This window comes from Rattus norvegicus, chromosome X (assembly GCF_036323735.1).
Source record: "Rattus norvegicus strain BN/NHsdMcwi chromosome X, GRCr8, whole genome shotgun sequence".
In the NCBI taxonomy this organism is placed as follows: Eukaryota; Metazoa; Chordata; class Mammalia; order Rodentia; family Muridae; genus Rattus; species Rattus norvegicus.
The window spans coordinates 25,483,402-25,555,490 of NC_086039.1; the positions used below are offsets into that span (position 1 = coordinate 25,483,402).

Below are 72,089 nucleotides of genomic sequence, written 5' to 3' on the forward strand. Positions count from 1 at the left end.
TGTTCTGTTCAGGAAAATTTCCCCAGTGACCCTGTGTTTGAGGCTCTTCCCCACTTTCTCTTCTGTTAGTTTCAGTGGATCTGGTTTTATGTGGAAGTCCTTGATCCACTTGGAATTGAGTTTTGTACAAGGAGATGAATAGATCGATTTGCATTCTTATACTTACTGACCTTCATTTAAACCAGTACCATTTGTTGAAAATGCTATCCTTTTTTTGCTGAAGGGTTTTAGATCCTTGTCAAAGATCAAGTGACTATACCTGTGTGGGTTCATTTCTGGGTCTTCAATTCTATTCCACTGGTCTATCTGCCTGTCTCTGTACCAATACCATGCAGTTTTTATCACTATTGCTCTGTAATACTGCTTGAGTTCAGGGAAAGTGATTCCCCCTGAAGTCCTTTTATTGTTTAGGATAGTTTTAGCTATCCTGGGTTTTTTGCTATTCCAGATGAATTTGCAAATTGTTCTGTCTAACTCTCTGAAGAATTGGATTGGTATTTTGATGGGGATTACATTGAATCTGTACATTGCTTTTGGCAAGATGGCCATTTTTACAGCATTGATCCTGCCAATTCATGAGTGTAGAAGATCTTTCCATCTTCTGAGATCTTCTTTAATTTCTTTCTTCAGAAACTTGAAGTTCTTGTCATAGAAAATTTTCACTTGCTTGGTTAGAGTCACACCAAGGTATTTTATGTAATTTGGAACTATTGTGAAGGGTGCCATTTCCCTAACTTCTTTCTCAGCCTGTTTGTCCTTTGAGTAGAGGAAGGATACTGATTTGTTTGAGTTAATTTTATATCCAGCCACTTTGCTGAAGTTGTTGATCAGGCTTAGTAGTTCTCTGGTGGAACTTTTGGGGGTCACTTAAGTACACTATCATATCATCTGCAAATATTTGGACTTCTTCCTTTCCAATTTGTATCCATTTGACCTCCTTTTGTTGTGTGATTTCTCTGACTGGGTGTTTGAGTACTATATTGAATAAGTAGGGAGAGAGTGGGCAGCTTTGTCAAGTCCCTGATTTTAGTGGAATTGTTTCAAGTTTCTCTCCATTTAGTTTGATGTTGTCTACTGGTTTGCTGTATATTGCTTTTACTTTGTTTAGGTATGGGCCTTGAATTCCTGATCTTTCCAAGACCTTTAACATGAAGGGGAATTGAATTTTGTCAAATGCTTTCTCAGCAGCTAATGAAATGTTCATGTGTTTTTTTTCCCTTTGAGTTTGTTTATATAGTGGATTACATTGATGGATTTCCTAATATTGAACCATCCCTGCACTCCTGGGATGAAGCCTACTTGATCATGGTGGATGATCATTTTGATGTGTTCTCGAATTAGGTTTGTGAGTATTTTATTGAGTATGTTCACGTTGATATTCATAACGAAAATTGGTCTGAAGTTCTCTTTCTTTGTTTGGACTTTGTGTGGTTTAGGTATAAGCATAATTGTGGTTTCATAGAAGGAATTGGGTAATGTTCCTTTTGTTTGTATTTTGTGGAATAGTTTGGACAGTATTGGTATTGGGTCTTCTATGAAGGTCTGATAGAGTTCTGCACTAAACCGGTCTGGTCCTGGGCTCTTTTTGGTTGGGAGATTTTAATAACTGCTTCTTTTAGATGGTTTCTTTGATCCTGAATTAACTTTGGTAACTGGTATTTGTCTAGAAAATTGTCCATTTCATCCAGATATTCCAGTTTTGTTCACTATAGGCTTTTGTTAGAGGATCTGCTGATTCTTTCAATTTCCTTAGATTTTGTTGTTATGTCTGCCTTTTCATTTCTCATTTTGTTAATTGTGATACTATTTCTGTACCCTCTGGTTAGTCTGGCTAAGGGTTTATCAATCTTGTTGATTTTCCTACTTTATTTATTTATTTATTTATTTATTTATTTATTTATTTATTGGTTCTTTTTTTCGGAGCTGGGGACCGAACCCAGGGCCTTGCACTTTCTAGGCAAGCACTCTACCACTGAGCTAAATCCCCAACCCCTTTTTTATTCTTTATATAACCTTTTTTTGTTCCTATTTGGTTGATTTCATCCCTGAGTTTTATTATTTCCTGCTGTCTACTCCTTCTTGGTGTATTTGCTTCTTTTTGCTCTAGATTTTTAAGTGTGCTGTCAGGCTGCTAGTATATGCTTTCTCCAGTTTGTTTTTGGAGGCACTTTTCCTCTTAGCATTGGTTTCATTATATCCCATAAGTTTGGGTATGTTGTGCCTTCATTTTCATTAAATTCTAAAAAGTCTTTAATTTCTTTCTTTATTTCTTCTTTGACCAAGTTACCATTGAGTCAATCATTGTTTAACTTCCTTGTGTATTTGTATGTGGGCTTTCTGTCATTTTTGTTGTTATTGAAGACCAGCCTTAGTCTGTGGTGATCTGATAGGATGCATAGGATTATTTCAATCTCGTATCAGTTGAGGTTTGTTTTGTGACTGAATATGTGGTCAGTTTTGGAGAAGGTACCATAAGGTGCTGATTGGAAGGTATATTCTTTTGTTTTAGGACGAAATGTTCAATAGATATTTGTTATATCCATTTGGTTCATAACTTCTGTTAATTTCTCTGTGTCTCTGTTTAGTTTCTGTTTTCAAGATCTGTCCATTGCTTTGAGTGGGGTATTGGAGTCTCCCACTATTATTGTGTGAGGTGCAATGTGTGCTTTGTGCTTTAGTAAAGTTTCTTTTATGAATGTAGGTGCCCTTGCATTTGGAGCATAGATATTTAGGATTGAGAGTTCATCTTTGTGGATTTTTCCTTTGATGAATATGAAGTGTTCTTCCTCATCTTTTTTGATAACTTTTGGTTAATAGTCAATTTTATTGGCTATTAGAATGGATACTCCAGCTTTTTCCTTGGACAATTTGCTTGGAAAATTGTTTTCTCTTCTTTTACTTTGAGGTAGTGTCTGTCTTTGTCACTGAGGTGTGTTTCCTGTATGCAGCAAGATGCTGGGTCCTCTTTACATATCTAGTCTGTTAGTCTATGTGTTTTTATTTGGGGAATTGAGTTCATTAATGCTAAGAGATGCTAAGGAATAGTGATTTTGTTTCCTGGAATTTTTTTGTTGTTAGAGGTGGAATTATGTTTGTGTGGCTATCTTCTTTTGGGTTTGTTGCAAGAAGATTGCTTTCTTGCTTTTTCTAGGGTGTAGTTTCCCTCCTTGTGTTGGAGTTTTCCATCTATTATCCTTTGTAGGGCTGGATTTGTGGAAAGATATTGTGTACATTGGGTTTTGTCATGGAATATCTTGGTTTGTCCATGTATGGTAATTTTGAGTTTTGGTGGATATAGCAGCCTGGGCGGGCATTTTTGTTCTCTTAGGGTCTGTATGACATCTGCCCAGGATCTTCTGGCTTTCATAGTCTCTGGTGAGAAGACTGGTGTAAATCTGATAGGTCTGCCTTTATATGTTACTTGACCTTTTTTCCCTTACTTCTTTTAATATTCTTTCTTTCTTTTGTTCATTCAGTGTTTTGACTATTATGTGATGGGTGGAATTTGTTTTCTGGTCCAATATATTTAGAGTTCTGTAGGCTTCTTGTATGTTTATGGGCATCTCTTTCTTTAGATTAGTGAAGTTTTCTTGAAGGTATTTACTGACTCTTTAAGTTGGGAATCTATTATTCTTAAGTTTGGTCCTCTCATTGTGTCTTGGATTTCTTGGATGTTTTTGGTTAGGAGCTCTTTGCATTTTACATTTTCTTTGATGGTTGTATCAATGTTTTCTATGGCATCTTCTGCCCGTGAGATTCTCTCTTCTATCTGTATTCTGTTGGTAATGCTTATATCTATGACTCCTGATCTCTTTCCTAGGTTTTCTATCTTCAGGGTTGTCTCCCTGTGTGATTTCTTTATTTTTTTCCATTTCCATTTTTAGATCCTGTATGATTTTGTTCAATTCCTTCACCTGTTTGGCTATGTTTTCCTGCAATTCTTTAAGGGACTTTTGTGTTTCCTCTTTAAGGGATTCTATTTGTTTACCTGTGTTGTCCCATATTTCTTTAAGGGAGTTATTTATGTTGGTCTTAAAATCCTCTATCATCATCATGAGATGTGATTTTAAATACAAATTGTTTTTCCAGTTTGTTGGGCTATCCTGTATTTCCTTTGGTCATAGAGCTTGGCTCTGATGATGCCAAGTAGTCTTGGTTTCTGTTGCTTATATTCTTGTGCTTGCCTTTCGCCATCTGGTTGTCTCTGGTGTTAGCTGGCCTTGCTGTCTCTGACAGTGGCTTAACCCTGCTGTAAGCCTGTGTGTCAGCACTCCTGGAGACAGGCTTTCTTCCAGGCAGATCTGGGTAAAGAGAGCTGTATCACAGGGTCATCTCTGGGCACAGGTGGAAACCAGCAGTATCTTGTCCCAGACTGCTCCTGGGTTCCAGTGTGCTGAGGGCTCCATGCGGTTTCCTCAGAGCAGAAGTGGTGGTCTTACCTCTGTTCTCAGGTGTGTCAGAGCTCCTGGAGACTGGCTTCCAGTTCTGGGTACAGGCAGTGACAGGACTGCTCCTAGGTTCCTGTTTCCAGAGGGCTCTAGGCAGGTTTCTCTTGGGCCAGAAATGTGAGCAGACATGGTGATCTACCCTGAGTTCTCAGGATTATCTGCACTTCTGAGAGTCCAGCTCTCACCACCATGGGATTTGGGTACAGAGAGCTGTGGGACTGGGTCATCTCAGGGTGCAAGCAGAAATCAGAAGCCATTGCTCTAGTTTTGGTTTTTTTGTTTGTTTGTTTGTTTGTTTGTTTTGTTTTTTGTTTTTTCCGGAGCTGAGGACTGAACCAAGGGCCTTGCGCTTGCTAGGCAAGCGCTCTACCACTGAGCTAAATCCTCAACCCCCCCATTGCTCTACTTTTATCAGTCTTGTACATTCCTGGTAGTAGCAACCCCCGCCCAAAAAAACACACACAAGGACACCCAATTTGACTGGGATTCTTAAAGTTAGAATGTATTAGCTGATACATTCAGTTTCCCTTGGAAAGGGAGAGATACATTTTGTTTCTGGCTTCTTCCTTCTGGAGTTTACTCAAGAAGCACAAAGGCAAGCATATACTCTGGTTTGCTGGTAGTAACCTAGGAGGAGTCTCTACATCCATGGATGCAAGAGCTACAAGTTTCTACTTCATTTCCATATTCTGACATTTATTTTCTTTGAGAGAAAGGAGGTGAAATCCTAGGTAATTCTGTATAATTTGCTTTGTCCATAGAAATGAAAAAAAAAAGGCAAACTAACCAACATTCAGGCTTTAATCAATAGTTAATCTATATGAAAATGTGATAATGGAGCTGGAATACAGCTTAGTGCTGAAGTCTTTTCCTAGCAAGTGAATTGTGTTGGAGTCAGTCAACAACACTGAAAGAAAATGTCATCTTACTCTGGGTTTATTGTGAACATTGGAATTAATTTAGCTGCAGATCTACCAGTGATAAAACAACATACTAAATGCCTGCTTCTGCCCAATCAGATGGCAGAAGGACTTCACACAGGATCTTCTTAGTTGCAGTATTCATAGATCTCTGTCTATAGAATGATGTGCAAGGAATGGAGGGGCCCATCTAGTTTGATTGTGACTGGCGCCATTACTGTTCTTCCCATGTCATAAATTAATTTATTTTGCATAATTAATATACATTAATAAAAAGTTAAGACTTTAAAATTAGCTAATCCTTATGAAATGAAGCTCAATTTATTTTAGGTTTTTCTTCTAACAAAGAAGACTTATACTCAAAATGTTTTTTGAGCATAGAATGCCACAATTTTTTAGATTTATTTATTTAGTATACAGTGTTCTTCATGCATATATGCCTGTACATGTTGTAAAACTATAAAAAATAAAACAGTCTTTTTACCAGCTCTGGGTCCAGCACCACAGTGCCCCAAGATATCTGCTAAATATCTCACCAGAAGCACACATCCCAACTCCATGGCATCCCACACACTCTCCCAAATTCAATTCTCCACATGAAAGAACACATAACGCAATAACCTTTGATCTGATTGATAAGATATAATTGCCCACCTAAACATACAAAGCCCTATACACATTCATCCCTCAAGAACATTCATAACAATCTGTAAATACCCAGAGTAAAATCTTAACATCAGTTTCCATGTTCTTTCTGCCGCCGCTTCTCTGCAGTCTCTTCTCTTCCATTCCCTTCTCCTCTTCCTTCAAACTTTTCTCAACCCATCCTTCCTTCTCGTCCAATGACAGGCCTCATTCTATCCTGTAGCTGCCTCACCTGCATGATGACATCATCCCACATGCACACAAGAAGAGGGCACCAGATTTCATTATAGATGATTATGAGCAACCCCGTGGTTGCTGGGAATTGAACTCAGGACCTCCAGAAGAGCAGCCAGTGCTCTTAACCTCTGAGCTATCTCTCCAGCCTGAATGGCACACTTTGTTACAAATGTCCTTTAATTTAGTGCTAAATTGATGAATATGGCTACATTATTTACAACAATTTCTAATATAGTATTTTTTCCCCAAGAGTGGTCAGAAAGATGTTTCAGTGGTTAAGAGTATCTGTTGCTCTTCCAAAGGACCAGGACTCAGTTCCCACATGGTGACTCATCACCATGTATAACTCCACGTCCAGGGGAGCCAATACACATTCCTGGCCTCTTTGACCACATGGCATATACAAAGTACACATACGTACATTCAGGCAAACATGCATACACATAATATAAAAATTAATCTAATAAGACAAGGGGGCTGGAAATGCAAGTCAATGGTAGAAAATATGAAACTTAATATCAAAAAACAGGTATAAGGCAAGACTAATTTCTTTTTAATCTACCCCATATTCCTATGATTTCAGAGTGGCAGGAGAACTGTCAGAGTCAGAAAATAAGAGGGCTGTTAAAGGAAGACTTCCACAACATGAAGCTATCCTTTTTGACCATTGTCACCTTACTCTAGGGTTCTACAAGCTATCATTGCAAACACTGGAATTACCTTAGCTGCAGATCTGCCAGTGATAAATCAAAATGATAAATACTCTCCTCATCTACTCAATCAGATCTTGAAAGGCTTTCACGTAGAATCATGTTAGTTGCAATATTTGTGAATCTCTATAGAGAGCTATGGAGCTATACAGTGGACTGAAGAGGGTCCATGTAGTCTGTCCATAACTACCACCAGGGTACTTCACATTTCACATTTAGAGTTTTTATATTGGGCCCAGCTCTGTGTTGAAATAGAAAGCCCCCACAAGGAAAAACTATCTTCACTTCACAGAATACCTGATGTATGTAAGATACATGGTGCACAAGACCTTTTAGCAAACATGTGAATATATCTGTCACCCCAGTGTACAAATAAAAACATTGAGACCCAGAGAGTTGTTATAACTTGCTTTGGTTAGAGCACCCAGGCCTCTTCTGAAAGACATGTTTTTCTTAAGGGAACATAAGGCTTGCCTAGTGCCACCATTCAGTAGTCTCACTGGACAGATTTCTCTGGATGGGTATGTTTACTCCTAAACATTCATGGGAAACTAGGTAACCCTTAGAGATCTCCTGCAATTCCATATCATTTAGGATATGATCTGTTGATGACATAGGATCTTCCAATATAACCCAATCTCCCCTGGAGTTTGCTATGTGACTCAGGATGTCCTAGAAATCATGAGCCTCCACAGTGGCATGTTCTTTAATATGTCACATATGTGAGTCAGATTGGTTGCCAAACCCCTGAGGTGAGTCAGGAAGGTGAGGCAGGAAGATCATTTGAGTCCAAGAGTTTATGACAGACAGCCTAGGAAGCATAAAGCCATAGCCCTTTTGTTTTAAAAAATATAATGTGAGCTACATGAATTTTTAAAAATGATCCCAACTGACAGGCTACCTGTCTTGCAACTAGGAAAGAGTAAATAGAAGATGGGCAAGGTAGCACATTCTTATAATCTCAGTACTCCAGATGTGGAAGCAGAAGGATACAGAGTTTGAGACCAATCTGAATTCCAGACCAGTTTGAGCTAATATTGACACTTTATATATAAAAAAATCATGAATTTTAAAAATAAGTGGATACGTTGAGCAGAATTCATGGGGCAAAAGGAGGCAGATCTCTTGTGAATTTGGGGCTAGCCTGGTCTATACAACAAGAACCAAGATATCCAGAGCTACATAAAGATACAAAATAGAGCTTTTGTTTCAGCCATTGCCCACTTTTGTTTTATTTGTTTGTTTTTGGTTTCTTGAGAGAAGGTCTTATGTAGTTCATGCTGGCCCCAAACGCCTTGGAGATTGGCAGGAAGTGTGGGGTTTTGTCAGGTGAGGACTCTGGAATAAAGGATGCCTGTTGACAAAAATGTCCTTCATGGAAAAGTTGAGAAGCTTTAGGAATAGAACGCATACATCTTTTAATGAGTACAGAAGTTCCCCAGTAATGTGAAAGTCAGATTGTGAAACGTTATCCATGTGGAAAGCAACACTCTAAAATAGTAGTCTACTCTTTAAGGATTCCGTTTTCATGCTCTCAGATACCATAAAATCCAAGTACATATACAATATTTCAAGAGAGCACATTTACATTATTTTTGTTATGAACATTGTCATAATTGCATTTTATTATTACCTGTTAATCTCTTCTTATGGTTTACTTTATAAGAATACTTTATATTAGGCATTCATGCGTGTGGGGAAAGTCAGATAGATTGGATTCCAGTAGTGTCTGTGTTTGCAGATGAGTGTTGTTTAGAGAGAAATTCAAAACTTCTATAGATATTAGAAAGAATTTAAAAAAACTATAAGAAATTCCATCCCCAATGGCAACAGACTTTTTTACTCTGGTGACATTGTTATCATGAAACCATCTTAAGAATAATAATCATGGGACTGGAAAGATGGCTCAGCAGTTAAGAACACTGAATGCTTTCCCCGAGGTCCTGAGTTCAATTCCCAGCCACCACATGGTGGCTCACAACCATTTGTAACGGGATCCGATGCCCTCTTCTGGTGTGTCTGAAGACAGTAACAGTTTACTCATATACATAAAATAGATAAATTTTTAAAAGAAGAATAATAATGATACTTTTTAAGATCTGTCTTCAAAATCTCCTGGGCGGTGACAATTATTAGATACGGAATCACCTTCTAAATGGAATTTATCAGGGAGTGGGCAGTGATAGTGATCTAATTGTCCTGCATCAACAACTAACTCTCCATTGTGCCTCAAAACACTGGTCCAGATAGAATTGCTCCCTTTTGTCACTGCCTCATTAAACTCTTACCGCCCTTACCACTCAGACTCTGACTGATGGGGCACACAATCTTTTGCTCCATCTTGATTTTGATATTGGCTGTATAGGAAGTCATCCATGTGAATGGATGCAGACTGAGATTTATAGATAGCCTTATTAAAACCAGCAATTCCAATGGTAAAACAAACCCTGGATGTTTTTGCTATTTCATTAAAGTCTAAACTGCAAAAAATGATAATATGACTACATGATACTAATAACTGATTACATGCCTGTGATCCCTGTCTTCAGGAGGATGAGCCAAGAGTGGTGGTAAAGAGTTCCAAGCCAGCCTAGGCTATATATTTGGAATGTCTCAAAAAAGATGTGAAAAGTGGCATAAATCTCCATCTGACAAAATGCAACACATGTCAATCATCTTTACTAAAGAGTAGTTGTTTATCCTTTTAAGAGCATCTAAGCCTATAATGATGAAAGCTGATACCTTTCTGTTAGTAGCTATCTGTCGGAACACTTCTACTTTCTGCCTGTTATGTCAGTGTAAGGTGTATGAATAGAGGTTGATTTTTGCCCTGAGCTCAGTGTCTGGAAAGGCAAAGGGAAGGACAAAGGATGGGTATTCCTTGTCATTCTTAGTGTCCTCATGTCACTACTTGGGGGTCTTGTTTGTGCAGATGAGGTCACAGGGTCCTCCTGCATGCCCCTTGTCATCCATGCTGAATTGGGCACCTGCAGCTGCTGCTATCCCTATAAATGTCCTTATGTCAGCAGCCATCGCCCTATCCTTTGAGCAACCAAAGAAGAGACAGTCCTGAGTGTCCAAAGTTATTCAGAGAACATGGGGTGCCTATGGCTGCCAAGTTTCCTTGTGTCCACAAGTGTGGATCTGGCCCATTTGGGACCTAAGGACAGAGGTTCCTGAGTACTTCATGTGGCTTTGCTGGTGCACCAAACCCAGCCATCAGTCAAGTCTTGGGAGTTTTCCCTCCAACAGTGTCTATAGTCCTCAGAAAGAAAGTCCTTATTCCAAACATCAAAGTCCTGAGAGCATGGTTACTTTAGAGACAACAGCCCCTGAGACTGCTCTAGTGGATGAACCTAAGGACAGATCCAGTCAAGAAGCACAACTTATTAATGAACCAGTACAAAGAAATACTAAGGTGCTCCTTGGTATTTGGTCTCATGAGAAGCCAAATCTTTGTCTCTCAATGTCCAGACAGCCTGTTCAATTACCCAGCTCCAAGTATGTCAAAGAGATACTAAAGGAGCTGAGCCAGTGCACCAAAGGGAAAGAGAAATGAGATGTACTGCTTTGATTTGAGATCTCGGATTGCGAAGAGAAGCCAGCAGAATCTAGATCCCACACCATCTGCTTTCAAGCTGGTCACTACAAATAGAGTGGCCCTGTTTTTATTCCCAGACATGAGCATCTGAACAGAAGCCCAAGGAAGAGACTTACCTGGGGACTTCTCACCAGCCTGTTGTCCATCTAGACTGCTTCTGGACTGCTCTGAAGTCATTCTTGACCTGGGGGTGGGGGGTTCAGGCCTTCTGGTTCAGCCTAAGGAGAGCTATGATTTTCCTGTCTGTTTAAAAGGATCTGTGATCTTCCTCATCTACACAAGGGGGACTAAGACATTCTGCCTCTACTCAATGGATCCTGTAACCTTTACCCGGGGGGCCTCAGGCTTCTGGTTCAGCCTAAGGAGAGCTATGATTTTCCTGTCTGTTTAAAAGGATCTGTGATCTTCCTCATCTACACAAGGGAGGACTAAGACATTCTGCCTCTACTCAATGGATCCTGTAACCTTTACCTCCCTCGTAAGGGAAACTGGTGCCTTAAATATACTGTATATATCACAGATGATTAAACTTGAACATAAGAATAATATTTAATTACAGTTACAATTTATAGCTGAACATTTATATAGTATAGGTAATAATTAAATATGAATTAAGTTATTTATAAAGTTGAGAATAATTTTGAAGTATAAGTATTTTAAGAATCCTAATGTAGTGGTTGTATAGATGGCTCAGCAGTTAAGAGCACTTGCTGCAGGCTGGAGAGATGGCTTACAGGCTAAGAGCACTGGCTGTTCTTTTAGAGGTCTTGAGTTCAATTCCCAGCAACCACATGGTGGCTCATAACCATCTGTAAAAGGATTCTATGTCCTCTTCTGGTGTGTATAAGACAATGTATTCACATACATAAAATAAAAATAAATCTTAAGGAAAAAAAACAGACTTAAGAGCACTTGCTGCTCTTCCAGAGAACCCAGATTCAGTTTCCAGCACCCATATGTTACAACCATCTCTACCATTCATCTGATGGGTAGATACCATCATTTTGCCTTCATGAGGGTGAGGCACACCTATGGTGTACATACATACAAGAAGACAAAACAGCCATGCACATAAAAACCAATCCCAGTGTAACATCAATTATTTGTTTTAATAAAATTGATATCATTTAACTGTGTGCATTACTTGGATAGTTTTTCTGGCATAAGGGGAGAGGTTAGAAATCATGTTCTGTTGGGCACCAATATGAGGAGAAGCCTTTGGTCCTGCCAAGGCTGTACCCCTCTCCCCCAGTGTAGGGGAATGTCAGGGACAGGAAGTGGGGAGGTGTGTGTGTGTGTGTGTGTGTGTGTGTGTGTGTGTGTGTACATCCTCATAGAAGCTTAGGGTGGGGGAATGGGATAGGGGCTTTATGGACAGGAAACCGGGAAAGGGGATAACATTTGAAATGTAAATAAAAAAATCCAATTAAAAGAAATCATGTTCTGTTCCTGTGGCTATTTTCTGTACAGTGCACTTTCCACATGAAACCTCTCTGTTTATAGTTCAAGTATGGAAATTGCCAGATTCTTCATCTTTGTCAGAGATTAAGCCATGTGCCTTAGCTTATGGAGCTTGTTGTGTAAGGGATATGTGTTTGTGGAGACAAGTGAGCACTGTCCTCTGTAGACCTTGGGACACTTTGGAGAGATAGAAATCAAGAGCTCTTTAGAGGGACAAAGCTTGAGTGAAGTGGGGCTTTTTCTTTCTTTTGTTTTTAAGATTTATTTATTATATATGAGTACACTGTCACTGCCTTCAGACACACCAGAACAGGGCATCAGATCTCATTACAGATGGCTGTGAGCCACCATGTGGTTGCTGGGATTTGAACTCAGGACCTCTGGAAGAGCGGTCAGTGTTCTTAACCACTGGGCCATCTCTCCAGCCTGAAGTAGGGCTTCTTAAAGGGCACTGACCTAGCAGGTACAGGGTGGGATTTAAGGAGGAGACCTGGAGTAAAACTCTTTGTTTTTAATTTTGAGATAAGGTCTCTTTGTAGCCCTATTAGTTAAGGACCTTACTCTGTCGACCTAGCTGGCTTTGTCTGCTTGCCTCTGCCTCCCAAGAGCTGGGATTAAAGGCATATACCAATAAACCTGGGTAGAGCAAAACTAGAAGTAACCTGAGTAAACATGAGGCTTTAACTTGGAAAATTCCCATCCCTCTGGTAATCATCTTGGTCCTTTTTCATCATTAATGAACAGTGTCAGTTGGCCTAGAGTGGTAGTGTACCATTTTTCTTTTTTATCAACCATATTGAAAACAGGTGTGCAGTCATCTGGGTTTATTTATTTTTTTAAATTTCATTTCTAAGACATAGGCAGAAAGGATTTAATATAATTCTTAGGAGGCCTAGGATTTTTTTGGTGTGTGGTCGAGCAGTGCTGGAAAACCTCCAGAAATCATGTGCACATCATTCAAGTGTGATAAACTCTCTGTATTTCCAGTTCCCATTCCTGTCTTACCTTTTAGCCCTAGGTTTCTCTGGCTTTGTACTTCAAGTGTGTGTGGTACTGGATATTAGATTTTGGACATCATATGTGCTAGGCAAACACTCTACCACTGAGCTATATTCCTGGTTTGAATTTTATAAAATGTATATTAGGACTACCTTTAGCTTGAGGTCACCAGTCCTATAAACCAATAGTAGGAGTCAGTCTTTCCTTTGAAGCCAGACATTGATTCTCTGCTCTAGGTAGTAAAGTCTCAGTATCGTCTTCTGATACAAGGATGTATTGTGCACACTGAAAATTCTATATAGTATCGTTACTGAATAATTGTCTTACATTCAGCTCCTGAATAACTTACTAGAGTTCCATCTCAGCACTCACTGCTTCACCTGCTCCATATTATGGAGATGGTGTCTTCCCTTAAACCTCATAATCCAAACTCTTCAAGATTCAATCTTATTTTTTCCCTCTAGCTTCCTCCCCTTTCTTCACATTCACAGGACTGAGGAGTTAGGACCTTGCTCTCTAATGTACTTTGTATTAAGGGAATATTTAGCAACTTTGATATTTTTATCCCTGTTCACACCACTAAAACTTATCCTTATCAGCAATAATGCCATTTTTGTTTTATTAATTGTTCATGTGTTCACTGGTGTGATTTTTTTAAGATTTACTTATTTATTATATATAAATAAGTACACTGTAGCTGTCTTCAGACACACCAGAAGAGGGCATCAGATCTCATTATAGATGGTTGTGAGCCACCATGTGGTTGCTGGGAATTGAACTCAGGACCTCTGGAAGAGCAGTTGGTGCTCTTAACCACTGGGCCATCTCTCCAGCCCTGGTGTGATATTTTTAATCTTCAAGATTTCTTTTTGACTTTGAATCTGATTTTCCTGTTTATTGAATGCTGGGAGTACAGATGTATGACTTCACTTCTGGTTTCCTTCTCAGCTTAACACACCCTCCTAAGCATAATCATTTATAGGTCTTCAGCTGACATGGATATCTGCTGACTTACAGGGAAACACATCTGATACTCCTTCCCTGTTGAACAACTATAGGTTACTGGAGGCTCACAGTTTTGTTGTGTCTCAAAGGAGGCATTTGGCATACAGACAGTCCATCATTGACTGCACCAAGTCCAGTTTGGCTTTAATGGAAAGGTTGATGAAGTTGGTATCCACCAGGATGTGGTAAGGTGGACCCAGCTGTGTATTATACTGGAAGAACAAGCAGGAAAAAATGCTAGGGGACCTCTCTTTCCTCCAGTGCACTCAGATCTTTCTTTTCTTTCTTTTTAGGCTTCTATCTATCCTTTAAGTCGCTCATCTCGGAGACTAAGCATTTGCTTCATAGTCACATATCTCCTTGTTTTATTTTGCTTCCCTATGTTCATATTACACTCTTGTTTCTTCTGAACCGTAGCACATCATTTTAATACCACTACTCTGGATATAGAGGCAAATGGATCTATGTGGGTTCAAGGTCAGCCTGGTGTACAAAGTTAAACCCTGTCTCAAAAACATAAAGGCAAAACCCTGAAGTTGGTGCTGGATATCCCTTTAGTTTTTGTTGTTGTCGTCGTTATTTGTTGAGACAAGATCCCTCTGTTTAGTATCAGCTGGCGTGGAACTCAACTATGCAGACCATGATGGGATGTGAACTCACAGAGCAGGCTTGCCTTTGCCTCCAATTAAAATGGATTAAAGATGTCTCCAATTTAAATGGAAGGTCTCTGTGGGTTTCCATGAGAAAGGGGCACAGAGAAAGTGGGATGTGGATACTGTTTCTGTTCGGAAGGATGTGTTCAGATAAGCCAGTCTTAGTGGATGAATATGACTATGTTGTATCTCAGGCATCACATGAAGATGTCACAGAAACAGGAACTGTCTGATTAATGGAATATATCTCTAAGAGAGACCAGTTAAGCGAAAATGGCAGGTTAGGGGTTACAGGTTTTCAGGAGGTAAGGAAGGCCTGGTGGATGGAGAAATTGCTGCCCCTTGCCCATTTCTGGCGCTCCTCCCCCATCTCTCCCTCTGAATATCCAGCATTAACCTCGTGAGACCTCGTGGCTTTTGAGGAGGGCACACCGCCCCCACGGAGCCAGGAGCCCTTGCAGCGTAAGGGCTGAGGTCCGGGAAGAGGCACAGAGCACATGACGTCCAATCTCTCTCATCAGCCCAGCACCTGACCAGGAAAAGCTGTGGGTTCTGCAGACCAGAGACCGGTCCGTGAGCAAGACCAATGGCCTCCCCGCGCCTGGGAATCTTCTGCTGCCCTTCGTGGGATGCAGCCACACAGCTGGTGCTGACCTTCCAACCGCGGGTGTTCCATGCGCTGTGTCTGGGCAGCGGCGCCCTCCGCCTGGTGCTTGGCCTCCTTCAGCTCCTAACAGGGCGCCGATCTGTTGGTCACAGGGCGCCTGCGACAACCCCAGCAGCCTCAGTCCACATCCTTCGTGCTGCCACCGCCTGTGATTTGCTTGGCTGCCTGGGTAAGGGCGCAGAGCCAACTGTTTTCAGGCTAGAATATGCAGCTTGCAGGGTGGAATGTACAGGGTTCTCGGGATCTGCTCTTGCTTGAGGATGGTACAAAATTCACAGTTTGGGACCTGATTCGGCCAAGATGCATGGTCTCAGAGGGGAGCCTAAATTTGGGGACAACTGAAAGCTTTGAGATATGTGAGTGACCCTTGGGTGCAGAGCAGGACTGGAGTTAATTAACCTGGTGAGTGGATAGTATTAGAGAATTATGCAGAGTGATTGGTATCCTGTTGAATTTGTTAGTGGAGCTTATTAGGGAAACCACAGACATGCAGGTGCAGGTAAAATCCAGAAACAAAGGAAAACAGAAACAAAACTAAAGCAGGTTCATGGTTACCTCAGTGAGGCGAAACAGACAGTCATCAGTATGCATGTGCTTTCTTATGTGTTTATTTGTTGTTGTCTTTGTTTTTTGTTTTGAATCTGAAAGAACTGTCTTTTGAGCTGTTGTTGAAATTACCAAGGCCCTGTGCATGTTGGATAAAAGCTCTACCAAGCAGTTCTATCTCTAACCCCTCAAGTATAAAAAGTGCTATCTGGTGATGCATGTTCTGTGACACCTTTGTTAAGAGTGACACTTTAAAACACTTTAAAATGTTTTCAGCTCCTCCAGAGAAGATTGATGGCATGTGAGTGCTGCATTAATTTACATAAAGTTTTATGCGAGTCCAGCACTGCCCAGCATCTGCCGATCTGAGACCCTGTTAGCCCTGCTAGGACAGAGTACAAAGCTGGAAATAAACACCATGATCCACCAACAAAATCCAAATCAAACCAAACCAAAATCATAGTTAACTACCTGGCTCTTAGCAGAATGAATTTCCCAATATCCTTTTTCGACTAGAGTATAATGCACTTTACTGAGCTTTAAACTAGACTTATATTTATCTGCTTAGTGTGGAAATTGTCCAATATGCATGAAGATAGTCTATAATTATAAGGAAGTATCCTGAATCCCCAGATGTCCCTCCCCCACCTTTGCAGACTTTCCCCCTCCCCTTCTTTTTTTCCTTCCTGGGTGCGTTAATTGGAAGCAAATTCCAGACTTGCAAATTAAAAAATCCAATAAAAATACATATATGTAAGAAAGAAAGAAAGAAAGAAAGAAAGAAAGAAAGAAAGAAAGAAAGAAAGAAAAAAAGAAAACTGCAGTTGCCACATGGATACAGCACCATCAAGAAATTCAAATTTTTTAGGTCTTCTGTCTGTTAGGTTCCAGTAAAAAACAAACAAACAAGCAAAAACAAGACCTAAAAAAATTGTGCAGTTTAACACCAGTGCCACTTGCACTTTAAAATAATTAAAACCAATTTTACTTCCTATATGGTCTGCTATCATAGTGAGACTGTTAAAATAAGACCCAAATTCTGTCTGTGCTTTGAATTTCTTGATGGTGCTGTATCCATGTGGCAACTGCAGTTTTCTTTCTTTCTCTCTTTCTTTCTTTCTTTCTTTCTTTCTTTCTTTCTTTCTTTCTTTCTTACATATATGTATTTTTATTGGATTTTTAATTTGCATTTCAAATGAAATCACCTTTCCAGGTTTTATGTCCATAAACACCCTATCCCATCCCTCCCCACTGCTTCTATGGGGAGGGTGTTCCCCCAGCCCAATCACCTACCTCTTCCTGCCTTCCCTCGCTGAAATTCCCTTACACAGGGATATCGAGCCTTGTCAGGGCCAAGGGCTTTCTTTCCCACGGATGACTGACAAGGCCATCCTCTGCTATATATGCAGCTGGAGCCATGGGTCTGTCCATGTGTACACTTTGGATGACGGTTTAGTCCCTGGGAGCTCTGGTTGGTTGGTATTGTTGTTGTTATGGGGTTGCAAGCCCCTTCAACTCCTTCAATCCTTTCTCTAACTCCTCCAATGGGAACCCAATTCTCAGTTCAATGGTTGGCTGTGAGCATCTGCCTCTGTATTTGTCATGCTCTGGCAGAGCCTCTCAGGAGACAGCTATATTAGGCTTCTGTCAGCATGCACTTCTTGGCATCAGCAGTATTGTCTGGGTTTGGTGGCTGTATGTATATGGGCTGGATCCCCAGGTGGGACAGTCTCTGAACAGCCTTTCCTTCAGTCTATGCTCCAACCTTTGTCTCCGTATTCCTCCTAGGAATATTTTTGTTCCCCCTTCTAAGAAGGACTAAAGCATTCACACTTTGGTTGTCCTTCTTCTTGAGCTTCATGTGGTCTGTGGATTGTATCTTAGGTAATCTGAGCTTTTGGGCTAATATCCACTTATCAGTGAGTGCATACATGGTATTTTTTTGTGTGTTTGCGTTACTTAAGTCAGGATGATATTTTCTAGTTCCATCCATTTGCCTATGAATTTCATGAAGTCATTGTTTTTCATAGCTGAGTAGTACTCCATTGTGTAAATGTACCACATTTTCTGTATTCATTCTTCTGTTGAGGGACATCTGGATTCTTTCCAGCTTCAGGTTATTATAAATAAGGCTGCTATGAACATAGTGGAGCATGTGTCCTTGTTATATGTTGGAGCATGTTTTGGATATATGCCCAGAAGTGGTATTAATGTTCTGTTCAGGAAATTATCGCCAGTGCCCATGTGTTTGAGGCTCTTCCCCACTTTTTCTTCTAATAATTTGAGTGTGTCTGGTTTTATGTGGAGGTCCTTGATCCACTTGTAGTTGAGCTTTGTACAGGGTGATAAGCATGGATCGATCTGCATTCTTCTACATGTTGACCTCCAGTTGAACCAGCACCATCTGGTGAAAATGCTGTCTTTGTTTCCATTGGATGGTTTTAGCTCCTTTGTCAAAGATCAAGTGCCCGTAGGTGTGTGGGTTCATTTCTGGGTCTTCAATTCTATTCCACTGATACCTGCCTGTCTCTGTACCAATACCATACAGTTTTTATGACTATTGCTCTGTAATGCAGCTTGAGGTCAGGGATGGTGATTCCTCCAGAAGTTCTCTTATTGTTGATGATATTTTTCCCTATCCTGGGTTTTTGTTATTCCAAATGAATTTGCAAATTGCTCTTTCTAACTCTATGAAGAATTGAGTTGGGATTTTGATGGGGACTGCATTGAATCTGTAGATCGCTTTTGATAAGATGGCTATTTTTACAATATTAATCCTGCCAATGCATGAACTTGGGAGATCTTTCAACTGAGAAAGACATTAGGGACACCCTTCACAATAGTCACAAATAATATAAAATATCTCGGTGTGACTCTAACCAAGCAAATAAAAGATCTGTATGACAAGAAATTCAAGTCTCTGAAAAAAGGAATTGAAGAAGCTCTGAAATGGAAAGATCTCCCATGCCACTGAAGTTTGAATCATTGCTGTTTGTCCTTGAGGTAATGGTTCTGTGTCCTGTGTTCATTTTCCTGTGTGTTTCACCTTGAGAAGATCCCTGGATACAGGTGGCTGATTGTGCCAAGGCCCAGACCTGACTTATCCCATTGCTAAGAGTCACAAAAATGTGACTGGATTTACTGAAGAGTATGAGTTCAGATGAATATTCTATAAATCCCAAGTCACTTTTTCTTATTTAGAAAAGCTATTTTTCTTTCCATGAGGGATAAATCATTTTTAGTGCAGGATAATTCAATCTAGTGTTTTCTTGATTCCTTAAGGATGTTACCAAGGTAGATAGCAGCATCAATTCAATTTAGTCCTGTAACCTGAATATTTTGAACTACAGAGGTCTCTAAATATCTTGAGAAGTAGGAAAAGGACAGCATCCTTCAGAACATCAGGTAAATGAGGTGGAAGATATGGGACAGAAGTCAGGAGAGGGCTGAGGACTGACCCTTCTTCTGAAATATATAAAATATGAGTGCTTTTCTCACAGGCCTTCTGGTTCAGTTTTAGTTCTTTGAAGACAGGGCCATTATGTGGCTGACTAATGAGCTACTGCCTCTGGAGTGCTTCAGTCAAAGAAGTGTGATCCTGGGCCGCCATGCCTAGCTCCTCCTCTAACCTTTATGGAGCTCCAAGAAGAGCTAGATTGCTAACAATTCTAAAGCACTTTTCAGAAAAACTATTATTATAATTATTTAGTTAGGACTGGCTTAGTGATTAGGCAATATGGCTTTAAATGTTTAGGAACCCCACAGTAGTGCATTACTCAGTGCATGTGTATAGAATTAGATATGTTATGGGTAGTACAAATGCATCTCTCCAGTTTCTTATATGAGTACCTTACATGGATATTAAAAGATACAGGTGAAAAATATAGATCTGCTAGTGATGCTATAATTTCTAATCACCAAACAAAGGAGGGACAATGCTGTTTCTGCTTATGGTTTGACTAGATACTGAAGTGCTTGGGACAACTCTGACAGTAACAATTATATCAGTTGCTGGGCCTTCATTTTCTTCTTTATCATTATGCACCAATGTCTCTGTTTTTCTCTTTTTCTTTCTTCCTTTGTTTTCTTTTTTGACATTCCTCCCACTAAAGCAACCAGATTGCTTCAGATTTGAATTAGGAACATGTAGACTTTCCCTATCTAATTCTCATACAGGAATCGTTATCAGGTCCACAGTGTGGATAGCCTACCCAGAATTCATTGAAAACATTTCCAATATGAATGGAACAGACATTTGGCCTACTGCTTTCTGTGTCGGGAGTGCAGTAAGTTACCTTCCTTTGTTCACCTTCCTCCCTTTGCTCCTCCTACAGGGTGGTCTTTAAAGTCAGCAGAGCAGACAGACACTGGGAGTTGTGAGGAATGCAATTCTCAGGTCTTGCCCTGGACCTGAAGACCAGGAGTCAGTGTGATGCCAAATCTACCTGGGATACAGATGGACACAGAAGAAGACTCAATCAGTGTCTAAGCTTTCCCCCTACACACACATATATACCCTCTTCATAATTTGTGCACAGTTTCAATCAAAGCCAGCCACAGAGAAAAATATATTGGTTTTCTAAAGAAACATATTTAAAAATACATTAAATGTTTTATATAAATACATACTTGTATTGGTCATAGCCACTCTGAATTCCAGAGAATGTGTTCATATGGGATAGCTCACTCATGATTCCAGGAAAACTTGTGTCTGCTCCTCATTTTAGGCATGAGTAGGGCACCTCATGCCTGCTGCTTGAATCTTTGATGCTGAACTCCTGTTGATTATAGATGTGGATCCAGCTGTTGTACAGTGCCTGCTTCTGGTGGCTCTTCTGCTATGCAGTTGATGTATACTTGGTGATCAGGAGATCAGCAGGACGGAGGTATTTATTGACTGGGAACACAAAAAGGGGTGTTTTGCTGGTTCTTTGAGCAAAATTTGGACAGACTATTGCGCGTTCAAAGGTTCTTCACAGTGTGGCTTACACCATATATCTGCCTGTCAATTGGATTTCCACCCAGAAATAACTATGCTTGCTCATTGTTATATTAACATTTTTTGAACACTTCATCTCACTATGAAATCTAGGATGTCACTTGAGCCTAGACTCCTCCTGCCTCTGCCTCCTGAGCGTTTCTCTTATAGAAGTTTGGCCCTATTCCCAGAGGACAGCTCACTTTAGTAAGATACCAATGGCAAATTCAAAACATCAAGATTCTTACAACCTTGTAAATGAGTAACTTGGGAAATTAAATAGTTAGGGGTTGTTGGGAATTTCAAGTGAAGAGCAAATATATTCAAGACTCTGGGTTCAATTCAAGTGGCCAAACCAAAATAAACAAAAAGTGAGGGAGGAAGAAATGAAATATTTGTAAGATTTGGAAGTGAATGCTAAGTGAGAGCCCTCACACTCCATATCATCCCACGCTAATTTTATCCTATTTATTATCTGGGATCTTATCCTTTTCCCTACTACTCAGGGGCTTTGGTATTAATTTTGAGGCAAACATTCATTCCCACATGCAGGATGAGAGGAGGAGGAGGATGAGCAGGAGGAAGAAGAGGAAGAAGAGAAGGAGAATGAGCAGGAGGAGGAGGAGGAGGAAGAGGAGGAAGAGAAAGATGCTGCTGGCATCTAGAAGACCTGGGCAAAGTATGGCTTCTGAGGATGCCCTATTATGTAAAAAGTTACTGCATGGGATGTAAAGCCCCAGAAAACTTTACAAGGGCAAGTTTTCATCAGAGTTAAGATACACACTGTTAGGAATGGAGTGATCTCCCCATTATAGAGAAACAGGGCACATAGCATAGGTAATAAAGATGCCAGGTTTCTGGAGAGACTAAGTCTCACCTTGGTGCCTGGTACAAGTCCTACTTCTTGAAGCCATAGGCAATGTGTGGGTGTGTTCTCACTGGTTGGAATGAACCAGGGTTGGGAGTGTCACTTCTGAAGCTTCTATCCTCTATCCTTCCCTTTGAAGAGTCTGCTGGTGTCCAGGGTAATAGGTGTAGCTGCTTCTACAGATGGCCACTGAGAGACTAAGACTGGTAGGGAGAGTTATCTTGTGAATTCCAGGGCAGGGGCCCAACTTGGCAAATGTGGCTGGCTAAACTTCACATGTCCTTTGAGATCCTGTCAGCACTGATATCTTTGGCAGGCTGGGGAGTATTTTCTCCTTTAATTCCTATCCCAAGAAAGGTAATTAAGATAGATGTAAAGCTTGAATTTGAGCTGTTCACTGCAGCTCCCTTCTGGTGTGGAATACACAGATTTCAAACAATACTTAGGTAGGGCTTGAGATCTTGAAAAAGGCCTTGGACTAAAGGTATGGTATTGTAAGAAAATGACAGTACAGGTCTCCATGGGGCACACTTTAATCCCCAAGCACCTCAGCAGGATCAGATCCTCTCAGCAGGAGGATCTGTAGCTGGAGGACAATTTAGGCTGAATAGTGAGAACCTGTTGCCAAAAGAAATGAAAGTGTGGGTGGCCACGGAATTGGTTGGTCTTGCATCCTGGACTGTTCATTCATCATTCTGTAAATGCATCCAGTGTGGCCCTAGGTATGGGGAGGGTGTGGTGGAATGAGCAGATCCTGCTGCCATCAACAATACAGTCCCCCTGTATTGAGAGTTTCTTTGAGGTAGCTGAGTCTCCATACAGCCTAGACCTCTGGCAATACTAACATTGATGCTGTGCCCCTCCAGCTTCCTGCCCCTGTGAGGCCAGCGGATGGCCACTCCAGGAACTGGCAACAATAGGGGAGACAAAATAGGCTGGAGTCATTTCCTTGTGTTTTCCCAGACAAATGGCACAGAACAGTTCTTCTCTAAGAGCTTTGTGTGCCAGCCTCTGCTTCTTTCCCTGCTTAGTGTAGGTGCTGGTCTCCTGTTCTGATCCACGGGCTTACTTTCCATTCACATAGCTAGACTTCAAAGTCAGAATCTCAATCAGACATGGATGTTATTTGTTCCATATCCTGTTAAATCTTGAGTGGCAGCTAGTGTGTGTGACTGACAGAGCCCAACATGCTTACCCAATCACAAAGTAGCATCTATTTGAATGTTGTCCACTACTCCATGGAATCAGCTGGCTTTGTGTAAAGCCAATTCTCCAAAGTTGCTGGTAGCCTCTAGAAGACCATGTCATCAAATCTGGGAGATTGGGTGACAGGGGTAAGACTGGCTGGGTATGTGCAAGCATAAACATAAAGGAAGGATATGGCAGGAATGTGAACTATGCCTGGAATGGGAAGTGCAAAGGAGGGAGGAAGAAAAGGAAGCCCTTTGATTGCCTGGAGAACTTGAGCTGTTTAGTTTCCCACCAGGTCCTGAAATACAGCGTCTTCGTTTGAGCCTTCAGATTGCAGTTTTTGTCTGATTTCCATGCAAGATGTACACCCTCCCCTTTATTTATTATTTATTTTTAATTGTGTGTATATGTGTGTGACTGTCTGGGGGCTTCTGCAAGTAACTACAGATACCTGAAGAAATCAAAAAAGGGAATCACCTGGATCCCAAGAGCTGGATTACAGACAGTTAAACATGAAGTGCCTGGGGTCCAGCTTAGTCAGAACAACTGACTGCCACCTAAGAAGACACATGCTGGCTAAACACGAAGATACCATTTAACCCAGTAATTTCACACACACACACACACACACACACACACACACACACACACACACACACACACACACACACCCTAAAGAATTGAAAACAGGAACTCAAATAGTTATATGTACATGTTCATAGCAGCACTACTCATAGTAGCCAAAAGGTAAAAACAGTCTAAATTTTCATTGGTAGGTATATGGAGGTGAAGCATGGGGTCTTTCCATATATAATGGTATATTACTCAGGTGTGAGAAACATGCTGTGTGAAAAAAAAAACCACACACGAAAGCCATGCAGTGTCTTATTATCTGTGTGAATATCTAGAACAGACAATTCCATAGGACAAAGCATATTAATCATTCTTGGGTTCAGAAGGAGTGGTAGTGACTACTAATGAGAATGAGGTATTTTATGGTGATCAAAATATTCTGTAAATAGATAGTTTTGATGGTTAAACAACATTGGCTGTGTATATGCAAAAAGTATCTTGAAATTGTTCACTTTCAAATAACAAGTTTTATGTGATGTGAATTTCACCTTGGAAAACACAAAAAATGTAAGCCCAACAACCCCCTCACCAATAGCACAGGAAGCTCTGGACAGAATAGAACTTAATCTAGTCATTTCCACTGGGTAGCCTTGTATCCCCTCTTAGCTGTTGCCACCCCTCTTCTCTTTTCTCCTAGCACCATCCTGCTGTACCACATCATGGCCTGGGGCCTGCCTGTGCTGCTCTGTGTGGAAGGTGCAGTCATGCTTTATTACCCTTCTGTGTCCAGGTAAGCCCAGTTACTCATAGTTCCTGGTCTATTGTGTGCCTCTAATAGGGAATGAAAAGCTGTTACAGCTAATCCATCTGGAAAAAAAAGAGAGGGGCAGGGGAGGTAACTTGGTGGTAGAGAATTTTGTTAACATATTTGAGGCCTTGAGATTATCCCTTCACCACAAAGGAAGATACTTATAAAGCTTCAAGGTCTAAGTATGAAAACTCTAAATTTACATGGAAAACAGACAGAGGTAAACAGTGTCTCTGTGACTTAAGGGATGTTTAAACCAGGGCTCAGTACAGCAGAGCCCTCCTGACAAGTCTTGCCCTTTGTCTATGTTTATGAATAAAGTTTTATTAGAGCACAGCTATATTTGTTTATGTGCTGTCTGTGGCTGTCTTTGATTTACAGAGACAGAATTCAGAAGTTACAGCAGAAGTTGAAGTTGAAATATATGAATCATCTTTTCCTCAGGATAAGTTTGCTGACCCACAGTATAGAACTTTTTTGACTGCTTTCAGTTTCTTAATTGGATGTATGCCTCCACTTTGATGTTGCCTTTTTTATTAACTACTTTTCTATTGCTATGATAAATACCATGACTAAGGGTAACTTAAGAGAGTTTATTTGGGCTTGCTCTTCCAGAGAGATAAGAGTCCATCAGGGCAGCAAAGCATGGAAGCAAGTAGCAGCCATGGTTGCAGGATCAAGAAACTGGGATATCACATCTTTAACCAAAAACATAAAACAAAGAGAATGAACTGGAAGTAGGGCAAGGCTATAAACTCTCAAAGACCACCCTGAGACATACTTTCTCCAGCAAGGAGGAACACTAACTGGGAACCAAGTGTTCAACTACTTGAGCCTGTGAAGGACATTTCTCATTTAAACCATTACACCTTATCAACTATGAGTACTCTCAGGGAGTTCTGTGCAGGCTCATGGTGTAGTCTTCTTTCTGGAGAACTTATAACAAACAGACAACAGTGTATATCTATTAGAGAAGAATACATTTAACTGAAAAATCCTTTACTTTCTCATGTACTTCCCTGTGGGACCTGGAAAATCCCCCCAAAAAATGTGAGCTCAAGAATTCCATTGATTCAGGGCTTGCAAGGAGTCCCTGGGTACTCAAATGCTTTTGGTAGATGTCTTGGATTTACTCTTGATTACCTCTTAGTCTTGTGCTACCCACATTTTGGAACCCTGGAATTCTTTAAGTATGCCCTTGCTTTCATCTGTCATTTTATTTCTACCTTTCTGTCAGAATCTCTTCTCCCCCTTCTCTTGTTTCCCTGACTTTCCAGACCACATTGAGCCTTCAAAGATGAAGAACATTTATACTAGAAGTAGACATCATAGGGAATTGTTGACCTCTCTCTTTGTGCCTGAGCTCTCCTGTGTCCTACTTTGGCTTCACTTCTCACTTCTCAGCTATTTTTTTCTCTTACATCATGTGTGTCCTAGCTGATAGTTCTTACCTTCTTTTTTTAGATTAAAAAATATAAATAAGTGTTTTGCTTTAGGTATGTATGTATACCATGTGCACACACACATATATATATATGCGCTAGGAATTGAACCCATATCCTTTGCAAAAACAACAAGTGCTCTCAATCTCTGAGCCATTTCTCAGCTCTATCCTACCTTTATAACATGAATGCATGGCCTTCCATTACATCTTAAAGTGACCAGTGATTTCTGTGATTACTTTGTAGAAATTCTTATTAATTGCCCCCAAAAGAACTGCTGAGAGTTTTGTCATCAATGATAAGAACATATTTAATTTTAAATCTTATTTTTTGAGACAGGGTATCTCTATTATATAGCTCTAGTTGTCTTGGAACTCGATATGTAGACTAGGCTGGCCTCAAACTCAGAGATGCCTCTGCCTCATGAGTGCTGGGTTTAAAGGCCTGCACCATCACACAACTTTTAAATATTAAACTTCATTTTTAAAAAGATTTATTTATTTATTATATATAAGTATACTATAGCTGTCTTCAGACACACCAGAAGAGGGCATCAGATCTCATTACAGATGGTTATGACCCACCATGTGTTGCTGGGAATTGAACTCAGGACCTCTGGAAGAGCAGTCAGTGCTCTTAACCTCTGAGCCATCTCTCCAGCCCAATCTTAAACTTCTATATTTTTAGTTTCTAAGTTGCTCAGGGATAGGGAGTGGATTTTATTCATGTTACTGGGCAAGACCATGTAGCAAGTACTCAAAGCCTAGTACTTAAATGAATTCATTTGTCTCCACCTCCACTTGAATTGTTTGCGTGCACGTGTGTGTGTGTGTGTGTGTGTGTGTGTGTGTGTGTGTGTGTGTGTGTGTAACTGTGAAGAGACCAAGTACAGAGAGAACCTACCACTCCAGAATTTTTGTTTTCCCAGAAGGTCTTTAAAAGGTTCCCCCAATGGGATGCTCTGTCACTCCTGCCATTTATGAGACAGGAATATGACCCATCTCCTTCATCACTCTGTAATGTATTACTTGTTTTCAACAAGAAAAATAAGTCAGATTACCTTTGGACAAAGTCAGGAACAGACTGATGCATTTCCTTCTCTGCTCTAGCCTCTTATCCCAGCTTCCAGGTAAGCATCCCATCTCAGCTAAAGGTTTTCTTAGGGGAGAATGTTTTGATATTCTTCTTTTAAGGTGTGAGAGAGGCCTGGACCATGCCATCCCCCATTATGTCACCACATACTTGCCACTTATGCTTGTCCTTGTGGCCAACCCGATCCTGTTTCACAAGACAGTGATTTCAGGTAAATCTTGGGAGGATTACTCTTGGTTTATGGACATTGAGTACATCTGCATGTCTTGGAAACATAAAAAAATACAGCTGTTCCTTCTGGAATTAGAGATGACAATTGACTTTATTCATCTTTCTTCAAAGACATGAGCAGACAGTGGTTAAGAGCACTGGCTGCTCTTCTAGAGGTCCTGAGTTCAATTCCCAGCAACTACATGGTAGCTCACAACTCCTGTAATGGGATCTGATGCCCTCTTCTGGAGTTTCAGTAACAATGTATACATATACACAAAATAAACACATCTTTCAAAAACGTTAAACAAAAAAGGCAGGGGCAGAATTTAGCTGGACTAACTGACTGTGTTTAATAAGTGAAATGTGAAACCCTATTTACTTATTTATTACACAGTGTTTTTGCTGACGTTTGTTTAGCTAATGACCATGAATTTTAATTGAGCCTTCCATGCTAGGCCCTCCAGTGTCTGCTCTTAGTATAAAGGACTGAAGGTGAATTTTTAAAACTGTAGAGGCAACGTAGAAGTAGATATAGCAAGAGGCAGATAAGAGGAAGGGATGAGGTATGGACTCATGGTCATTCCTATGCACTCACTTGACCTATGCATTTTGTCAGATGTGCAGGAAGCAGGATGTGGAGCACAGGAAACAAATCCATTGCAATGGCAAAACTCTAGAGGGAGGTAGTGGGTCACCAGAGGGACATGCCTTTTACGGCTAGGACTAGAGACCTATATCTCAGTCCTACCACCTCCTCAAGTGACCATAAGACGGAGTAAATGCCCATTTGTCTTATGCTTCTGTGCATCTCTTAGGTAGAATGTGAATTAAGGCATTTATTTGTACATTGATCTTCAAAGAAAGGTCATTTAAGAATTAGAAGTTGTTTGTAGAAATCTCAAAAGAAGAGTGCTTTAAACTCTATCACTAGTGATAAACTACTGACACTTTAGATGCAACATTTCCTATCTTCTTTTAAATGTAGGCATTAAATATACTATTTATGCTGAAGTATCAACTGTTGATTGAACTGAAAAATGTTTATTTATTTACTATTTTTATGTTTATGTGTGTGTGCCTGCCTGAGTTTATGTGTATTACATGCACGTAGAGGCCAAAAAAGGGCATCAGATTCCCTGGAACTGAAATTTCAGGTGGTTGTGAGCTACCACGTGGTTACTAGGACCAAACTCATTTTCTACAGGAGCAGGAAGTGCTTTTAACCACTGAGGCATCTCTGTAGTTCCTGGTTATAGAATTTAAAAAAATCATTTTTAAAAGTCTATTATTAGTAATAGGAACTTATAATTGGATGAGTATTTTTATCTGCATTTAAATATAGGATTTTTTGTTTCAGAAATTACATATAAGTAGTGGTTTTTATCAAAGCAGCGGACATGCCTTGGCCAAATACAATAATGTTCAAATATATATATATATATATATATATATATATATATATATATATATATATATATATATATATATATATGGAGGTGGTACAATGGATCATTAATTCTTCTCTAAAGATTTATTTTAACTTCTCTGTAAGGAGAAATATTAACTTTTTCAATATTCTAAAATAATAAGTGCATATTATTTTGGAGTGGATAAAAAGGCCTTTAAAAACACAGTATTTTAATAAAGTACTAATAAAATCAGGAGTTCAGTTAATGAATTACCAGGGTTAATTTCTCAGTTGTACAAAAGTCCTGCATTTGTGCATGATGTTCACACTGGGAGAAGCTATAGTTATGCAGCATGGTAAGTCAAGCTGAAATAGTGGTAGAGCACTTGCCTAGCATGCATAAGGCCATACTAATACCACATATATAAAAAGTTATTTAAAATTGAAAGTATCTAATTATATATATATATATGTATGTATATATATGTGTGTGTACATGTGTTTGTGTATATGTATGACCTTCATGTTTATAAGGACACCAGGTGCAATACTGTAATGACTGTCAGTAATGGGTTTTACTTCATGCTTTTCTGGCTGTATATAAAGGTTCATATCTGCTTTGGTTTTCTTCTCTGTTATGGAGTTACTGTAAGTCATGAATGTTGTCTGATGTTCCTCTACACTCCTACAGTGGCCTCTTTACTGAAAGGACGAAAAGGTGTTTATACAGAGAATGAGAGATTGATGGGGGCCGTGATCAAGACCCGGTTTTTCAAAATAATGCTGGTGTTAATTGCATGGTAACTTTTCTTCTAGTATTTGTTGTTGATTGTGCTAGTGAGAAGGATATGCCAACTTGCTATTTTTCTTCTCCAAATGTGACGTGAGAATTCCAAAGGAAAGAATCTGGAAGGAAAATCTTTGAGACAATGTAAGGTATCCCCTAAAGAAATGAACAGAAAATAGGTCAGCAAGTCATATTTTTTAAAAACCTTAATGACAATTATATATTATACCATGAAAATAAGAAGTGTTCAAGGTTTTGTTTTTTTTTAAAGAAAGATTTAGCCAGTTTTTCTTTTTCTCTCCTCCTCTTCTTTCTTACTTTGTTATTGTTATTGAGATAGTGTCTCACTATATACCCCTGGCTGACCCAGAACACATAATGTAGACTCAGGTGGCCTTGAATTTTCAGTGATTGATTCCCTTGCCTCTGCCTGTCCAGGTGCTGGGATTGTAAGCATGTACCATCACGCCCAGCTATGTGTTCAGTTTTCAAATATTTAAGCCATACACACCTGATATTTCATCCCATCACCGGGCTAAGCAAAATAAAGGAACAATCACTCACATTGTTTATTTTGTATGTATAAACATTTTGGCTGTGTATATGTATATGCACTATGTGCCTATTAGGAAACCAGAAGAGGATGCCCAGATTCCTTTGAGTTACCAATTCTTTTTGTTTTTTAAGATGGAGGCAGAGTCTCACCTTGTTGCTCTGGCTGTCCTGGAACCCAGAAATATGCCTGCCTCTGGGATTAAAGACATGTTGCATTGTGCCCAGCCGGTACGGACATTTGTGAGCCACCATGTGGGTGCTAAAGACTGACCATAGATCCTCTTACAGAGCAAGTTCTAGTACAGCTAGGTCACATAGAGAAACTCTGTCTTGGAAAGACCCATTCTGCCTTCTCCCCAAAAAGATTGTTATTAAAAACAGTAATGAATCAGTACCATACAGAACACAGCAAATCTCTGTGGTATTAATCCCCCTGGCACAGGGACATTTATTTAAATGCCCTCCTAGGAGAGTTCTAAATTATCTGCAGCTTATATATTCATCTTGTTATTTTACATTCCAGTGACCTACAAAGATTAACATTTTAAAACCCCACATAAGGACTTGGTTATTTTTCTACTGCTGTGATAAAATGCTGTGACAAAGGCAATTTATATAAGGAAAGGTTTTTGGGGGCCTTAGAGTTCCAGAAAGATAGGAGTCCATCACCGTCATAGCAAAGAGTATGGAAGTAGGCATGTTGGCATGGTCTGGGAACTGCAGCTTAGAGTTCATATCCTAATCCATAAGAAGGGGGCAAAGAAGGTCACTGGGGATGGCATAGGCCTTTGAAAGCTCAGAGCTCACTGCCAATGACACTCCTCTAACAAATGTATACTTTCTAATCTCTCCGAAATAATCCCACCAACTGGAAATAAAACTTAGGAGCTTACAGAAGCCATTCTCCTTCAAACTACCACAGGCTTGGTAAGATAGTTCAGCAATAGAGGCACTTATGCTCAGCTCTGACTACTTGAATTTAATTCCTGCATCTCACAAGGTCGCAAGAGAGAACTGACTCCTAGAGATGTCCTCTGACTACCTCCTGTCTTTCCCCCATCCTCCAGCACACACAAATTCCATATAAAATATCAAAATGGCATCAAAAGGTTAAGTTACTTTTCAAAAAACGAAAGAAAAGAAAAGACAGAAAAGAAGGAAGGAAGGAAGGAAGGAAGGAAGGCAGGCAAGAAGAAAAGAAAAAGTCTTTAAGATTACCTCTCTTATGGAGAATGATTTCTGGGTTGATACAGGGCTAAACTTTACATCTTGATGTGATGTGGAATGTTTCTATCGGAATTGGTTGAGGTCTGTATTAGACCAAGAGAAGATTGTGTTTCAATTAAAGTCTTGGTGCCAACTCAATTCCTTCCCACAAAAGTGATCATGTTGCCACCAAGAACTGGTACATATAGACCACGGTTAAAGTCACTATGAATTTCACTGAGTGCTTTCTTCACCTGTGGATCATTTTCTTTCCATCAGTTGGTTGTCCAATATCATCAATGAATGTCTTTTGTTCTACCTTGAAATGCAACCAGATACCCATGGAGGCTCTCTGAAACGCATCCAGAATGCAGCCAGGACCACATGGTTTATTATGGTAGGCTAATCTAGACTGAATTTTTCTTCTTGTAAAGGAAAGAAGAAAACTGATATGGAAAAAAAAACATTCAAAGTACGATGTGTAAATATATAACCAGTGCAATGTTTATGGACTACCATTATAACCCATGCACTGCCATGCTATGTTCTGTCATTGTATTACTAAACAGGCTTAGAGCTGGAATGTGGCCTGGTGACAATGGTTTCTGGGCTTGGTCTTCAGTACTGCAAAATGAGTGAGTGAGTGAGTGAATGAAAGAATGAATAAAAGTAAGGCAATCTCTGTTAAGTCGCTGTGGCCTAGAGATTGAGGCATTTGAAGTTTTTTTTCCACAGCATTAAACTGTTATTCTTTTTTGTTTCTTTTTATTAGATTTATTTACTTTATTTTATATGTATGGGTGTTTCAGAGGAAGATCAGTCTATTGGGTATACCAGCATAGAACTTATGATTATAGTGACTAAAGATTGTCACTTTTTCTACACTCCTTTTACCTTAATGTATTCTTTTGCCCTCCTTCCTAGGGAATATTGAATCCATCTCAAGGACTTCTCTTGTCTCTGGCCTTCTATGGCTGGACAGGATGCAGCCTGGATGTCCATGCTCCCAAGATGGTGATTCAGTGGGAAACAATGACTGCCTCGGCTGCTGAGGGCACATATCAGACCCCTGAGGGTTCCTGTGTGCCCCATCAAAACCCCAGGAAGGTGGTGTGTGTTGGGGGGCACACTTCTGATGAGGTGCTGAGTATTTTGTCTGAAGGTAATGCTTTATTCCAAGAAAAGTGAACTGCAGAGTCCCAGAATTCCCTGGAAGTCCATTAAACAGGGAGCTGCTGATGGGAAACTTACATGTCACTATACTCTTGCATTTCCTCTTCCACTTTTCATTTTTATATATTTTCACTTTTAGTAATCTATTTCATTTTATGCATATGGTTGTTTTTCCTGCATGTGTCTGTGAAGCACATTTATACCCAGTACCCATGGAAGCCAAAAGGTGGGATCAGATCCCTGGAACTGAAATTACAGGTAGCAAGCTGCCGTGTGGGTGCCAGGAATTGAACAGGACTCTTCTAGAATAGTCAGTGCTCTTAACAGTTAAGTCAGTTCTCCAGTCCCTCATTTGTTTTTAAGACAGAGTTTCACTATGAAACAAAAGCTAACTTCTAACATTCAGTCCTTCTGCCTCAGCTGTTTGAGTTATGGTATTACAGGAACATACCACCAGGTCCAGCTAGTTGGTTGCTACAATTTTCTGGCAGTCTAAGGAGAAAGATTTAAAAATACTTAGGGGGTTAGTTCTCAGTACCCATACTGGCAATCTACAATCACCTGTGATTCCAGCTCCAGGGGATCTGATGACCTCTTCTAGTCTGGGTGGGCACATGCACACATGTACTCATAATACACACAAATAAAAATAAATCTAAACAACAACAAACTTACTCAGGAACATCAGAGCAATCTTGCCTATCCTCAGCTAGCCCACAGAGAATGGATAGGAAACATCTAGTTTCCTATCATATCATATACTCCTTATCATATACTATTTTCAGAGCAGCATCCCTTATCCTTGGCTAGCTGCTTCTACCTTCTGCTGCCTGTGCTATGCACTTTAGAGTGTTTATTAGCTTCTCTGCTCTCATCTCCCTGGAGTAACAAATACCTTCTGTGGGCTTAGTGTCCCTCGGGTCAGAAAAATGTCTCCTTTGCAAAAGCTTAAAGAAACTTGCATTTTTGAACATGATAATATCTGGGATACATAGACATTCATGTACACACACACACACACACACACACACACACACACACACACACACACACACACACACAGAGCCAAAGACAATTCACAGTACTGACAAACTATTCCAAACTAGACGGAGGAACATTTTGAGGAAAGATGTGTGGAATTGGTTAGAGGACTTCAATCTTCTTTGCCTTTCTTGCTATTCACATATGCAGAAGAAGGTTCATTCTTGGGACAAGTCTGGCTGAGAAAATATCTAGATAAATCTATGACCTGATGTCCTGAGGTGGTATTGTGTGGTTGTACTGGGGAGCTGTAAAGGAAACAGAGAAGCTCTCCTGGATGGACCTACACGACAGAAACTGTGTGTTTAGGAACTTTCTCTTTCTCTGAGTATGCTGCAGTGGTAGGCAGGGTCTCATCTATGCTGGGCTATTGCTGCAGCTCCAGCCACACCCTAGCCTTTAGGCTTCTAATGTTGCCCCAGTAGTTAAGACTGCTGTCAGCATGCCAAGTTATTGATACCACGGCGTCAGGAGTAAAAAGCTGCATTTAGAATTATTTATGTGTGTCCGAATTCCCATCCTGATGGTTCAAAATGGCTGAGCCATTTTTGACACTATAATAAAATTCTACAATAACAATAAACCCCATTATATCTGGTCCCTGCACCCTACTTCCTTCCACCACTTCAAACAGCATTAAGCAGACCCTTCTTGTTTCTATTCTGTCCAGCCTAGTACTGTTGCTCACAGGCTGAAAGCTTTTAGAATCTTTAAAACAATGCACAAAGGTCCAACAGGAAACAGAGCCACTGTTCATAATGACTGCTGTCTTTAGGATCCCTTCTTTGTTGCTGATCTTGCTTCTTTTTTTTAAGTGCTTTGAATGTAACCTGGTATGTTACCAGTGCCAACTTTTTGCTACACAATAGAACCATGTCCCTAAATCCTATTTCAATTCCTTTCAAAGCAAAGGAAAAAGTTTTGGCAGAGTAAAGAAGACCTGAGACCCCTCTACAGTCCAGAGGTGGGGGTAGGGTAGGGAAGAGAATCCACTGTGATATATAATTCAAATATCATCAAATTTATTCTTTAAAGGTTTAGTGCATTTTAGTGTATTCATGAAGTTGTCCAGTCATTGCCTAAATAAATAAATAAATAAATCCAGAACTTTACTTGGAAGTTGTGGACACAGCCGTGAACTCCCCCTATTCATTCTCCCTCTCCCCCTCCCTCCTCCTGGGTCTCATGTATCACAAATTGGCTTCAAGCTCACTATATAGCTCTTGCTGACTTTGAACTCTTGATCATTTTGCTTCCACTTTCAGGTGCTGAGATTAAGAGAGTATACCACCATGCTCAGTTTACAAGGTGATGGGTTGAATCTAGGGCTTTCTGCCTGCTAGGCAAACAATTTACCAACTGAGCTTCACTTTCAGCCTTCTCCATTCCTGCCAGCCACGAATTTTTCTGTGTATGAATGTTCTACAAATTTCCTATAATCATATTGTACGGAGTTTGTCCTTTTCTGTCTGACTTTATACCCTAAATTTTTGAAGATTTATTCAGCAGCACACATCAGCATATGGTTCTTTTATGGCTCAATAACATATTACAGTATGGAAATATTTATTTTCTGAAAAATTTCTAGCAACTACTATTGACTGTAAAGAACTCCATCAAGCCATGTATTAGGAGCTGTCATGGGTTTGCAGCAAGGACCATAATCCCTGCCCTTATAGTTTATTGGACAAATTCAAAACAGTTAAAATTATTATTCTATTCAATTAATGAATTAATCATTGAAAATGTTGATTTTTTGTTTTGGTTTGGTGTTTTTCAAGATAGGGTTTCTTTGTGCAAAACCCTGGCTGTCCTGGAATTTGCTTTGTAAGCCAGGCTAGGCTCATGCTCACAGAATTTGAACCTGCCCCTGTGTATTAGCACCCTGATTACCAATTGCTGGGATTAAAGTTGTGCAACACCACCACCCTGTAAAAGTATTGATTTGAGAAACAATGTGGAGGTAGAGGAAAGCAAATGAGAGCCTTTCTAAAAAAAAGAATTTTTGTAAAAATGGCAGTCATTAGGATTGAGGTATAGCTCAGTAAGAGCATTTGACTAGCATGTACAAGGCCCGAGTTCGACCCCCCCACCCCGTACTATAAATATACAAAAGAAAACAACAGACCCTGCCTAATTAATTAATTAATTAATTAATCCAAAGAAAAGAGGAAAAGGCAACTGTCAGTTAAGAATCCACAGTGATGTGTTGTTTGCTTATCTTCTGGGTCATTTTTTTTTGGAAGCATTCTTCAAGCACAGAGTGAGTAGGAAAAATTAACCAAAACATTTCCTGCAAAAGTATAAGTAGTGGGGGTTTGGTGAAGGTCTTAAGTTTACACTTCCTCACCCTGAAAATAGCTAAATTAAAATGACTCCTAAGAAAAAGTCACCACCATTTTGTATGGTGGCTCTTTGCAGGAATTTGCATACATGGAACTGCAAAGAACAAAGAAAGCTGTTTTTTAGAAACTAAATCACTTTAAGTATTTTGCTTCTTAGAGTGTTATAGTGCATTTAAAAAGATTTCCGCATCTCTTTTGGTTAGTATTGTCCTTTATGGTCTAGTAATGTTTTAGTTACTTCTCTGTGCAGTAACAAAGTTTCTGAAGAAAATTACTTTTTAAAAGGAAAGGTTTAATATGGTTCAGTTTTACAGGCTTTTGGAAAAGGGTGCATATCCATCTAATGAAATATCATTATATCATAAAAAGAACCATTGCTTGGTCCTCTTGCTCTGGGCTTGTGATGACACAACATCATTGCTGGGGGCTGACTGTTTGATATCATGAGGTCATGGTCACTTGATATCAGCAGACTTTGCATCAATAGAGAACTAGTCAATGCCCTAGTAGCCATGCTGCACTGTCTCCAGAGTCTTGCTCTGTCAACAAAAACACCTTCTCTTCGTGGAGCATTACAAGGCAGAAAAAAGCCCCAAGACCATCCAGGCTTGCTAGAGTCCAGAGCACAAATCCTTGTGTGACTTAGGATGAATGGAGCTACCTGAGGGTGGCTTTATTCTTGCAGCTTTGCCTTTGAGAGAATCTTATGCATCACTGTTTTCCATGGAGATGGGTGTAAGGAGTGAAAGACCAAACACTTTACAAAGCCATGGGAATTTGTCCTCAAGTGTGAGGTCATGGGGGAGTATCCGCAGCAAAGACCTTGATCACAAGCCACCTTATGATACTCAGCTGGGTCTTTTTTTAAACAAAAACCACAAAAAAACCCACATGAGTTCTCATGCACCCGAGATGAGTTCATAGTCCAGCTGACCCTGTGAGAATCAGATTTTTTTCAAGTGTCTTCAGCCAGCCCCTCCTGCAGCAGTGCTATTCTGGAAGCTCTTAAAAGACTTTCCAGCTGCTCCCTGGCTACTCTAGCCAGATGGTTGTCCTCTATTACCCATGGCTGCACCCACACTCAAAATCTGGACCTGGCTCTAGGGTCCATGGCCAAACATCATTTCTTCATTCCTTCCTCTAGATTCCTTGAGGGGATCACATTTACTTTGTGTTCATCATGCCTGAATCCACTTAGATGCATCTTCCCCTAGGGAAGTTCTGGCTGCTGGTTCCCTAACAGGCTACAGTGGGTGACCCAAGTGCATTAGAGTATTCCTTCAGTATGGTGTTTGCCTCTGTTCAAACTGTTATTCTTCCTGCCTTCCATAGGTCATCAATGTTAATGCTGCTCTAGCTTCCAAGGGCTCATCTCACTGCTGTTGAGGCATTGACTCAACTATATCCACTCAATATGTTTACTGAGTATTCCATTCTAGAGGAAGAAAGAAAACAAATGCAGAAAGTCCACAGTGATTATGTAATATGATATCCAACTAGTGATAAATATGGTGAACTAGAACTCTTTAGGGTGCTGGGGATAGAATTCAAATGAAAAGAGCTTGCTCAACATGTAAGTGACTCTGACTTCAATACCTAATTTATTAAGAATAGGAACAGCTAATCAGGAAGAAAGTTAGGTAGGGAACTAGTATTTTTGATAGGGTATCCCAGAAGTTTCTCTGTGGATGAGGTAACATTCTGAATTGAGACCAAAATTAAACACAAAGAGTCATGGGAAAGTTCAAAGATGCATTGCAGGCAGAAAAAGAGCAGTGGAATGGCCTTTGACAGGACCATACCTTTAGAAGGAGAGGAGGAGTAGGTAAATTAGAATGCCTGAGGGATGACAGGAGTGATAGGCAAAGCTGCAAAAGTAAGCAGGGTCCATTGGTGGAGCTTAGAGACTGCCTGTGCAAACGGGGAAAGGCCCCCTTGCTTCATTGCTTCCATCTTTGAATTTTCCATACCCAGTTCCTACCCTGGCTCAGAGCCAGTTCTTCTGGGTATTTTTGGGAGCAGAAGAATAAGTCTGCTATTGTTCCAAAGGATTTTGCTATCCGGAAGGAAGGAGTGCTAGTCAAGTGATTAAGTAGACCTGCAGAGTGACCCTTGATGAGAATGTTTTATTTTGCCTTTCTTATTGAGCTTACTTTCCCACCCTTTGTACTGTGCTGTGACTGCTGTCTGTAAGTCATGACACGTTCTAAAGCAAAGGGGAAATTGATTAGTAAAAAAATAGAACAGGACCAGAGAACAATGATGGGATCCAAGGAAAGCCAGATGAAATGAGCCACACAAGGCTACTCAAATTGTGTGACTGATTTTTCTTTGAACTTCTTACCTGGAAACTAAAGAGAGAATGTGATAAGTTACAAAATTAATTATTCTGAAGAAAACCTAGCAATGGCTCTTAGAAGACAAATACAACTCCCTGTCCTTGTCCCTGTCCCTGTCCCTCTCCCTGTCCTTCTCCCTCTCCCTCTCCCTCTCCTGCGCTCACAGGTTCCAGACATGAAGGCCAGAGAGAAAGGTCTCCTTCCTTCAGCTTCCTATGAAATGAGCACCAAATAACTCAGAGATTATTTGGATGTGTGTACTATGCCATATGAGAAGCATCATTTGTCCCCTACTCATTGTATCTAGGGCTCTAGTTTATCATCAGAACAAGAAAACTGGCTTAGCAAAGCACTGCCAGGCATGTGCTGTTGTGTGTCTTGATATTTGTTTAAATTACAGCCCCTTGATAGATAGAGAGATAGTTTGGTGTGCTGAAGGATGGGGGTTGCAAGGTGAAAGAAAACTGGTAGCACTGTATATGAGGACAAGAGCGAGCTTTGCAGAAAACAGAGATTGCTTCATTTTGGGGCTTTCTGGAGCTGAGTGCACGTAGCCAGACAGGAGATCCCACTGTTTATCACAACTTGCTGTGGATGGACTATGTCCTTTGTACATCTCAGGCACATCCAAGGGTCCAAGGACACCTTAATTAAACTGTCACATTTCCCTTGGAACCATGTGTCAGCTGCCTGAAATGATTCTATAGGATTCATTTCATTTTTTTCTCTGAATAGATTAAATAAAGTAAGGGATTGTCTTAGAGTTTTACTGCTGTGAACAGACACCATGAACAAGGCAACTCTTATAAGGACAAGATTAACTGGGAGCTGGCTTACAGGTTCTGAGGTTCAGTCCATTATCACCAAGGCAAGAACATGGCAGCATTCAGGCAGATATGGTGCAGGAGGAGCTGAGAGTTCTACATCTTCATCTGAAGGCTGCTAGCAGAATACTGGCTTGCAGGCAGCTAGGATGAGGGTCTTATAGCCCATACCCATAATGACACACCTATTCCAACAAGGCCACACCTTCTAATAGTGCCACTCCCTAGACCAGCCAAGCATATACAAACAATCACAGGGATGATGTAGAGGTTTTTCCCCCTCATTTTATTTATACATAAGCATAGGCAATATTGATGTTAATTATTTTTTGAGACAGGATCTTTGTATGTACTCCTGGCTTTCCTATAACTTGCTATGTATACTAGGCTCAAATCCACAGAAATTTGCCTGACTTCTCATGAAGGAATTAAAGTGTGTGCTACTACACCTGGCCTTAGATGTTAATATTTGACTAAGATTCATTCATTTATTCTTTCTTTTATCAAGAAAAAGAAAGATAAAGTCTCATTTTGTTGTTGCGTACTAGCAGCATTTTCTGAAATTTAAGTCTGGCAATGTTGCTCACTTAGTACAGTGTTTGGTTAGCTAATGTGAGGTCCTGAGTTCAATTTCCACCACTATATAAAATGAATATGATGATACATATTTGTTATTCTAGCACTTTTGAGGGGGATTCAGGAGGCTTGGAAGTTCAAGTTCCTTCTTGAATATATATCAACTTTGAGGCAATCCTGGTCTACATGTGACCCTGTGATAGCAAAACAAGACCAAATCTTCTAGAACCTCAGCCCTAACATAACCTGCTCTTTTCCTCTTCAGGTTCGGATGCTAGCACTGTTGAAATCCATACTGCAACTGGGTCCCACAACATAAAGGAAGTTGACTCCATTTCCCAAGCCCAGGGGGATCTCTGAATGGATGGGATGGGGGCCAGACATCCCTGTTTTTCAGGTTCTGTGTCTTGTTGTTTTGGATTGTGTTCTTGCCTTCCTTCCTATCACAGTGCTGCCATGATGTAGCATCCTTCAAATTCCACTTTGGTCACCATAGAGGAGCTCACTGAGGATGGCCTTTATGCTGGGAGAAACAACACACCAGAACTTGGACATGGAAAATTTCCTCTAGAACATTCAGTGTCACCTCTTGACTTTTAATTACCCCTTGGACTTTTACTAAGGCCAGTTGTAGTGCTTAAGTGCCAGACCCAAATTCTTGAGAAAATAGTTAAATAAAGTCATTGTGACTAACTCCAATTTGACATGGATTCTGTCCAAACAGCCAACTCCATTTTGACATGGATTCTGTCCAAATAACCTGTAGCCAGTGGTCTTCTGGAAAGTCTGGATGGTGAAGGAGATAAGTTCAACAGGATGGACTGGGATCAGAGCACTGATGTATGAAGGAAGTCTTTTTCTAGTGCCACTAAGGTGGGGGTGCATCATATCTTTAATATAGCTGTCCCTCCTATGCTGTGTCAAGTAGTGACATAGCCTAATAACTCCCTGAAGCTATGATTGATTATTGCTGTGTTCTTGCCATTTTTTCAGTTAAGATGATAGTGTAGCTGGGCACAGTGATTCATACCTGTCACACTACCTAGAGAAGTTGAGACAGAGCTATTGCTTTGAGTTCACAGACTGTCTGAGCTACCCAGGGAGTTTAAGGGCAGACTGGGCTACTAAGACCTCATCTTACAAAATTAAAATAAAACAAAACAAAAACAGAAACAAAACAAAACAAAACAAAACAACAACAAAAAAAACCAAGAGAAAAAAATTAGCCATCTCTATCTGGAAAAAAAGTTTGAGAGCGAGGTCCCCAATGAAAAAGTTAGAAAAAGGACAGAAGGAGCTGAAGGGGTTTTCAACCCAATAAGAACAACAATATCAACCAACTAGACCCCCAGAGTTTTCAGTGACTAAACCACCAACAAAAGAGTATACATGGAGAGACCCATGGCTCCAGCAGCATATGTAGCAGAGGATGGCCTTGTTGGGCATCAATGGGAGGAAAGGTCCTTGGTCCTGTGAAGTCTTGATGCCCCAGTGTAGGGGAATGCCAGGGCGAGAAGGCAGGAGGGAATGGGGGAGCTCCCTTATAGGAGCAGGGGTAGTGAGGATAGGATAGGGGGTTTTAGGAGGGGAAACCGGGAAAGGGAATAACGTTTGAAATGTAAATAAAGAAATATCCAATAAAAGAGAGAAAAAAATCTAATCATCTGTACATTTGTATGCATACAACACACACACACACACACACACACACACACACACACACACAGATACACATAATTTCTCTTTTGTTCTTTGCAGAAATGTTGCCGCATGCATTAAGGTTATAAACCATTCTAGTATATATATATAGAAAAACAATGAACTCTTAACAGATCATAGGCAGTTCTGTTATGTGTCATCTATCTTATCTACATTAGGACTCTTGCATTCTCAAAAGATAGTGAAACTTTAGCATTTGTACTTTTGGGGAAACAAAGCTGTACAAATAATGTGACCCTGGTGCTGGTGGTAGCTGCTGCCTAGTGATTTCTACATAATACTGATGCATCTTCCTTGAATGACTACACTCACCTTGCTCAGTGTTCTGAAGGAGATGCTAAAGAGATACCCTGGGGGCCATTTGTATTTTTAATCTCAGTAGAGTTCTGACACCCTATCTCTAGCATTAGGAGCTTCTTTTGTATGGGAATTTTCTTCCACATCATTCTATAAGGAGAGAGGTTAACTATTTCGTGTTCCAGCATCCATTGCTGCCAGAGACATGCAAACAGAACCAATCCCAGGACTCTCCACGATCTTGAATTACAAGCTGGGGCTCAAGGGATGGGATGTAGAGACACCTGAAGAGGATGTTGGCAGCTGGCAGGACTGCTTTGAGGGGTGACACTGGTGTGCTTCTAGGGGTAGGTTTAATGTCCAGCATGAGAATGTGACTAGCATTCATTGCTATTATCTTCATGGGACCAACCTTGCCATTTGATTTCAGCTGGTTTTGTCTGGTTCACCTCTAACCTGTTCTTCAAAGACCCCAGACCGTCCCCATCCTCATTTTTCCTTTGACAGTCATTGATAAATCAGGTTCTGAAACTCACAAGAAACCTTATTGCTCTGAAAATCAGATATATTTAGTTAAAACAATCCCTTTAAATTAACCACCTGACCCTCATGGACTGACCCTTATGGAAGTTTGCCCATGTGAGCTGAGATGGGAATGTGCTGACAGAACATCATGTAGCCATTTGCCAGGCATACAGAATTAGGCCCTACAGACAGAAGCATGCACATCAGATGTGTTGATTCCAGATCATTGAAGGAGTAGACAAATAAGTGTTACAGTGACACATAGTTTTTTAAAAAATTATCTTTCATGTGTGGGTGCTTTGCTTGCATGTATGTCTATGCCTGGTGCCCAAAGAGGTCAGAAGGGAATGTCAGATCCCCTGGAATTGGAGTTACAAAACATTGTGAGCTACCATATGGGTATGGGGTGTTGAATTCAGTTTCTCTGGAGGAGCAACAAATACTTTTAAATGCTGAACTATATTTCTAGTCACATACCATGGACATTTGTGCCATTTTTCTTGCAGAAAATGACTACATGGTGATGTAGTTGGGGAAGGGGTAGCAGCAATGATCCATTGTAGAGAAATGAAAGTGATGATGGTTATGAAAATGATAATGGAGGGAGGAAATAGTGTGATAAGGGTGAGAGGGATGTGGAGAGACAGAACTGAGATGTAAAGCCAGAGGTTTGTGTTGGTGTCTGAGAACTTCTGCTATCACAGGCATAGCTGCAAGTGTTGTGTGGTAATTTGGTGAAAATATTGAGGTTTTCTATTAGGAATTCTGTTTACTATCCCATTTATTGTCAATTTATTTACCCCATAAACAGCCTTTAACTAGTTCACTCTCCTCATTTTGAAGGGAGATATTGCTACCCTTCTCACCATCTACCATTGTGTGGTTACAGTAGAATGTATGAATTCAGCTATTTCCAATATGATGTCTTTAAAGACATTTCCACAAACCTCATTCTGCCGAGCAACAACTTCACAGTCTAGCAGGTCAAATATAATAAAGTCCATCATCCTGTGTACCACAATTGTTTCCTGTCGTGTCCATATCATTCTTCAAATGAGCCACAATCTGTGTCTTGCTTGTGTTACTATGGATGAGACAAGTTACATAGAAAACATTGCAACTGAAAAAAATGGAGCCTCATTTTTTAAAAAAGATTAATTTTTTGTTTTAAGTGTATGAGTGTTTTGCCTGTATTTATGTTTGTGTACCACATGCCCGCAGTGCCCACAAAGGTTAGAAGAGGATATCAGATCCCTTGGAACTGAAGCTATAGACAGTTAGCCATCATGTGAATGATGGGAACCAAACACAGGTCCTATAAAAAACTAGCAATTGCTCTTTATCTTCTAGCCCCAAAACTGGAGTCTTTCTTAAAGATTTAAATTATTACCTTGGTATGCTTCCCTGAAACATTCCATGATTGAGTTTCATGTATCTATCATTACTCAAAAATCAGGATCTGGGGGTTGGGGATTTAGCTCAGCAGTAGAGCGCTTGCCTAGCAAGCACAAGGCCCTGGGTTCGGTCCCCAGCTCCAAAAAAAAAAAAAAAAAAAAAAAAAAAAAGAATCAGGATCTATTGGGAGCACATTGTGACATGAAGGACATTCTATTTTTAAACAACTTATTATTATTTTATGTGTATGGATGTTTTGTCTACATGTACATATTTATGAACTATGTGTATGATAGAAGCAGATGTTGTATTCCATGGGATTGTAGTTATAGATAACTATTAAATGCTATGTTGGTTCTAGGAGTTGAAAATAAGTCCTCCAGAAGAGCTGCCTGTGCTCAGATGCTGAGAAATCTCTCCAGACCCTATGAAAGCTATAGATTTAAGACAACTATCAAAATGAAGTTAATCAACAAGTCAAAAACCAAAAACAAATCTGAAACCAACCAACCAACAAACCAACCAACAAACTGAACGAACAAACAAAAACCAAAAATACAAAATTTAAACCAAAGCCAGGTGTTGTGGAGAATTCCTTTAATCCCAGCACTTAGGAGGAAGAAGCAGGTAGATTTTGTGTGTCTGAGGTTAGCCAGGACTGAACAGTGACACTGTCTCAAAAGAATAGATATGTTCAGTAGCGCTACATATGTTTCAATTTTGTGGAATACTTTGAATAGTATTGGTATGAGGTCTTCTATGAAGATCTGATAGAATTCTGCACTGAACCCAACTGGACCTGGGCTCTTTTTGGTTGGGAGACTTTTAATGACTGCTTCTATTTCTTTAGGAGTTATGGGGTTGTTTAAATGGTTTATCTGTTCCTGATTTCACTTTGGTACCTGGTATCTGTCTAGGAAATTGTCCATTTCCTTCAGATTTTCAAGTTTTGTTGAATATAGGCTTTTGTAGTAGGATATGATGATTTTTTAAATTTCCTCTGATTCTGTTGTTATGTCTCCCTTTTCATTTCTGATTTTGTTAATTTGGACAGACTCTCTGTGTCCTCTGGTTAGTCTGGCTAAGGGTTTATCTATCTTGTTGATTTTCTTAAAGAACCAGCTTTTGATTCTGTTGATTCTTTTTATAGTCCTTTTTGTTTCTATTTGGTTGATTTAAGCTCTGAGTTTGGTTGTTTCCTGCCTTCTATTCCTCCTGGGTGTATTTACTTCTTTTTGTTCTAGAGCTTTTAGGTGTGCTGTAAGGCTGCTGATATATGCTCTCTCCTGTTTCTTCAGGCACTCAGAGCTATGAGTTTTCCTCTTAGCACAGCTTTCATTGTATCCCATATGTTTGGGTATGTTGTACTTTCATTTTCATTAAATTCTACCAATTCTTTAATTTCTTTCTTTATTTCTTCCTTGACCAGGTTATCGTTGAGTAATGCATTGTTCAACTTCCATGTATATGTGGGCATTCTTTTCTTATTGTTATTGAAGACCAGGTTTAGCCTGTGGTGGTCTGATAGGATGCATGGGATTATTTCTATCTTTCTGTATCTGTTCCAGCCTGTTTTATGACAGATTATACGATCAATTTTGGAGAAAGTACCATGAGGTGGTGAGAAGAAGATATATCCTTTTGTTCTATAAATATCTGTTAAGACAATTTGGTTCATAACTTCTGTTAGTCTGTCTATGCCTCTGTTTAATTTCTGTTCCATGATCTGTCCATTGATGAGAGTGAGGAGTTGAAACCTCCTACTATTATTGTGTGAGGTGCAATGTGTGCTTTGAGCTTTAGTAAGGTTTCTTTTATGTATGTAGGTGCCCTTGTATTTGGAGCATAGATATTTAGGATTGAGAGTTCATCTTGGTGGATTTTGTCTTTGATGAATATGAAGTGTCCTTCCTTATCTTCTATGAAGCCACAATTACTCTTATACCTAAACCACACAAAGACCCAACAAAGAAAGAGAACTTCAGACCAATTTCCCTTATGAATATCGATGAAAAAATACTCAATAAAATTCTTGCAAAACGAGTCCAAGAGCATATCAAAACAATCATCCATCATGATCACATAGCCTTCATCCCAGGGATGCAGGGATGGTTTAATATACGGAAAACCATCAACGTAATCCACTATATAAACAAACTGAAAGACAAAAACCACATGATCATTTCATCAGATGCTGAGAAAGCATTTGACAAAATCAAACACCCCTTCTTTATAAAAGTTCTGGAAAGAACAGGAATTCAAGTCCCATAACTAAACATAGTAAAAGCCACATACAGCAAACCAGTAGCTAACATTAAACTAAATGGAGAGAAACTTGAAGCAATTCCACTAAAATCAGGGACTAGACAAGGCTGCCCACTCTCTACCTACTTATTCAATATAGTTCTCAGTGTCCTAGCCAGAGCAATCAGACAACAAAAGGAGATCAAAAGGATACAGATTGGAAAGGGAAGGAGTCAATATATCACTATTTCCAGATGATGTGATAGTATATTTAAGTGATCCCAAAAGTTCCACCAGAGAGCTACTAAACCTGATAAACACCATCAGCAAAGTGGCTGGGTATAAAATTAAATAAATAAATAAATCAGTAGTCTTCCTCTACACAAAAGGGAAACAAGCCGAGAAAGAAATTAGGGAAACAACACCCTTCATAATAGTCCCAAATAATATAAAATATATCGGTGTGACTTTAACCAAGGAAGTGAAAGATCTGTATGATATGAACTTCAAGCCTCTGAACAAAGAAATCGAAGATCTCAGAAGATGGAAAGATCTCCCATGCTCATGGATTGGCAGGATTAATATAGTAAAAATGGACATTTTACCAAAGGCAATCTACAGATACAATGCAGTCCCCATCAAAATTCCAATCCAATTCTTCAGAGAGTTAAACAGGACAATTTGCAAATTTATCTGGGATAACAGAAAACCTAGGATAGATAAAAATATCCTCAACAATAAAAGGACTTCTGGGGGAATCACTATCTCTGAACTCAAGCAGTATTACAGAGCAATAGTGATAAAAACTGTATGGTATTGGTACAGAGACAGGCAGATAGACCAGTGGAATAGAATTGAAGACCCAGAAATTAACGCACACACCTTTGGTCACTTGATTTTTGACAAAGGAAGCAAAACCATCCAATGGAAAAAAGGTAACATTTTCAACAAATGGTGCTGGTTCAACTGGAGGTCAGCATGTAGAAGAATGCAGATTGATCCATTCTTTTCACCCTGTACAAAGCTTAAGTCTAAGTGGATCAAGGACCTCCACACCAAACCAGATACACTCACAATAATAGAAGAAATATTGGTGAAGAATCTCGAACACATGAGCAATGGAGAAAATTTCCTGAACAAAATACCAATGGCTTATGCTTTAAGATCAAGAACTGACAAATGAAATCTCATAAAACTGCAAAGCTTCTGTAAGGGAAAGGACACTGTTGTTAGGACAAAACAGCAAACAACAAATTGGGAAAAGATTTTTACCAATCCTACATCTGAAAGAGGGCTCATATCCAAAATATAAAAATAACTCAAGAAGTTAGACCGCAGGGAGACAAATAACCATATTAAAAAATGGGGTTCAACTCCTCCATTGTTGGTGGGATTGCAGACTGGTAAAACCATTCTGGAAATCAGTCTGGAGGTTCCTCAGAAAATTGGACATTGAACTGCCTGAGGATCCAGCTATACCTCTCTTGGGCATATACCCAAAAGATGCCTCAACATATAAAAGAGACACGTGCTCCACTATGTTCATCGCAGCCTTATTTATAATAGCCAGAAGCTGGAAAGAACCCAGATGCCCTTCAACAGAGGAATGGATACAGAAAATGTGGTACATCTACACAATGGAATATTACTCAGCTATCAAAAACAACGAGTTTATGAAATTCGTAGGCAAATGGTTGGAACTGGAAAATATCATCCTGAGTGAGCTAACCCAATCACAGAAAGACATACATGGTATGCACTCATTGATAAGTGGCTATTAGCCCAAATGCTTGAATTACCCTAGATCCCTAGAGCAAAGGAAACTCAAGACGGATGATCAAAATGTGAATGCTTCACTCCTTCTTTAAATGAGGAAAAAGAATACCCTTGGCAGGGAAGGGAGAGGCAAAGATTAAAACAGAGACTGAAGGAACACCCATTCAGAGCCTGCCCCACATGTGGCCCATACATATACAGCCACCCAATTAGACAAGATGGATGAAGCAAAGAAGTGCAGACCGACAGGAGCCGGATGTAGATCGCTCCTGAGAGACACAGCCAGAATACAGCAAATATAGAGGCGAATGCCAGCAGCAAACCACTGAACTGAGAATAGGTCCCCTATTGAAGGAATCAGAGAAAGAACTGGAAGAGCTTGAAGGGGCTCGAGACCCCAAAAGTACAACAATGCCAAGCAACCAGAGCTTCCAGGGACTAAGCCACTACCTAAAGACTATACATGGACTGACCCTGGACTCTGACCCCATAGGTAGCAATGAATATCCTAGTAAGAGCACCAGTGGAAGGGGAAGCCCTGGGTCCTGCTAAGACTGAACCCACAGTGAACTAGTCTATGGGGGGAGGGCGGCAATGGGGGGAGGGTTGGGAGGGGAACACCCATAAGGAAGGGGAGGGGGGAGGGGGATGTTTGCCCGGAAACCGGGAAAGGGAATAACACTCGAAATGTATATAAGAAATACTCAAGTTAATAAAAAAAAAAAAGAAAAAAAAATGGGGTTCAGAGCTAAACAAAGAATTCACAGCTGAGGAATGCCGAATGGCTGAGAAGCACCTAAAGAAATGTTCAACATTTTAGTCATAAAGGAAATGCAAATCAAAACAACACTGAGATTTCACCTCACACCAGTGAGAATGGCTAAGATCAAAAACTCAGGTGACAGCAAATGCTGGTGAGGATGTGGAGAGAGAGGAACACTCCTCCATTGTTGGTGGGATTGCAGACTGGTACAACCATTCTGGAAATCAGTCTTGAGGTTCCTCAGAAAATTGGACATTGAACTACCTGAGGACCCAGCTATATACCCAAAAGATGCTACAACATATAACAAAGACACATTCTCCACTATGTTCATAGCAGCCTTATTTATAATAACTAGAAGCTGGAAAGAACCCAGATGCCCTTCAACAGAGGAATGGATAAAGAAAATGTGGTACATCTATACAATGGAAAACTACTCAGCTATCAAAAACAATGACTTTATGAAATTCATAGGCAAATGAATGGAACTGGAAAATATCATCCTGAGTGAGGTAACCCAATCACATAAAAACACACATGGTATGCACTCACTGATAAGTGGATATTAGCCCAAGTGCTCGAATTAACCTTGATTCACAGAACACATGAAACTCAAGAAGGATGACCAAAATGTGAATGCTTCACTCCTTCTTTCAAAGGGGAACAAGAAAACCCTTGGGAGGGAATAGGGAGGCAAAGTTTAGAACAGAGGCAGAAGGGACACCCATTCAGAGCCTGCCCCACATGTGGCCCAAACATATACAGCCACCAAACTAGATAAGATCGATGAAGCAAAGAAGTGCAGGCTGATAGGAAATGGATGTAGATCTCTCCTGAGAGACTCAGACAGAATACAGCAAATACATAGGTGAATACCATCATTAAACCACTGAACTGAGAATGGGACCCCTGTTGAAGGAATCAGAGAAAGGAATGAAATAGCTTGAAGGGTCTTGAGACCCCATATGACAACAATTCCAACCATCCAGAGCTTCCAGGGACTAAGCCACTACCCAAAGACTATACATGGACTGACCCTGGGCTCCAACTGCATAGGTAGCAATGAATATCCTTGTAAGAGGACCAGTGGAAGGGGAAGCCCTTTGTCCTTCCAAGACTGAGCCCCCAGTGAACCTGATTTTTGAGCGGAGGGCGTTAATCGGGGGAGGATGGAGAGGGAAACACCCATATAGAAGGAGAGTGGGAGCGGTTAGAGGGATGTTGACCTGGAATCTGGGAAAGGGAATAACAATTGTAATATAACTAAGAAATACCCAATTTTATAAAGATGGAGGAAAAAAAAAAGAATAGATATTTTACCCAAAGCAATGTGCAGATTCAATGCAATCCCCATAAAAAAATTCTGACAAAATTGTTTTATAGATCTTGAAAGAGAAATTCTCAACCTCATATGGAAAAAATAATAGTAAACCCAGGATCGCAAAAACAGTTTTGAAGTTCAATAAAAGAAGTTTGGGAGAAATCACCATTCTTAACCAGAAGCTGTACTACAAAGCAATAGTGATAAACACTGCATGGTATGTGTACGGAAACAGACACATTGATCAATGAAATCAAGTCAAAGGTGCAGAAATAAACCCACACACCTATGGATACTTTATTTCTGTTAAAGAAACCAAAACTGTACAATGGAAAAAGGAAAGCATCTTTAACAAATGATGCTGGTCTAACTGGATGTCCACATGTATAATAATGAAAACAGATCCATATTCATCACCCTGCACAAAACTCAAGTCAAAGTGGATCAAGGACCTCAACACAAAACTGGATCCACTAAATCTCATAGAATAGAAAGTAAGAAATACCCTTGAACATATTGGTACAGGAGACAATTTCCTGAACAGAACACCAATGGCTCAGGCTCAAAGATCAATGGGACCTCATGAAACTGCAAAGCTTTTTGTAAGGCAAAGGACACTGTCAAAAGGACAAAACAGTAGTCTAGAGATTGGGAAAGGATCTTCATCAACCCTACGTCTGACAGAAGGCTAATATGTAAAATATATAAAGAACTCAAGAAGTTAAATAATAATATCCCAAATAACCCAATTAAAAATAGGGTACAAAGCTAAACAAAGAATTATCAACAGAGGAATCTTGAATGCAGAGAAACACATCATGAAATGTTCAAAGTCCTTAGGCATTAGAGAAATGCAAATCAAAATAACACTGAGATTTCACCTTATACCAACCAGGATGTCTATAAGATAAAAATCTCAAGCAACAGCATACCATGATGAGCATATGGAGAAAGGGGGACACTCCTCCACTGTTCGTAGGATTGCAAGCTTGTACAATCAATCTGGTGGTTTCTTAGAAAACTAGAAATAGATCTATCTGAAGACACAGCTATACCACTCCTGAGCATATATCCAAAAGATACTCCACCATACCCTAAGGACACATGGACTACTATGTTCATAGCAGCTTTATTCATAATAGCAAGAAGCCGGAAGCAATCCAGATTTCCCTCAACTGAAGAATGGATAAGGAAAATGTGGCACATCTCCATAATGGAATACTATTTAGCTATGAAAAACAAAGACATCATGAATTTTGCAGGCAAATGGATGGATCTTCAGAATATCATCCTGAGTGAGGTAATCCAGTCCTAAAAGGACATGCACAATATGTATTCATTTATAAGTGGCTATTAGCCATCAAATACAGGATGTCCATTCTATACTCCACAGATGCAAGGCGGCTGGACAGGAAGAGGGGAACAAAAAAGGATGATTGAGTCTCACTTGGAAGGGGAAATGGAATGGTCAAGGAAAGCAGATGGAGGTAGGGAACTGAGTGAAAGTGGGTTGGAGGGAAGGGGGGTTTCAGAGTTGGGGATGGGAAGGGGCCTAGGGGATGACCAGATGGCAATGAAGGATGAATGGAAATCTGTAACTGAAGTGGGATGTAGGGGGAATCTCCAGGAAGAGACCCGGGATAGGAGAGGCAGCCAAGAATCAATGGGGAGGGGTGTCCTTAGCTGTGACTCACAGCACTGAGGATATGGAACTTAGGGAGGCTGCCTCCTATGGCCAGGCATGAACCCTGGTAACATGATAGGGATACCACCCCACCCATAAAACTTTCACCCCAAAACTTATCCTATCTACTAGAAATACAGGGATTGGGGATGGAGCAGAGACTGAGGGAATAGCCAACCAATAACTGGCCCCACTTAAGACCCATCACATCCCTGTCACTATTGATGATACTCTATTATGGTTGCAAATAGGAGTCTGGCATGGATGTCCTCTGACAGGATTCACCCACTAACTGACTCAGAAGTTTGCAGACAGTCATAGCCAAAGAGTGGATGGAGCTTGGGGAGTCTTATAGAAGAATAGGAGGAAGGATTGTAGTTCCTAAGAGGATAGGAACTCCATAGGAAGGCCAAGAGAATCAACTAACCTGGAGTAGCCATTCAAATATCCAATGAAGTCAACCTTCAACCAAAAGTTATCCAAAAAGATAAGGAAGGACACTCATATTCATCACAGGAAAAATCCACCAAGATGAACTCTCAATCCTGAATATCTATGTTGCAAATACGAGGGCACCTACATTCATAAAAGAGACCTTAGTAAAGCTCAAAGTGCACGTTGTGCCTCACACAATAATAGTGGGAGATTTTAACACCCCACTCAAAGCAATGGACAGATCATGGAAACAGAAACTAAATAGAGTCACAGGGAAACTAACAGAAGTTATGAACCAAATGGATTTAACAGATATCTATAGAACATTTCATCCTAAAACAAAAGGATATACCTTCTTCTCAGCACCTCATGGGACCTTCTACAAAATTGAACATATAATCAGTCACAAAACAGGCCTCAACAGGTACAAGGAGATTGAAATAATCCCATGCATCCTATCAGATCACCATGGAGTAAGGCTGGTTTTCAATACCAAAAAATAAAATAAAATACCAAATTACCAAAGCCCACATATAAATGGAAGTTGAACAACGTTCTACTCAATGATAACTTGGTTCAGGAAGAGATAAGAAAAAAAGAAATGAAAGACATTTTAGAATTTAATGAAAATGAAGGCAAAACATATCCAAACATATGGGACACAATGAAAGCAGTGCTAAGAGGAAAAAAAATCATAGCTCTGAGTGCCTCCAAAAAGAAATTGGAGAGAGCATACATTAGCAGCTTGACAGCACATCTAAAATCTCTAGAACAAAAAGAAGCAAATGCACCCAAGAGGAGGAGATGGCAGGAAATAATCAAACTCAGTGTTGAAATCAACCATGTAGAAACAAAAGGACTATACAAAGAATCAACAAAACCAGGAGCTGGTTCTTTGAGAAAACCAACAAAATAGATAAACCCTTAGCTAGACTATCCAGAGTGCACAAAGTGTATCCAAATTAACAAAATCAGAAATGAAAAAGGAGAAAATTAGAAAAAACCATCAGATCCTACTACAAAAGCCTATACTCATCAAAACCTGAAAATCTGGATAAAATGGACAATTTTCTAGACAGATACTAGGTACCAAATTTAAATCAGAATCAGATAAACCATCCAAACAGTCCCATAAGTCCTAAATAAATAGAAGCAGTTATTAAAAGTCTCTCAACCAAAAAAATGCCCAGGACCAGATAGGTTTAGTGCAGAATTCTGTGAGACCTTCATAGAAGACCTCATACCAACACTGTCTAAAGTATTCCATAAAATAGAAACAGAAGGAACAATATCTATGAAGCTCCAATTACGCTTATACCTAAACCACACAAAGAACTAGCAAATAAAGTGAACTTCAATTTCCCTTATGAATATCAACACAAAAATACTCAATAAAACTGAAAGCTAGTGACAATGTACTAGAATAAGAGGGCCATCTTCCAGCTCCTGTAAGCAGCAGAACTAGGCAGCTTCGGCCATGTGGTTCTGGCTTTAGAGTCCAGAATAGAAAGGACTATTGGACAATTGGTCCAATACTGCAGCTAAGCAATTAGAGTTGATTAAGAAGAGACCAAGCATCACAGAGGTGAAATCTTCTGGGAAGTGTTTTCTGAGAACAGAAAGAAGCTGTGTTCCAGAGATATCCAAGCTCATGCTGCAGCTGGACTTGGTAATGTGTAAGATTCACTCTTGTGGTACTGGTTTTGAAGGCATGAAGGGGTCATGAAGAGCAGCTGAGGCTGGGCACTGTGAGGCCATGGAAGGTACAGCCTCAGTTGTAGTTGATGGCCTAAAACTAAAGGGATCATGGAAAGGTTTTGGGGCTTGGTACCATGAAGAGAGCCTATGAGAGGCTATGGGTGAAGCCTAGTTACAGCATAAGACCCCAGTGTTTTGGAGGTGCCAGTACCATGGGATGATCACCAAGAACAGCAGCAGCAGTGGAATGGATTAACCTAAGCTTAGAGTCCCATTGAGGGCAGAGCTGGAGCTGTGATGCTAGCCCCTTTGAGGAACCGAAACGATCATGTGTGGATTTCAAACATTGAAACAAGAAACTGTAACATTGAAGTTGCTTTGGAGACCCCAATATTTTTGACATAGGATATCTTCTGAGGAATGCTGCTAACAGGAAGTGGAACCAGCCCAGGAGAAGAGGTGTTTTGCCGTCAACAAAGATCAAACAGGAGTTGGAGATCTGAAGACTGCTTTGACATCAGACATGGATATGCAACGTTTGGAATTTGCCCAGCTGGTTTCCTGTCTTGATTCAGAGGATTACAGTTAAATGATTGGATGCATCTCAGAAGAGACTTTGAACTTTGTACTTTTAACATTGTTGATACTGCTATAGACTATGGGGTTTTTGGAAGTTGGACTAAATGTACATTTTAATTATGCTATAGATATACCTCCCCAATAGACTCATGTGTTGAAACAAGCATATGGGGGGAGAAGGAGTGAAATATCATAGTTTGAATATGCTTGGCCCAGGGAGTCGCTCTATTTGGACATATGGCTCTGTTGGAGAAGGTGTGTCCCTGTGGGTGTGGGCTTTTAAGACCTCATTCTAGCTGCCTGAAAGTCAGTCTTCCACTAGCAGCCTTTAGATGAAGATGTAGGACTCTCAGCTCTGCCTGTACCATGCCTGCCTGGATGCTGCCACGCTTCCTGCCTTGATGATGCTGGACTAAACCTCAGAACTGTAAGCCAGCCCCACTTAAATGTTGTCCTTATAAGAGTTACTTTGATCATTTTGTCTGTTCACAGCAGTAAAGCCCTAAGACAGCCTTCATCACAAGAATGCTTATATCCATTCACTAATTAAATGCAAGAACATCAATTCATTAAAAGGACATAAAGGGTTGGGTAGTAGCAGTGGTGCACACTTTTAATCCCAGAACTTGGAAGGCAGAGGCAGGTGGATTTCTGTGAGTTAGAGGCCAGCGTGGTCTACAAAGCAAGTTCCAGGACAGCCAAAGTGAAACACTGTAGAAAAACCAAACCAAAACAAAAAACCAAAAAAAGTAAAAAAGAAAGAGCAAAAAGGAACATATGATTGAGACAACTATACAAAACGTACCCATAAGATGCTTGCTTTATGATAGGGTTCCTAAGTCCTGGCTGCTCTGGTACTTGACCTGTAGACCAGGGTGCTTTTGAACTAACAGAGATCTTCTGTCTCCTGGATTGCAGGATTAAAGGTGTATGCCACTGTTCCTAGCCCATAAATGATTGTTTTCAAACATTTCACACAGTGTGGAACTCAATGCCCACAGGCATGCCCTGTAATAGATTCTTTACAATATATCTAATCTTAACTCAGACTCCCAGTGTAGAGGCTGTAAGAGAAAATTGCTTTACTTTGAATTTTATTCTCCCTTTCTTTGGCTAGATTGTGAATAAAAATCTGAGATTTGTGAGCATGGAACTACACAGGTGCTAGGAGAAATTTATTTCATACTCTGAATATGATCCATTGGTTTTCTTTAGAAACAAATGAGCTATGATGCACAGGTAAATTTTCTCTTTAAGAGTATGAGGAGTGGGGGCATAGAGTAGCAAATAGAAGGGTCAGTGTTGCTTAAAATAATGACAAACTACACCAGGCTGGTAGAGATAGTAAAAAGAAAAAACAAACAAACAAAAAAACCCAACAACAAAACCAAACCAAACCAAACCAAACCAAAAAAAAACCAAAAAAAAAAAAAAAAACCAAAACCCAAAAAAGCCTGAAGAAGCCAAAGTATGAGGGAGACAGTTTTTTTTGCATTCAGCAAGAAAAAGAATGAAGAGAAAATGTGGAATGAAAAGTTTGAAAAGAAAGAGAGAAAAAACAAACAAGAACAAAGCAGATCTTTACATTTGACAAAGTGCATGTCACTTGGCTCCATGTTCTAATTTTTAGTAGACAGAATATAAGGCTATAGGATGTTGAGTGGGGTGAGAGCTGAACCCTGTAATATCTATTTGGCCCTTTGGTCCTCTACAGGCAGCATCCTGGATGTGCCAAGAATGACTGTGTGGTTACTTCAAACCCAAGGAAAAATCCCATGAAGGGCTGTTGTGTGATTACACTGTTTTCAACGCTGAAGATGGTAACAAAACTCAACCACTCCTTATGATATTTTAGAAGCTGTAAAAAGTACTTGACAGCAGCATTACAACGAGCCACTCCTTGATCTCAAAGATGAAGCACCTGCTGTGTGGCACCAGGGCAAATGATGGTTCTGCAAATGTTGACTGCTCTAGAAACAGCTGTGGACTGGGTTGTTTTTGTATGGATGAGCTTAATGGATGTGTACTGCATTCTCCTGCAGAGATTCTTGTGGCTAGTACAAAGTTCCTGTCCACAGCTATCTGGGAGGCCAAGGAAATGTGTGGTCTTCCTTAGGCTTCCTCTTGTGCACATTGAACCTTTTGTTCTGGCCTTTCAGCCCTTGAATTCAACATATTTAATTCTGACTTGGCCTAGATTCATCTAGGGGGTACAGCCAAAACTTCAGCTTTATCCTAAACAGCAGAGACTGTCTAAGTCACACCCATCACCATCCCATAGCAATGTGGGACTTGTCAAATGTAAGGCATACCCCAGTAATAGGCCAACTTTGACAAATGATTGTGTATAAAGATACATTTTTTTATTGGGGGACAAAGATGTGGTTTATTTGGACCCCTCCAAAATGATATCCCTAAATTAATGCATTCTTAGGGGCAGGGAATTTGATATTCACTTACTCATGAAAAATTGCTATGATCATAGTAACACTGGAGAGTCTACACAATTTACTCTGCTAAGTGTTTAGGTGCCAGAGCCCATACACACCACTTAACACAATAACAAAGCACTTGATTCAGTAGATAGACATCTGTCTCTTAGTAACATCTTACTCAACCACAGACTGAAACCTACTCATTGCCAGTGGATCCACAGCCTCACAGATATGGCCTACTTCCCAGGTCTTCCTGTGATCACAAGAAAGTCAAGATGCCCTGTCTTCTAGTCTATTCTTCCACTGCTTATTTAAAAGACAGGTCAGCATCAAGTTATGACATAGACAAAGGTCATCTGATTCAGTGATGGTGTACTGGATGATTTTGTGTGCCAACTTGACACTATCTTGAGTTATCACAGAGAAAGGAGCCTCTGTTGAGGAAATGCCTCCATGATATCCAGCTGTAAGGCATTTTCTCAACTAGTGATCAAGGGGGAGGGCCATTTTGGGTGGTGCCATCCCTCGGCTGGTGGTCCTGGGTTCTGTAATAAGGACAGCTGAGCAAGCCAGGGGAAGCAAGCCACTAAGCAGCATCCTTCCTTGGCTTCCACATCAGCTCCTGCCTCCACATTCCTACCCTGTGTGAGTTCCAGTCCTGACTTCCTTTGGCAATGAAAAGCAATGTGGAGGTATAATCTGATTAAACCCTTTCCTCCCCAGCTTGCTTTTTGGACATGATGTTTTGTGCAGGTATAGAAACCTTGTCTAAGACAGATGGAAACCTTGATATACACACAAAGCTTTATTTCTTATTTAAAAATGATAAAAAGATTGATTACTTAAAAATACCTTTATTTTAGTTTTCTGTGAGATACATTATAAGGAAGGTAGTCATAATTCATCTTCAGGTCTGATACTCATTTATTGTCTTCAAATAGTACTACTACCTGGTGACCAAGTATTCAAATCTATGAGCCTATAGGGGACATTCCTATTTAAACCATCATAGTGGCTAAGAAAAAGCTGCTGAGGCCAGGCATGTGTTAGGGGTGTCCCTGCATGGAAGCCAAGAAAGGATACTTCATGAAGTTTTGAAAGTGAAACCTGTATTATGTTGGAGAACCCAAGTTATTGGAGATGCCAGAGTCATGAGATACCTGCCAAGGAGAGCTAGTAACAGGCAGTTGAACCAACCCACAAAAAGAAGTGTGTTGCAGTTAACAAAGGTCAAAGAAGTTGGAAATCGAAGAGCACTTTGACATCAGATATGCAGGTACAGAGTTTGGAATTTGTCCAGCTCTGTTCCAGTATTTCCTCCCTTTCCTTCCTTTTTGAATGGTAAAGTATATTCTGTGACATTGTATGTTGAAAGTATGCAATCTGCTTTTGGATTTTGATTTTTCAGGGGTTACTAGTAAGAGATAGCCTTGAGTCTCAAAAGAGATTGAACTTTGGACTTTTAAAGATGGGCGTTTGATGTTTTGATGTTGCATTTTGCATTATGATATGGTTTATAATCCTATGGGAGCCAGTAAGTGAAATGTGGTGGTTTGAATAGTTATGGCCCAAATAGGCTTATAGATTTGAATACTTGGTCACTAGGGAGTGGCACTAGTCAAAAGGATTAGGAGATGTGTCCTTGTTGGAGGAAATGTGCCACTTCAGGTGGTTTTGAGGGTTCAAAAAGCTCATTCCAAGACTAGAGTCTCTCTGTTGCCTGTGGATTTGGATGTAGAACTGTTGGCTATTTTCCCAGTGCCATGTCTGCCTGCCTTCCCACTGTGATGATAGTAGACTAAACCACTGAAACGGTAAACAAGGCCCAATTAAATGCTTTCTTTTATAGAAGTTGCCATGACCATGGTGTCTTTTCACAGCAATAGAACAACAACTAAGAGAATATCTGTATGTCTTTTGGGCATTTTCCTAAAGGAAACTATAAAGAAATGAGTATTTTTTGACAATCCCCAGATATTCAGTAAATTGATGGAGCATGCAGAATATTCATAATCCCAAAATACAATTATAGATTGAGAAAATCAAACTCTGTTAGCTCTATGAGTTTCAGAGGTGTTTGCTTCTGTTTCATGTCTCAGAGAATTCTGTCATCTACAGTAGGAAGCAGTGGTTTATCACGTGACAATAGGTGAACCCAGAGGTGGAAAGAGTTTTTGACTAAAGTTGCTCAGTGGATAAAAATCAATGCAGAAAACTCACACACCACTGTGCTGTTTCCTGTATGGACAAACTCCATTTGGATCTCCATTTTCTCTTCTCATTACCAAAGTGTAAAACGACATTCTACATGAAGGTTTAGAGTAGTAAAATGTATTATGATATTTAGTAGTTTGAATAGGTTTGGTCCTCATGTGTTCGAATGTGGCCTTGATGGAGTATATCATTGTGAGAGTGGGCTTTGAGTTCTCCTAGTGCTTGAGTTCCGCCCAGTATGAAAAAAGCTTCCTGACTGCTTTTGGGTAGAGATGTGGAACTCTTAGCTCCTTCTCCAGCACCATGTCTGCATGCATGCTGCCATGCTTCCAGCCAAAATGATAATGGACTAAATCTCTGACACTGTAAGCCAGTCCTAATTAAATGTTTTCCTTTATAAAAGTTACTTTGGTCATATTGCTCCTTCATAACAATAAAACTCTAACTAAGATATGATAGGATCCTTGTTCTAAGTCAACAATAATATTAAGCTCGAAGAACAAACTGAGCCTAAACATTTGTGCTAGTATTGTACCAGGTAACTGCTATTGCAGGGATTGTAGCTTGGCGATTCTGGTTATGACTTTTCTCCTCTGAGAGTGTGCAGAGAACCTTCCAGCACCATGATCAATAGTCATTAGGAATGAAGCTCCTAGTGAGGCACCAGTTTCAGCTTTGTTTTGATAACATCTGTAAGTTCTGTCTTTATCAATAGGGCCTTACCATCATGTTGTAGAGAGTAACCAATAGCCCATGATGTTTAGAGTTTTCGTAGGGTCCTTTGGACAACAAGTCAATAAGCTGTAACCTATACTTGGCACTGGAAAGTTTATTTCATAGCCTAAGAGTCTAGTTAGGGCAACCTCTCCCCTATTATTTGGTGTCTGAATTTAGATTCCTCTCATATATGTATGTTTCAATATTGTTTTACCAATGGCTTTCAGTGTTAGTTGTCCCTCTTCATAGTCCTTCCTTCATCTTGCACTCCTACTCCACTCTTTGTTTAATCTTACTCTTCAAGTTTTCCCTTTGATAGACTTTTGTCTATGTTGAGTAGCAATGTTTTATTCTTATTTTTATTTTTTTGCTGCTTAACGTTTTGATTTGATTTGATTTGATTTGAAATAGGATCCTATGTAAACAAGGCTGGCCAAAAATACATATAGTGAAGGATGACTTTAAAACCTCTTGTCCTCCTGCTTTCATGTTCCAATGTTGTGATTACACGTGTATACCTCAGTGGACCTTCTGTGCAGTACTGGAAATGGGACCCAGGACTGTGTACATGAAAGGCAAGCACTCAATGAAGTGGCTATATCTCCAGGAGTAGCTGTTTTGATTCTTTTCTTTTTTTCATTTCTTATATTGGTTATTTTCTTTATTTACATTATTATATGTTTTCCTGGTTTCCTTCCAGAAACCCCCATCACTTCCCCTTCCCCAACTTCTGTGAGGGTGCTCTCATCCACTCCCTCCTGCTTCTCTGCCCTGGAATTCCTCTACACTGGGGCATCTAGCCATCTGAGGACCAAGGGCATCTCTTACCATTGATACCCTACAAGGCCATCCTCTGCTACATATGCAGCTGGGGCTGTGGGTATCTCCATGTATACTCTTCGGTTGGTAGTTTAGTCCCTGGGAGCTCTGAGGTATCTGGTTGGTTGATATTGTTGTTAGTTCTATGTGGTTGCAAATGCCTTCAGCTTTTTCAATCCTTTCTCTAACTCCTCCATTGGAGACCCTGTTCTCAGTCCAATAGTTGGCCGTGAGCATTCGCGTCTGTATTTGTCAGGCTCTGGCAGAGCCTCTTAGTAGACAGCTGTATTAGGCTCCTGTCAGCATGTATTTCTTAGCATCTGCAATAGTGTCTTGGTTTGTTGACTGTACATGGGCTGGATCCCCAGGTGGGGCAGTCTCTGGATGGCCTTTATTTCAGTCTGTGATCCACACTTTGTATTTACTACAGTGAGAATTTTGTTCCCTCTTTTAGAAGGACTGAAGCATCCACACACATTGGTCTTCCTTCTTCTTGAGCTTCATGTGGTCTATAAATTGTATCCTGAGTATTCTGAGCATTTGGCTAATATCCACTTATCAGTGAGTGCATACCATGTGTGTTCTTTTGTGATTGGGTTACCTCACTCAAGATGATACTTTCAAGTTCCATCAATTTGACTAAGAGTTTCATGAATTCACTGTTTTTAGTAGCTGAATAGTACTCCATTGTGTAACTGGACCACATCTTCTGTAGGTATTCCTTGTCAAAGAACATCTGGGTTCCTTCCAGCTTCTGGCTATTATAAGTAAGGATACTATGAACATAGTGGAACATATGTCCTTGATATATGTTGGAGCATCTTTAGGGTGTATGCCCAGGAATAGTATAGTTGGGTCTTCAGGTAGCAATGTCCAATTTTCTGAGGAACCACCAGAATGATTTACAGAGTGGTTGTACAAGCTTGAAATCCCACCAATAATGGAGGAGTGTTCCTATTTCTCCACATCCTTGCCAGCATCTGCTGTCACCTGAGATTTTGATCTTAGCCATTCTGACTGGTATGAAGTGGAATCCAAGAGTTGTTTTGATTTGCATTTCTCTGATGACTAAGAATGGTGAAGATTTTGATAGGTGCTTCTCAGGCATTCAATATTCCTCATTTGAGAATTCTTTATTTAGCTCTGTACCTCATTTTATAATAGGATTGTTTGGTTTTCTGTAGTCTAACTTCTTGAGTTCTTTGTGTATATTGGATATTAGCCCTGTATCAGATGTAGGATTGGTAAAGGTCTTTTCTCAATCTGTTAGTTGCCATTTTGTCCTAAGGACAGTGTCCTTTGACTTACAGAAGCTTTGAATTTTATGAGGTCCCATTTGTAGATTTTTTTTTGTTATTTTTTATTTACATTTAAAATGTTATCCCCTTTCCCAGTTTCCCATCCATAACCTGCCTTTGCCATTGCTCATTCCCATCCTTCTATGAGGGTGTCCCCCTCACCTCTTCCCACATTCTTGCCTTTACATTCCCCTAAACTGGGACATCAACCCTTGGAAGGACAAAGGGCTTCTCCTCCCATTGATGCCCAACAAGGCCATCCTCTGCTACATATGCAGCTGGAGCCATAAATCTATCCATGTGTACTCTTGGGATGGTGGTTGAGTCTGTGGGCATCCTGGTTAGTTGGTATTGTTCTTAAGGGATTGGAAACCCCTTCAGCTCCTTCAGTCCTTTCTCTAACTCTTCCACTGCGGATCCTCTTCTCAGTTGAATGGTTGGCCAAAAGCATCTGCCTCTATATTAGTGATGCTCTGGCAGAGCCTCTCAGGAGACAGTTATATCAGGCTCATGTCAGCATGTACTTCTTGGCATCAGCAAATGGTCTGGGTTTGGTGGCTGTATATATATGGCCTGGATGCCCAGGTAGGGCAGTCTCTGGATGGCCTTTCCTTTAGCTCCAAACTTTGTCTCAGTATTTCCTCCTGTGAATATTTTTGTTCTCCCTTCTAAGAAGGACGGAAACATGCGCACATTGACCATCCATCTTCTTGAGATTCAAGTGGTCTGTGGATTGTATCTTGGGTAATCTGAGTTTTGGGGCTAATATCAGTGAATGCATACGATGTTTTTTGTGTGTGTGTGTGTGTGTGTGTGTGTGTGTGTGTGTGTATGTGTGTTTGGGTTACCTCATTTAGGATGATATTTTCTAGTTCCATCCATTTGCCTATGAATTTCATGAAGTCATTGTTTTTGATAGCTGAGTAGTACTCCATAGTGTAGATGTACCACCTTTTCTGTATCCATTGCTCTGTTGAAGGGCATCTAGGTTCTTTCCAGCTTCTGGCTATTATAAATAAGGCTGCTATGAACATAGTGGAGCATGTGTCTTTCTTTTATATTGGAGCATCTTGTGGGTATATGCCCAAGAGAGGTATAGCTGGGTCCTCAGGTAGTGCAATGTCTAATTTTCTGAGGACCTTCCAGACTGATTTCCAGAGTGGTTGTACCAGTTTGCAATCCCACCAAAAATGGAGGAATGTTCCTCTTTCTCCACATTCCTGCCAGCATCTGTTGTTACCTGAGTTTTTTATCTTAGCCATTCTGAGTGTTGTGAGGTGGAATCTCAGGGTTGTTTTGATTTGTATTTCTCTGATGGTTAAGAATGTTAAACATTTCTTTAGGTATTTCTCAGCCATTTGATATTCCTCAGCTGAGAATTCTTTGTTTAGCCCTGTATGCCATTTTTAATAGGTTTATTAGGCTCTCTGGAGTCTACCTTCTTGAGTTTTTTGTATAGTTTGGATATAAGCCCTCTATCATTTGTAGGATTGGTAAAGATCTTTTCCCAATCTGTTGGTTGCAGTTTTGTCCTAATAACAGTGTCTTTTGCCTTACAGAAGCTCTGCAGTTTTATGAGGTCCCATTTATTGATTCTTGCTCTTAAAGCATAAGCCATCCGTATTTTGTTCAGGAAAATTTCCTCAGTACCCATGTGATGGAGACTCTTCCCCACTTTTTGTTTTATTATGTGTTTCTGGTATGATGCGGAAGCTTTTGATCCATTTGGACATATGCTAGGTACTAGGTGATAAGAATGGTTTGATTTGTATTCTTCTACATGCTGACTTCCAGTTGAACCAGCATCATTTGTTGAAAATACCATCTTTTCTTTCACTGGAAGGTTTTAACTCCTTTGTCAAAGATCAAGTGACCATAGGTGTGTGGGTTCATTTCTGGGTTTTCACTTCTATTCCACTGATCTATGTGCCTGTCTCCTTACCAATGCCATACATTATGACTATTGCTCTGTAATACTGCTTGGGGTCAGGGATAGTGATAACACCCTGAACTTCTTTTATTGTTGAGGATAATTTTTCCTATCCTTGGTTTTTTTTTACTCCAAATTAATTTGCAAATTGCTCTTTCTAACTCTATGAAGAATTGAATTGGAATTTTGATGAGATTGCATTGAATCTGTAGATTGCTTTTGACTAAATGGCCATCATATTAATCCTGCCAATCCATGAGCGTGGGAGGTCTTTCCATCTTTGAGAGAGCTTTCTTTCTTTCTTTCTTTCTTTCTTTCTTTCTTTCTTTCTTTCTTTCTTTCTTTCTTTCTTCAGAGACTTAAAGTTCTTGTCATACAGATCTTTCACTTTCTTGGTGAGTCACACCAAGTTATTTTATATTATTTGTGACTATTGTGAAGAGTGTCATTTCTCTAATTTCTTTCTATGCCTCTTTATTCTTGAGTAGAGGAAGGGCACTTATTTGTTTGAGCTAATTTTATACCCAGACACTTTGCTGAAGTTGTTCATCAGGCTTAGTAGTTATCTGGTAGAACTTTTGGGGTCACTTAATGTACTACCATATCATCTTCAAATAGTGATATTTTGATTTCTTCATTTCCAATTTGTATCCCATTGACTCCCTTTTGTTGTCTGATTACTCTGGCCATGAATTCAATTACTATATTGAATAAGTAGGGAGAGACTAGCCTTTTCTAGTTCCTGATTTTATTGAGATTGCTTCAAGTTTCTCTCTGTTTAGCCTAATTTTAGCTACTGGTTTGCTGTATATTGCTTTTACTATGTTTAGGTTTGGCCTGGAATTCCTGATCTTTCCAAGATTTTTAACATGAAGGGGTGTTGAATTATGTCAAATGCTTCTTCAGCATCTAATGAAATGATTATGCGGCTTTTTTCTTTGAGTTTGTTTACATAGAGGATTATGTTGATGGATTTCCTTATATTGATCCATCCTTGCATCACTGGGATGAGGCCTACTTGATCATGATAGATGATTCTTTTGATGTGTTCTTAGATTCTATTTGCTAGAATTTTATTGAGTATTTTTGTGTCAATATTCATAAGGGAATTAGTCTGGAGTTTTCTTTTTTGTTGGGTCTTTGTGTGGTGTAGGTGTATGTGTAATTGTGGCTTCATAGAAGGAATTTGGTAGTGTTCCTTCTGTTTCTATTATGTGGAGTAGTATGGACAGTATTGATATGAGGTCTTCTATGGCATTCTGACAGAATTCTGCACTAAAACCATCTGGTCCCGCACTCTTTTTGGTTGGCATACGTTTAAACACTGCTTCTATTTCTTTAGGAGTTATGGGGTTGTTTAGATGGTTTATCTAATCCTTATTTAACGTTGGTACCTGGTATTTGTCTAGAAAACTGTCCATTTTCTTGAGATTTTCCAGTTTGTTGAATGTATTCTTTTGTAGTAGGATCTGATGCTTTTTTGAATTTCCTCAGATTCTGTTGTTATTTCTCCCTTTTCCTTTCTGATTTTGTTAATTTGTATATACTCTCTGTGCCCTCTGGTTAGTTTGGCTAGGGTGTATCTATCTTGTTGATTTTCTCAAAGAACCAGCTCCTGGTTTTACTGATTCTTTCAGTCCTTTATGTTTCTACTTGGTTGATTTCAACCCTGAGTTTGATTATTTCTTGCCTTCTACTCCTCTTGGGTATATTTCTTCATTTTGTTTTAGAGCTTTTAGGTTTGCTGTCAAGCTGCTGATATATACTCTCTCCATTTTCTTTTTGGATGCACTCAGAGTTTTATGAGGTTTATTATTAGCACTGGTTTCATTGTGCCCCATAATTTGGGGTATGTTGTGCCTTCATTTTTATTAAATTTTAAAAAGTCTTCAATTTCTTTCTTTATTTCTTCTTTGACCAAGTTATCATTAATTAGATCATTGTTCAACTTCCATGTGTATGTGGGCTTTCTGTCATTTTTGTTATTATTGAAGACCAGCCTTAGTGAGTGGTGATCTGATAGGATGCATGATATTATTTAAATCTTCTTGTATCTGTTGAGGCCTGTTTAGTCACTGATTATATGTTCAATTTTGGAGAAGGTACCATAAGTTGGTGAGAAGAAAGTATATTCTTTCGTTTTAGGATGATATGTTCTATAAATATCTGTTAAGTCCTTTTGGACTAACTTCTGTTAGTTTCTCTATGTCTCTGTTTAATTTCTGTTTCCATGATCTGTCCATTGATGAGAGTGGGGTGTTGAAATCTCCCACTATTATTGTGCGAGTTGCAATGTGTGGTTTGAGCTTTAGTAAAGTTTCTTTTATAAATATAGGTGTCCTTGCATTTGCAGCATAGATATTTAGGATTGTGAGTTCATCTTGGTGGATTTTTCCTGTGATGAATATGAAGTGTCCTTCCTTATCTTTTTGGAAAACTTTTGGTTGAATGTCGATTTTACTGAATTTTAGAATGGCTACCACAGCTTGGTTTTTGGGACCATTTTCTTGGAAAAGTGTTTTCCAGCCTTTTACTCTGAGGTAGTGCTGTCATTGTCTCTGATTTATTTTCATGTCTGCAGCAAAATGCTGGGTCATCTTTACGTATCCAGTCTGTTAGTCTCTGTCTTTTTATTGGGGAATTGAATCCTTTAATGTTAAGAGATAATAAGGAATAGTGATTGTTATTTCCTCTTAATTTTTTTGTTAGAGGTAGAATGATGTTTGTTCAGCTCTCTTCTTTTGGTTTCATTGCAAAGAGATTACATTTTTTGCTTTTTGTAGGGTGTAGGTTCCCTCCTTGTTTTGGAGTTTTCTATCTATTATCCTTTGTAGGGCTGGATTTGTAGAAAGATATTGTGTAAATTTGCTTTTGTCATGGAGTATCTTTGGTTTTCCATCTATGTTAATTGAGAGTTTTGCTGGATACAGTAGACTGGGCTGATATTTGTGTTCTCTTAAGGTCCCTATGATATCTGCCCAGGATCTTCTGGCTTTCATAGTCTCTGGTGAGAAGTCTGGTGCAATTCTGATAGGTCTACCTTTGTTTTTTTGTTTTTTTGATTATCATTAGTTTTATTAAAAACTCAAGAAACCATAGAGCAGCTACTCATAAAATGTCACAGAAAAATTACTGGAATAGTGGTTACTGTTGCTTATCAATGCAGGTGAATCCCTTTCTAGCTTTGAGAATCATTGCTTGGTATCCTGATAAAAATGGACATTTATATGTAGTGAAGTAGTTTGCCATGAGGAGACTCATGCTCAATGGAGCACCCGTGTATTTAGCATCCAGATTGCCAATCATCACATACCTTATGGAAGCAACAATGGAAGCAGTGTTCCAAGCATTGTGTACTTTATGGAAACAATACTGTTCTATTCTCTAGCTGAGTTGTTGTCAGCATAAAGAACCCCTCAACCCCCAGAGTAAATCAAGCAGAAAATACTTTCCTGTTAAGAAGAGAAATATTGGGATTTTAATTCATGAATCTTGTGGAAACATAGTATTTCTACCAAACATATTGTTCAGTAAAATGAATCAAAGTGATTACAAACAAAAGATCACTTGATGTGATCACTGGGTGTGTATTTTGCCTTCATCTTTTTCTTACACTGCTCTGATGAACATGATCAAAAATCAGGTCAGAGAGAAATAATCTATTAGGTGTGCACTGCAAGGCTCAGTCTAACTGTGAGGAATGTCATGGAAGGGTCTCAAGGTAGGAACATGGAGACAGATAGAGGAGCTGAGACGATCAACAAATTATACTTGTCATTTTTCTTTCCCTATCTCATGCTCAGACAGCCTTTTTTCTACAACATTTATAGCATGGTCTCACGGATGCCCTGAGTCAGAGTGGGATGTGCCCCTTTCATATCAGTCAACAAAAAAGACAATGTTCTACAGACATAATCACAGGCCAAAGTGAGAAAGTCTGCTCTGGGGTTTCCCCTTCCTACCTGACTCTAGGTTCTGTCAAATTGACAATAATCATCACCATCACCATCCTCATTCTAATCACTACAATCATGATTTTAGGAGAGAAATAAGATTTGAATATTTGGATTAAAAAATGTGTCATCGAAAAATATTCTGCAAATAGGGAGTTTGGGAAGTGTCTGTGTAGAGAGGAAGAAAATAAAATTAGTAGGCAAACTTTAAAATTAGAAAAAAATAATTAAATACTGAGTATAATTAATTAGGTCAATGGCAAGCCAAGACTAGACTGAGAGATTACAATTTGACAAAACAGAAGCAAAAGCAGCCTAACATCTTAAGTTGTAGTGTTCTTTGACACAGAAGAATAATGTAGGTGGCCATAGAAGAACTCTTATTTTCCAGGTATATCTGAGTCTCCACCTCCTTTCTTTCTTTCTTTTTTTTTTATTAACTTGAGTATTTCTTATACACATTTCGAGTGTTATTCCCTTTCCCGGTTTCCGGGAAAACATCCCCCTCCCCCCACTCCTTCCTTATGGGTGTTCCCTCCCCACCCTCCCCCCATTGCTGCCCTCCCCCCAACAGTCTAGTTCACTGGGGGTTCAGTCTTAGCAGGACCCAGGGCTTCCCCTTCCACTGGTGCTCTTACTAGGATATTCATTGCTACCTATGAGGTCAGAGTCCAGGGTTAGTCCATGTATAGTCTTTAGGTAGTGGCTTAGTCCCTGGAAGCTCTGGTTGCTTGGCATTGTTGTACATATGGGGTCTGGAGCCCCTTCAAGCTCTTCCAGTTCTTTCTCTGATTCCTTCAACGGGGGTCCTATTCTCAGTTCAGTGGTTTGCTGCTGGCATTCACCTCTGTATTTGCTGTATTCTGGCTGTGTCTCTCAGGAGCGATCTACATCCGGCTCCTGTCGGTCTGCACTTCTTTGCTTCATCCATCTTGTCTAATTGGGTGGCAGTATATGTATGGGCCACATGTGGGGCAGGCTCTGAATGGGTGTTCCTTCAGTCTCTGTTTTAATCTTTGCCTCTCTATTCCCTGCCAAGGGTATTATTGTTCCCCTTTTAAATAAGGAGTGAAGCATTCACATTTTGATCATCCGTCTTGAGTTTCATTTGTTCTAGGCATCTAGGGTAATTCAAGCATTTGGGCTAATAGCCACTTATCAATGAGTGCATACCATGTATGTCTTTCTGTGATTGGGTTGGCTCACTCAGGATGATATTTTCCAGTTCCAACCATTTGCCTACGAATTTCATAAAGTCATTGTTTTTGATAGCTGAGTAATATTCCATTGTGTAGATGTACCACATTTTCTGTATCCATTCCTCTGTTGAAGGGCATCTGGGTTCTTTCCAGCTTCTGGCTATTATAAATAAGGCTGCGATGAACATAGTGGAGCACGTGTCTTTTTTATATGTTGGGGCATCTTGTGGGTATATGCCCAAGAGGGGTATAGCTCGATCCTCAGGCAGTTCAATGTCCAATTTTCTGAGGAACCTCCACACTGATTTCCAGAATGGTTGTACCAGTCTGCAACCCCACCAACAATGGAGGAGTGTTCCTCTTTCTCCGCATCCTCGCCAGCATTTGCTGTCACCTGAGTTTTTGATCTTAGCCATTCTCACTGGCGTGAGGTGAAATCTCAGGGTTGTTTTGATTTGCATTTCCCTTATGACTAAAGATGTTGAACATTTCTTTTTTTTTAATTTAGAGAATACTTTATTAGTTTTTGTAATCAAACCCACGTATATAAGACCTTACATATTTAATACAGTGTGTTACCCCTGTACAAATGGAAAAAACTTAAGTTCAACATTTCTAGACCAATATGGCTGTCAATTTCTGTACAGTGCCAACTCAACACAGTAAACGGGGATACTTTTTTCGAAAGTTGACAGCACAGGTAAAGTTTCAAAAAATTCAAATTATATATCTGTATATATATATTTATATTTATATAAAAAGACCAATAATAGCAGTGTGTTATGCATCAACAGCAGCAACAGCTTTTCCAGGTTCTGCAGTCATCTGAACAAAACTGTAGAGACATCCAGCACACTCCATTAAAAAAAAAAGTAAAAAAACAAAACCCGAGAAAACAGCACAGTTCTGTTACTCTTGTGGTACCTGGCACCATTTTTTTTTAAATTAGCTTCTCAATCATCATCTGGAAAGAAAACATTCTGAGCAACATCATTAAAAACAGCTCTGATAAAGCACGGTCACTACTACGTATCATAAAGCAGGTACAAGCTATTTTACATCCACAGAGGTCTGATACAGTACTGTCCTACATCTATAATACTAGAGGATACAATTTAAAAGGCATTATTTGAGACTTGATTCTACTTTTCCAGCAGAGGGCCCAAAGGATGGTGTGACACAGCTTTGTAAAGAAACATACTCTAGACAGGATTTCCTTTCACTAGTGGCACACTTCTAAGGATTCATTCTCTCCATGAATGTCAGCTAAAACCATTATTAAAAAAATGAAATATCCCTAGAACAAAACCGTATAACCACCGGATTCACATGAAGATGACCTAGTGGAGACAAGCTGGACCTCACCTTACCAACAAGCTATCAAATCTGTTATGTTTAAACAGTGACCTCCAAGGAAGGAGATGCCAAGTAGTGCTTCAAAGCTTCGGACCACAATCAAACACAGCATCCTTTTCAACAGAAGCAGAAGCTCATCTGAATATGCTCATGGATGCTGACATCAACATTTAATCATCTCCTCACTCATCCAGGAAGAGGGGGAGATCAGTTACTACTGCACTTTATTGTGTTCAACCAAATCACCACGTTACAAAAATAGCAAGCTGCCATAATAAAAAATAAGGCTCCTCTATCCAGCACCAGATAGCATCATTTTACTTTCAAGCCTAGAAATTGCACACTTTTATATAAACCAATCGAAGATGAGGATTGAGAGTTCATCTTGGTGGATTTTTCTTTTGATGAATATGAAGTGTCCTTCCTTATCTTTTTTGATGACTTTTAATTGAAAATTGATTTTATTTGATATTAGAATGGCTACTCCAGCTTGCTTCTTCTGACCATTTGCTTGGAAAGTTGTTTTCCAGCCTTTCACTCTGAGGTCGTGTCTGTCTTTGTCTCTGAGGTGTGTTTCCTGTAGGCAGCAGAATGCAGGGTCCTCATTGCGTATCCAGTTTGTTAATCTATGTCTTTTTATTGGGGAGTTGAGGCCATTGATATTGAGAGATATTGAGTTGAGAGATATTAAGGAATAGTGATTATTGCTTCCTGTTATATTCATATTTGGATGTGAGGTTATGTTTGTGTGCTTTCATTCTCTTTGTTTTGTTGCCAAGACGATTAGTTTCTTGCTTCTTCTAGGGTATAGCTTGCCTCCTTATGTTGGGCTTTACCCTTTATTATCCTTTGTAGTGCTGGATTTGTAGAAAGATATTGTGTAAATTTGGTTTTGTCATGGAATATCTTGGTTTCTCCATCTATGTTAATTGAGAGTTTTGTAGGATACAGTAACCTGGGCTGGCATTTGTGTTCTCTTAGGGTCTGTATGACATCTGTCCAGGATCTTCTGGCCTTCATAGTTTCTGGTGAAAAGTCTGGTGTGATTCTGATAGGTCTGCCTTTATATGTTACTTGACCTTTTTCTCTTACTGCTTTTAATATTCTTTCCTTATTTTGTGCGTTTGGTGTTTTGACAATTATGTGACGGGAGGTGTTTCTTTTCTGGTCCAATCTATTTGGAGTTCTGTAGGCTTCTTGTATGCCTATGGGTATCTCTTTTTTTAGGTTAGGGAAGTTTTCTTCTATGATTTTGTTGAAGATATTTACTGGTCCTTTGAGCTGGGAGTCTTCACTCTCTTCTATACCTATTATCTTTAGGTTTGATCTTCTCATTGAGTCCTGGATTTCCTGTATGTTTTGGACCAGTAGCTTTTTCCGCTTTACATTATCTTTGACAGTTGAGTCAATGATTTCTATGGAATCTTCTGCTCCCGAGATTCTCTCTTCCATCTCTTGTATTCTGTTGGTGAAGCTTGTATCTACAGCTCCTTGTCTCTTTTTTTTGCTTTTATATGTCCAGGGTTGTTTCCATGTGTTCTTTCTTGATTGCTTCTATTTCCATTTTTAATTCCTTCAACTGTTTGATTGTGTTTTCCTGGAATTCTTTCAGGGATTTTTGCGATTCCTCTCTGTAGGCTTCTACTTGTTCTCTAAGGGAGTTCTTTATGTCTTTCTTGAAGTCCTCCAGCATCATGATCAAATATGATTTTGAAACTAGATCTTGCTTTTCTGGTGTGTTTGGATATTCCGTGTTTGGTTTGGTGGGAGAATTGGGCTCCGATGATGCCATGTAGTCTTGGTTTCTGTTGCTTGGGTTCCTGCGCTTGCCTCTCGCCATCAGATTATCTCTAGTGTTACTTTGTTCTGCTATTTCTGACCGTGGCTAGACTGTCCTATAAGCCTGTGTGTCAGGAGTGCTGTAGACCTGTTTTCCTGTTTTCTTTCAGCCTGTTATGGGGACAGAGTGTTCTGCTTTCGGGCGTGTAGTTTTTCCTCTCTACAGGTCTTCAGCTGTTCCTGTGGGCCTGTGTCTTGAGTTCACCAGGCAGGTTTCTTGCAGGGGAAAAGTTGGTCCTACCTGTGGTTCCAAGGCTCAAGTTTGCTCGTGGGGTACTGCCTAAGTCCTCTCCGCGGCGGCAGCAACTGGGAAGATCTGCGCCGCTCTTTCCGGGAGCCTCCGTGCACCAGGGTTCCAGATGGCGTTTGGTGTTTTCCTCTGGCGTCTGGATGTGCACAGAGTGCAGTCTCTTCTGGTTTCCGAGGCGTATCTGCCTCTCTGAAGGTTTAGCTCTCCCTCCCACGGGATTTTGGTGCAGAGAACTGTTTATCCGGTCTGTTTCCTTCAGGTTCCGGCGGTGTCTCAGGCGCAGGGATCCTGCCGCTCCTGGGCCCTCCCCTACGGGAACCCAGAGGCCTTAT

General features: G+C 39.9%; 1 protein-coding gene across 2 annotated transcripts; it reads left to right on the forward strand.

Annotated features, from left to right (window-relative positions):
* The first annotated feature begins 15,199 nt into the window (after positions 1–15,199).
* Gpr143 (G protein-coupled receptor 143) lies at positions 15,200–40,007 on the forward strand. Of its 2 annotated transcripts, NM_001106958.1 has the most exons (9): positions 15,200–15,515; positions 20,069–20,178; positions 20,684–20,778; positions 24,200–24,292; positions 26,946–27,055; positions 29,157–29,265; positions 31,293–31,410; positions 31,938–32,175; positions 39,577–39,999. In NM_001106958.1, exons 1-9 carry the CDS (start codon positions 15,266–15,268, stop codon positions 39,669–39,671), a joined length of 1,218 nt encoding a protein of 405 aa, NP_001100428.1. In that variant the 5' UTR covers positions 15,200–15,265; the 3' UTR covers positions 39,672–39,999. The 2 variants fall into 2 exon arrangements, with proteins under 2 accessions (NP_001100428.1, XP_038955571.1); XM_039099643.2 differs by lacking the exons at positions 20,069–20,178; positions 20,684–20,778 and having other exon boundaries at positions 15,460–15,515; positions 39,577–40,007.
* Positions 40,008–72,089: the final 32,082 nt, after the last annotated feature.

Coding starts and splice junctions, on each gene's coding strand:
- Gpr143 (NM_001106958.1), top strand. CDS start 15,266: ATGGCCTCCCCGCGCCTGGGAATCTTCTGCTGCCCTTCGTGGGATGCA. Junction 20,779..24,199: donor AGGAGATCAGCAGGACGGAG/GTATTTATTGAC, acceptor CTTTTCTCCTAG/CACCATCCTGCTGTACCACA. Junction 31,411..31,937: donor GGACCACATGGTTTATTATG/GTAGGCTAATCT, acceptor CCTCCTTCCTAG/GGAATATTGAATCCATCTCA.